This window comes from Anomaloglossus baeobatrachus, chromosome 4, assembly GCF_048569485.1.
Source record: "Anomaloglossus baeobatrachus isolate aAnoBae1 chromosome 4, aAnoBae1.hap1, whole genome shotgun sequence".
Taxonomy (NCBI): Eukaryota; Metazoa; Chordata; class Amphibia; order Anura; family Aromobatidae; genus Anomaloglossus; species Anomaloglossus baeobatrachus.
The window spans coordinates 406,100,191-406,172,279 of record NC_134356.1 but is presented as its reverse complement, the minus strand read 5'-3'; the positions used below and the strand labels follow the sequence as shown (position 1 = coordinate 406,172,279).

The 72,089-nt window shown below is 46.1% G+C and overlaps 2 protein-coding genes across 4 annotated transcripts in view; one reads left to right on the top strand and one right to left on the bottom strand.

Annotated features, from left to right (window-relative positions):
* Nucleotides 1-26,288: 26,288 nt before the first annotated feature.
* Nucleotides 26,289-54,388, bottom strand: ASB13 (ankyrin repeat and SOCS box containing 13). Its single transcript, XM_075345342.1, has 6 exons — nt 54,199-54,388; nt 51,311-51,498; nt 33,216-33,366; nt 31,390-31,524; nt 30,673-30,864; nt 26,289-27,469 (listed from the first exon to the last, which is right to left on the bottom strand). Exons 1-6 carry the CDS (start codon nt 54,263-54,265, stop codon nt 27,342-27,344), a joined length of 861 nt encoding a protein of 286 aa, XP_075201457.1. The 5' UTR covers nt 54,266-54,388; the 3' UTR covers nt 26,289-27,341.
* Nucleotides 54,389-71,049: 16,661 nt separating this feature from the next.
* The window catches only part of TASOR2 (transcription activation suppressor family member 2), a 135,026-nt gene continuing 133,986 nt past the window's right edge, over nt 71,050-72,089 (top strand). For all 3 annotated transcript variants that reach the window (XM_075345339.1, XM_075345340.1, XM_075345338.1), the window contains exon 1: nt 71,050-71,143. The gene's annotated coding sequence lies outside the window, so the exon portion shown is untranslated. The remainder of the gene's footprint in view (nt 71,144-72,089) is intronic.

Below are 72,089 nucleotides of genomic sequence, written 5' to 3'. Positions count from 1 at the left end.
AACAAAAAAGACACCAATACTATATTAAAACCATTTAAAATACACACAGTGTTCAAACAAACAAATGGGGTTGCATATAATAAAACAGAACCCCACAAGTCACCCCCTCCATATGGATAAGTATCATGTACAAAGCACACTATAGGCCAGTAAATAAAGGCAAAGCCTCAATACAAATGAATACAGATATAAATAACAAGGAAGCATATAAACATCCATATGCATATGCAAAATGCACAAAATATCATAGATACCAGTCAAATGTAGACATAAACGTACCAGTGATCAAGAAAAAGGACCTATAGGTGCAAATGGGACAACAATAATGGAGGAAGGCAACAAAGAGAACCCTCCCCCCCAACGCGTGTCGCCAGCCCTAGAGTGGCTTCATCAGGGAAAAAAAATTTGTATTGAGGTTTTGCCTTTATTTACTGGTCTATAGTGTGCTTTGTACATGATACTTATCCATATGGAGGGGGTGACTTGTGGGGTTCTGTTTTATTATATGCAACCCCATTTGTTTCTTTGAGCACTGTATTTTAAATAGTTTTAATATAGTATTGGTGTCTTTTTTGTTAAATAAAAATTGTTCTATTTGACTTAATATTTGGTGATCCCATTTTCTTACACACCTTCTTGTTCTTTTGCATTGCTCTGTTGTTATAGGTGTGCCTAATGGATTGATCCCAACCATTATTGTAGTGGTGCCCTCATAAACTTGTCTTTTCCCTTTATAATTAAGACACCGCCAGGGTCACGGAGCCGGACCCCCCCACCACCGCTGATATCCCCGGACTAGTCCGGCCTGGTTCCGAGTGCCCTCGGCCCTGGGGCGGGTCTGTCAGTAACACTTACGCCGGGGCCATTGCGACTGAGGTCCGATCATGCGATCGGACCACAGCTGCGGGGGGTGAGCCAGTGCTGAGGAGGGGAGGGCCGACGCTGCGAAGGAGAGGGATGGATTATCTCCCTCTCTTCTCCGTTGCCGGCTATTGCCATTCTCGCTCTGCACTCGCATTACACCGGTGTAATGCGAGTGCAGTGCAATTTTTCTCTCGCCCCATAGACTTGAATGGGTGAGAGAGAAAGAGGATTGCATTGCAACCGCAGCATGCTGCGACTGTTTTCTTGGTCCGATTAGGGCTGAGAAAATAATCGCTCATGGGTGCTGGCACATAGGTTAATATTGGTCTGAGTGGAATGCGATGTTTTATCGCATTCCACTCGCTCCAATTTTCATGCTGTGTGTCTTAGGCCTTACTGGCACTCTAAAAACACTGTGTGGCAGTGGCATTCTTCTCTATGCAGCCAGGAGGGGGAAGAAGGCGGGAGTCTGGAACGGACTCAGGAATGGTGGTTGCTACGTCACATGTGGTTGCAAAGCTAGCCGGGAGGCGGGATCCAAGAGACGGCACTTGGGAGGCAGGAGGTGGGACCCTGGAGTGGCAGCCAGCCCACACCATAACACTTTAGCGGCCGGGAGACAGGTTCCAGGAGGCAGCATTTGGGATGTGGGACTTGGGAGCAGCCAGCAAGCAAACATAATAGTGCAGTAGAGGCCAGGAGGCGGGACTCGGAAGCGGAAGGACAAGTTGGGAGCTACATTATGCTTATTCCTATGCCTTCTCTGATGAACCCTCTCTTCTGGTACAACTATAATCCTGCTTGCTGTAACTTTTGCTATGTCACCTTTACATAAAGTTTGAAACTCACTGATGTATGACTATTTTCCTCTTTAAAAATGTTATCTGATGGTGGAAGGTGTCACTGTGCAGTCTGTAATAAGGCTGGATGTAAAATTTTCTGTTCCCTTTGATTCACTAATTATTCCCTGGTGTGACTACCTTTTGTTAAATTTCCTTTAACAAGCTGACCTCCCCCAATCCTCCTTACCTATTCCTCTAGCTTTCCCTATATATTTGGTGCGTTCTTAAGGGGTGCATGCGTGTGGGGTGCCTGCATGCGTGTCATCTTATGCTAAGTGCTGGGCAGTTATTTCTATGGCAGTTAGTCAGGGCAGGAGTCAGGTAAACTACTCATTGACACCTTCTGTTTCCACCATGATTATTACTTCTATCTCTATCATCCTATGTGCCTTTACTGTCCACTTTCACCGCCCTGTCCCCCCTCCATCACCACTCATCCACATTAGTCCCTCTCTCCTCCCCTCTCATATATACAGCTCCAATGCTCTTCTCACCTACCTTAATAACGTCACTCCTTCATGCTCCAGGGTCTGGCAGAAAAAGCCATGCCACAAGTCCAAAAACAATCTGATCTTTCTCCTTCTACTCCTACTTCTTTCTACTCCTACTTCATTCAGGTGATATCTCTCCGAATCCCGGTCCACCCCATGCTAACTTTACCCCCTCCCCCACCTCCCATAGAAACCCTGCTAATCTTATTAACATTAGTTGTACACTCTCCCTTCCCTCTTTTTATTGTGCTCTCTGGAATCTACGGTTACATATATAACAAGCTTCCTTACATCCACAACTACTTTCTCAATAACTCTCTTAACCTGCTAGCCCTCACTGAAACCTGGATTCAGGATTCTGACACTACTTCCCCTGCTGCCATCTCTCACGGTGGTTTGCACTTTTCCCATTCACCAAGACCTGGAAACAGACATGGTGGTGGAGTTGGTTTACTCATGTCCCCACAATGCACCTTCCAGGTCATCCCCCCAGCTCCATCACTCTCATTCCCATCCTTTGCGGTAAACACCATCAGACTCTTCCATCCCCTCTCCCTCAGAGTAGCTGTCATATACCGTCCCCCAGGCTCACCCACCCAGTTCCTTGACCACTTTTCAGCCTGGCTACCGCACTTCATGTCCTCAGAATTACCAACCCTTATCCTAGGAGACTTTAACATCCCCATGAACAGCCCCACTTCCCAATCTGCATCCCAGCTTCCATCTCTCACCACCTCCCTTGGCCTCTCACAGCTCTCATCCTCTGAGACACATAAAGATGGTAACACCCTTCACCTGGTCTTTATCAGCCTCTGCTCAATCTCTCACTATGACAACTCACCTCTTTCCCTCTCTGACCACAACATCCCCTACTTCAAGCTCACAAACCCTCGCCCACGCCAGCACACCCCCACCTATCACACATTGAGAAACCTACAGGCCATCGACTCTCAGACACTTACAGAATCTCTACACTCATCACTGTCCCCTATCTCCTCACTTTCCTGTCCTGATCTGGCTGTAAAGCACTACAATGACACACTCACAAGTACCCTAGACCAAGTAGCGCCCCTCACCTTCAGAAAGGCCAAAAACAGAGTAAAACAGCCCTGGCTCACATCTCAAACTCAATTTCTCCAGCGATGCTCCAGGAGTGCCGAACGCCTATGGAGGAAAACCCGCACACCAGAAAACTTCATCCACGATAAGTTCATGTTAAGGACCTACAATTCTTCCCTTCACTTCGCCAAACAGACCTACTTCACCACCCTTATCTCCTCACTATCCAACACTCCAAAGAAGCTCTTTGACACCTTTCACTCCCTCCTCAGTCCAAAAGTACAGACCCCTATCACAGACCTTCATGCTGATGACCTGGCCTCGTATTTCACAGAGAAAATAGAAAACATCCGCCGAGAGATCAGCTCCCAGCCACCAAGCGTTGTGAATCCCATCCCTCCCAATATCCCATCCAGTTCACTTTCCACATTTGACCCAGTCACAGAGGAGGAAGTCTCCAGGCTCCTATCCTCTTCTCGTCCTACCACTTTCCCTACTGATCCCTTCCCCTCACCTCTACTTCAGTCCTTCTCTCCGGTTGTCACCACTCACCTAACTAAAATCTTCACTCTCTCTCTTCTGGTATCTTCCCTTCCTCCCTCAAACACTCTATCATTACTCCATTATTAAAAAACCCTCCTTTGATCCGTCATGCACAAGCAACTACAGACCAGTCTTCAATTTCCCCTTCATCTCCAAACTCTTGGAGCGCCTGGTCTACTCTCGCCTTACCCGCTACCTTTCCACCCACTCTCTTCTAGATCCTTTACAGTCTGGCTTCCGCCCTTTACACTCAACAGAAACTGCCCTTGTCAAAGTGACAAATGACCTTTTGACAGCAAAACATAACAGTGACCACTCTCTGCTTATCCTTCTTGACCTCTCTGCCGCCTTCAACACTGTTGACCACCATCTCCTTCTCTCTATGCTCCATTCTATCGGCCTAAAGGACACTGTTCTTTCCTGGTTCTCTTCCTATATTTCTGGCCATTCATTCAGTGTTTCATTTGCTGGCTCCACATCTTCTCCTCTTCCTCTCACTGTTGGGGTCCCTCAAGGTTCAGTCCTTGGCCCTCTTCTTTTCTCTCTCTACACTGCCCCAATTGGAATAACCATCAGCAGATTTGGCTTTCAGTACCATCTTTATGCTGATGACACACAGCTATACACCTCATCCCCTGAGCTCACCCCCGCTGTACTACAGAACACAAGTGACTGCCTGACTGCAGTTTGCAACATCATGTCTGCTCTCTATCTGAAACTTAACCTTTCCAAAACTGAACTTCTTCTTTTCCCTCCATCTCCCAACCTTCCTAAACCTGACATCTCCCTCTCTGTGTGTGGCACAACGATAAGTCCTAGGCAGCAAGCCCGCTGTCTGGGTGTTCTACTTAACACTGATCTCTCCTTCACCTCCCACATACAATCTCTTGCTCGCTCCTGCCGCTTGCACCTCAAGAACATCTCTAGAATCCGCCCCTTTCTCACAATGGAAACTACAACAAACCTCACTGTGGCCATGATCCACTCTCACCTTGACTACTGTAACTCTCTATTAATTGGTCTCCCCCTAACTAGACTCTCCCCTCTACAGTCCATCCTTAATGCAGCAGCCAGGGTCACCTATCTGGCTAACCACTACTCGGATGCCTCTGCTCTGTGCCAGTCATTGCACTGGCTGCCTATATATCATAAGATCCAATTCAAATTGCTTGTTCTCACCCACAAAGCTCTCCACAGTGCGGCACCCCCCTACATCTCCACCCTCCTCTCTGTCTATCACCCCACCCATTCTCTACGCTGTGCAAATGACTTTCAACTAACATCCACACTAATTCGAACCTCCCACTCCCGGATCCAAGACTTCTTCCGAGCTGCACCAACCCTCTGGAACGCTCTACCCCAAGAAGTTAGGACAAATCACAACTTACTCAGCTTCAGACGCACCTTTTTAGGGAAGCCTATCACACTCCCTAATCAGATTCAATTCACATAGTCCCTTTACAACTTCTCACAACATAACTCCATATCAAACTCCATGGCACCCAAATGCATCTCAAGGTTCTGGCCAACTGGTCCAGGAAACCATTATTTATTCCCCATTGCCGTGAGATGGCTGGATTGTCATTGTAAATAAGCACTTGTACCTTGCCCCCTCCCCCCATATCTCATTGTAGATTGTAAGCTCTCACGAGCAGGGTTGTCTTTTTTTCCCTCTAAATATTGTATTTTCTATAACTGTTACTTGTTTGTATATTATCCTCCTGAATTGTAAAGCGCTGCGGAATATGTTGGCGCTATAGAAATAATTATTATTATTATTCCAATTCCTTCAGCATTATGTTATGTCTCTGTGATGTTAGTGACATAACATAGTGTCACATGACAACCTAGCGCTGGAGGCACTGACTATCTAGAGCTCATTTTTGAAGTAGGGCTTATAATAAAAACCTACTCCAATAACCCCTAAAAATCAAGCTAGGGTTTATTTTTGGGTGATGGCTTATTTTTGGAAAAACAGGATATTAACAGGTGGCTAGCACCTACTACGGTAGTAGGGAGCAGGACATGCCTCCTCCACGCCCCCTGTTCTCAGACAGCAGAGAAGGAGATGATATCAGAGGACTGCCACCTACTAACAAGTAGCAGTACACACCCTCAGCACGCCCCCTGTTCTTAGAATGAAGGGAAGGAGATATCATCAGGGAGCTGGCCATGGACTTGATGAAACTGCACACGCAGCGAAACGTGCGTTGAGGTGACTGCTACCAAGGGCACACTATACACTTTCTTATAATGGCTACAGGTATAATATGAGCTGATTATGTTTTATATAAATAACATGCATTGCACACTCATTGAGCCAGGCTGAGTTTGCTATTGATATTTTTGTTTATTATACTAAAGGCAGCAACTATATTTAGAGATTAGAGCTACAAAGGATATATCTCATATTCCCTCATAATGGCCACAGGCATGATATAAGGAGGTTATGTTCTATTTGGATATTATGCACATTTATTGAGCCATATCAAACTGTCTTTATTCTGAATCTGTTCTATGTGCAATGTTACTGATTATTATATCACCTATAGCCATTTTATTTATGTAGTGTTGCCAGAACAATGTATTGTCTGTGTGTTCTAGATTCCCTATTCCCCATGAAGGGGTATGTATACTGTATATGTAATGAATGTAAACAATTTTTATGTAAAAAATAAAAATAAATCTGTTTATTAATAAAAAATTTAGATGCTTTTAGTCAATTTTAGTCCCAGTATCCTTAGTAGGTATACCCAATTATAGTTGGCATGTGCCGTTGGTGGATGGGCTCTCTCATAGAGGACTCCATCGCTGTCAGATCCCACATCGTTCTAGCTGCATTGCACTGCAGCTCCCACAAACAGATCAGGTACCAGTATCACTTCGTGTGAGTGATACTGCTTTCAGTCAGCAGGGGGAGCCAAACACTGTGGAATGCAGAGGGACCTGACAGTGATTCAGATTTGTATGCGAGAGTCTATTCACTTGTCAACTCTAATTGTTTGGGGTCTAGTAAGTATGATTCTTTGAGTGTCTGTCTGCTATCTTTTGGGCGTAAATATAGCAGTACATAATAAATTTAAGCAGGTAATTTAAACCTTTATAAATATGGTATGTACTCACCACTATAGGACTGGTTCTGCACCATTAGAATAGCAAATCAGAGAAGAAAATGTGCATCTGAACCAGTAATAGGATTAACACAAAATGTTGATGTTCCAGAATGTGAAGACATGATTATATGTGAATAAATGTTCATTTTTTGTTCAAGAATGATTGTTGTTCATGGGAAAATCTAAGACATCACATGAAAATAAGCCTTACTGCAGCGTTCACAGCAAAAAAAAAAAATGTAAAAAAATGTAAAATCCTGTCTTATTTTCAGGGAAAAACGGCCCTAGCAGGGAGCAGGTCACGCCCCTACCATTGCCCCTGTTCTTGGACTCAAGGGAAGATGATATTCGGCTGGACTCACACGAGCGTTTGTAAAATTGGACCGAGTCTCATGCTAGAGAGTAGCATGAGTTCTGTCCGAGTGTTAATCCGTGTGCAATGCAACTGCAATGCGATTCTGTGATTTTTCTCATGATTGTAGTCCATGTGCAATCCGTGTGTGATCCGTTTTTACTCTCAGCAGCTATGTCATCTGCCATTCAACTCTGCTACATGCCCGCTGACAGCAGACACAGACAGAGCCACACGATCAGAATGAAGTCGGATGAACTTCACCCGACTTCATTGTCAACCTGCAGCTCTGTCTGTGTGGCATGGCCTGATTTTCGGTCACCGATGAAAGTCTCACGAGTGACCGCAAATCCCCTGAGTGACCGCAGTGATCTGCGCTATCAGCGGTGCCGTCACTCAGGTTACCCGCGGCCACAGCTGAAGTCCTCCAGCTGAGATCTGTGGCCGCGAGTAACCTGAGTGACATCATCGCTGATAGCGCGACTCACTTCAGTTGCTGCGGGGAGCTCACAGAGAGCGTTCATGCTCTGTGGCCGCTCTCTGTCAGCTTCTGATGTAGCAAAGCTGAAAGTGTCGTGGGACATCTGTGGATTACGTCAGACCTGGAGGGGTATTTGGGGACTTGAATAAAGTGGTGAAAAAGAGGGTGTTTTTTTAGTCATTTATTTCAAATAAAGGATTTTTGGGTGTATGTGTTTATTTTCTTTAAACTTACAGGTTAATCATGGAAGGTATCTCGTCGAGACTCCTGTCATGATTATCCTAGGACTTAGTGGCAGCTATGGGCTGCCATTAACTCCTTATTACCTCAATTGCCACCGCACCAGGGCAATTCGGGATGAGGTGGGTACAGTCCCACAACTGTTGCATCTAATGGATGCGGCAATTCCGGGCGGCTGCTGGCTGATATTGTTAGGCTGGGGGGCTCCCCATAACGTGGCGCTCCCCATCCTGATAATACCAGCCTCCAGCCATATGGTTTTACCCTGGCTGGTATGATAATTGGGGGGGACCGCACAACATTTTTTTTTTAATTATGTAATTAATTAACTGCACGATATAGACCCGCCCACCGGCAGCTGTGATTGGTTGCAGTGAGACAGCTGTCACTCAAGGTGGGGGCATGTCTGACTGCAACCGTAGGCGCTGGTGGGCGGGGAAAGCAGTGAATACTAGATTGAAAAATGAGCGGCCGGCTTTTTCAACTGATGAAAAGCCGCCGGAGCTTTGTTACAGCCGTGCAGCGCTGCGCCGGTGATCGTGGATCGTTGAGTATGAGAGGGGGGGGGGGGGGGGAGAGAGGGAGAGACCGACAGAGACAGAGACCGACTGACAGAGATAGAGATTGACCGACATCGACAGACCTCGCTCATTTCCAGTGTTTTCTGCATCATGCGATAAATGTATTTAGAAAAACGCATGTCACTAGGATGGTGTGTGTGCCGTCCGTGTGACATCCGTTTTTTTTTCACCCACCCATAGACTTGCATTGGCGGGATTTAGCTGGAAGCCTTCTGTGACAGCACTCCTCTGTCTGGTTGTGTTAGGACCTATTCCTCTCTTTGGAGCCCACTGAACTTCCGCCGAATGAGGGGGTTCATTGTGTATCCGCCAGGTAATGGCCACCACCCGGGACGCACGGACTAAACCCAACCCTTGGGATGCAGTTCAGACAGTCCTCTCCTCACTAGAACCCTGCGTGTCTGGTGCCCGGATTCAACTTGAAGGTCACCCCAATTAAAGTTAACAGGGTTCTCCTTCCACCACGTTTCCCACAGGCGCAGTCTGTTTCTCTCCCTTAGGGACTCTCCTGCTATTTCCTGTCTTCCTACCCTTTTAACTACCTAAACTCCTCCCTGCTATTAACTCTCCTTAGCCCGAGAGTACCAGGGAAGCAGTTTACGCATTGTGGCCATCTACTGGCCGTTTAAACACACTACACCATTATATCAATTTCAAACATTACACTTTATACACAGTGGATTTGCAGATCTGGGGTGGACGAGCCTCGCACCCCCTTACACTATCAGAGGGCTGGCAGCAACCAGCAAGGAGCAGGACACGCCCCCACCACACCCCCTGTTCTTTGACTGCAGGGAAGGAGGTATTATCAGAGGAATGGCAGGCAGGACACACCACGGCCACACCCCCTGTTGTCAGACTGTCGGGAAGGAGATATTATCAGAAGGCTGGCAGCTACTAGCAATGAGCAGGACATACTCTGGCCACACGGCCTGTTCTCGGACTGCAGGGAAGGAGATAATATCAGGAGGCTGGCACTATTAGCAAGCTGCAGGATACCCCCTATTCTCAGACTGCAGAAAAAGACATTATTAGGGCTTTGGAAGCTACTACCGTGTTTCCCCGAAAGTAAGACAGTGTCTTACTTTCTTTTTACCCCCAAAAGTGCCACTATGTCTTACTTTCGGGGTATGTCTTATATTGGAAAAAATCCCACAGCAATCGCAGCAAGTCTCCATGCAATGTACCGTATGGGGACTTGCCGCGATTGCGCCCTAAGTGTACTGCAAGTTAAGGAAACTTAACCACCAGCGGCTGCACATGGGGGCACTGAGGCTGCGTGATTTTGTATGTTGTCCATGGTCCTGATGGACCACGGACAACATTACTGCAACATTTCAACATTTCTCGGTAGCCGAGCGTTCAGCTGAGCGCCAGACCGCCGGTATGTGTCAGCTCTCAGCTGAGCGCTAAGCCGCCGGCATGTCAGGGCGCTCAGCTGAGCGCTTTGCCGCCGGCATGTCAGGGCTCTCAGCTGAGAGCTGTCACATGCCGGCGGCATGTCAGGGCGCTCAGCTGAGCGCTCGGCCGCCGGCATGTTATGGCGCTCAGCTGAGCGCTTTGCCGCCGGCAAGTCAGGGCGCTCAGCTGAGCGCTTTGCCGCCGGCATGTCAGGGCTCTCAGCTGAGAGCTGTCACATGCCGGCGGCATGTCAGGGCACTCAGCTGAGCGCTCGGCCGCCGGCATGTTAGGGCGCTCAGCTGAGCGCTTTGCCGCCGGCAAGTCAGGGAGCTCAGCTGAGCGCTTTGCCGCCGGCAAGTCAGGGCGCTCAGCTGAGCACTTTGCCGCCGGCATGTCAGGGCGCTCAGCTGAGCGCTTTGCTGCCGGCAAGTCAGGGCGCTCAGCTGAGCGCTTTGCCGCCGGCATATCAGGGCTCTCAGCTGAGAGCTGTCACATGCCGGCAGCATGTCAGGGCGCTCAGCTGAGCGCTCGGCCGCCGGCATGTTAGGGCGCTCAGCTGAGCACTTTGCCGCCGGTATGTCAGGGCGCTCAGCTGAGCGCTGTGCCGCCGGCATGTCAGGGCTCTCAGCTGAGCGCTCGGCCGCTGTAACTGTACTGTAAAGAAGAAAAAAAATAAATAAATAAATTTTTACTACTTCTTACTTTCGGGGTACGTCTTACATTAGCCGACCCCCCCAAAACCCCCACTACGTCTTACTATCGGGGGTGTCTTACTATCGGGGAAACACGGTAGCAAGGAGCAGGACATGCCCCCACCACGCCCCTGTTTGAAAGTGTAGGGAAGGAGATATTATCAGGGGCTGGCAGTTATTAGCTGGGAGCAGGACACCATCCCCCCCACCCCCCCCACCCCCGATGCATGATGTAACATTCCAGAAGGGAGAGGGGGCAATGAGGAGCAACTCCAGTGTCACATTGAATTACAGGTACTGTGAGAGAGGAAAACAGCACTATGGATCTCATCTTTATACACTAGTTTACTAGGGCATGGCCATTAGAAAAAATTTTTTTAGCTCCCTGGAATATTCCTTTAAGTAAACTAAATTAAATAGATAATAATTAGTAATGACTAAGCATGACCATGAATGGGTGCTCAGTACTCGTAAGAGGAGAAGTAGAGGAAAAAAAGTAGTGGAATTTACTCATAAAATTACACACTACAGTGTGTCTAAGGCTATGTTCACATTTCTGTTGTTTTGCATCAGTCACATGCCTTGATTGACGCATGTGACTGATGTGTTGTACAACGTGTGACAAGAAATGCATGGAATTGTTCACAAAGAACTGATTCCGTTGGTGCAATGGTTTCAGTTTAAAACCTGCGTGTGTGTGGGGGGTGGGAGAAAGAGAGAGACGAACTGAATTTACATGATTTACATGATTTCGGACGTTCTGCTGGACGTGCTGGACATGCTCAGTAAAACGTGACGGATTCCTGCACTGGAATCCGTCGCGTGACGCAGGATAACAGAATCCTGCACATTATGCCTCCTGACGGATTCCAACGGAATTCCGCAGGGTGCGTTTTTTTCCCGCAACAAAAAACGTTGCATGCTGCATCCATCCGGCCCGACAGTCAGTCAGTCAGTAAATGACTAATGCGCCGCGCGGCGGATGCAACGCAGGGTCACCAGTCACAATCCGCCGCTCATACAAGTCTATGGGAAACAACGGAATCCACCAAACGGATTGCGTTGTTTACCAGCGGTGGATTGTGACTGATCCTAAACAACGGAAATGTGAACATAGCCTTAGGCTGTGTGCACACGTTGCGTTTTTTACCGCGGAAACGCTGCGTTTTGAACCGCAGCGTTTCAGTGGCAAATTGCATGCGTTCAGCTTTCCCAGCAAAGTGTATTGGAAAGCTGAAAAATCAGTGCACACGCTGCGTTTCTTTCCGCAGCGTTTTGGATGCCAAAAATCTGTGCGGAAAGAAAAGCAGCATGTCACTTCTTTTGTGCGTTGTGGCTGCGTTCTCTCCCCCATTGAAATCAATGATGTGGGGTCAGAACGCAGCTACGCCGCATGGACCTGCTTTTTTGTTGCGGTCCGCGGCCTTTGTCGGCACGCCAGAACGCAGGCATTTACCTGGAAGTGAGGTCAAGAGGTTTCCTGTTGACCTCACTTCCTGGCAAAGCCCCCGGTGTCGCCAAAGTGCCCGCCCCGACCCCCCTCCCGAAAATCCAACATGGCCGCGCGCACAGTAGCGCATCGGCCGCCCTGCTCCTATGATTTCTGTCGCATGTGCAATAACACATGCGACAGAAAAATGCCCCCCAGGCCCTGCCCGTTCACCCCAATTCCCCCCGGTGTCATACATACCTGTCCGGTCGCAGCGCTGATCCCCCGCGGCCCCCTCCTCCTTCACAGCAGACGCCGGCCGGTCACATGTGCTGAGCAGCTGACAGCCAGCACAGTGTTCAGTGTGAGCTGTGCTGGCTGCTCGCAGTCTGCAGCTATGACCCGGGGAGAGTGGGTGCAGATTTTTGCACCCACTCTCCTCAAATGGAGGGTCTGCCCTCCTAGAAAATGGGGGATACGTTCCCTGAACGTGTCCCCCATATTCTAGAAGGTCCAGAGCCGACGTGGGACATCCAAATGGATTTCTGCGGACCCATTTTTTTTATTAAATTGGAGAACAAGGGAATGATTTGGGGAGTGTTTTTTCTAATAAAAATTTTTTTGTTGTCTTTTTTTGCTTTTGTTTACTGTCAATTAGTTATGTCGGGTGTCTGATAGACGCCGTGACATCACTAATTGCTGGGCTTGATGCCAGGTGACATTACACATCTGGTATCAACCCCATTTATTACCCCGTTAGCCAACGCACCAGGGCGCGGGATGAGTTGGGGCGAAGCGCCAGGATTGGCGCATCTAATGGATGCGCCACTTCTGGGGCGGCTGTGGCCTGCTATTTTTAGGCTGGGAAGAGTCCAATAACCATGGCTCTTCCCACCCTGAGAATACCAGACCCCAGCTGTCAGCTTCACCTTGGCTGGTGATCTAATTTGGGGGGACCCCATGTTATTTTTTTTTTATTATTTTTATTTATAAATAAAAAAAAAAAAACCTGGGGAGCCCTCCAAATTGATCACCAGACAAGATGAAGCTGCCAGCTGTGGTTTGCAGGCTACAGCTGTCTGCTTTACCCTGACTGGCTATCAAAAATAGGGGGGACCCCACGCCATTTTTTTTTTTGTTTTTGTGATAAAAACTAGGCTAGGCACCCTTTAGTGCCACATGAAAAGGTACTAAAGGTGCCAGCTTAGAATATGCAGAAGGGTGGGACGTTGTATATATATTTGACCTCCATTGACGCTTTTTAGGCTGGATGCCCACAATCGGGGTTTGCAGCGTTTTGGGCGCAGATTGTTTTCCCTGCGTCCATGACGCTGCGTTGTGCAGTAGAAGCACAGTGGAAGGATTTTTAGAAATCTCATGCCCACTGTGCTTCTTTTCTCCGCAGCATAAACCGACCGGTGGCGCAGCTTCCCGAGCCTCAGCATGTCAATTTATGCTGCGTAGATGAGTGTTCTCTGCAGGTAGCATAGAGCTCCACAGCAGCCTGAACCCAAATCGTGGGCATGGCCAGCTGCGTTCTCCCGTGGACAACACTCACATCTCTGCAGGAGGCTGACACTGTGTACTGGACGCCGTGTCGCTGGATCATGGCCACATAGCCTTAGGCTTGTTTCACATGTCAGTGATTCTGGGACGTTTGTGCTTTTTTTTAAACGTACCAGAATCACTGACATACGCAGACCCATTCTAATGAATGGGTCTGCTCACACATCAGTGATTTTTCACTGCACGTATCTCCGTGCGGCGTACCCGCGTGTGCGTGATAGCCGCACGGAGACATGTCCATTTTTTTCTGGCATCACTGATGTTCCACGGACCACGCAGTGGTGTGGTCCGTGAAACACGTGCCAGAAAAAAAGTGCTTGTAAAATAAAAATCATTTTTACTCACCCGGCGTCCAGCGATGTCCTCTGCAGCCCGTTCTCCCTGCTGCTTCTGAGCCGGCTCATTATTGTCGCGCATATTCATGATGTGCGACACAGCCGACCTGGAAGCAGCTGCTGCGGGGGTCAGCGCCGGCCGGATGCTGCACCGCGTGAGCGATCAGCACCATGGAGAGCGGGAGCGGGCACAGGTGAGTTAATCTCTAAGTGCAATCACGGGCCACGGAGAACGGAGCCCGGATTGCACTTAGACAACCCATGTGTGCCGTGATTCACGGCACACGGAGGGACATGTGCATGTTTTACATGCCAGTGAAAAACGTCACTGTTTTTCACTGACGTGTGAAACGGGCCTAAAAGTGAGAATATTGTTGCTACAGCAACATTTTGGGTGAAGTAGCTGTGGATTCAAAATGCTTAATATACTCCTGAATAAAATCCTTGAGGGGTGCAGATTCCAAAATGGGGTCACTTGTGGGGGTTTTCTGACGTATAGGTACCCAAGGGGCTCTGCTAATGTGACATGGTGCGCGAAGTTTATTTCAACTTTTCCAAAATTCAAATGGTGCTCCTTCCATTCCAAGCCCTCCCATTTATCCAAACAGAATGTGGAGAAGGAAATGACATCACAGGTTTTTTTTTCCAAAGGTCTGTGTTCAACCAACTTTATTAACACTGACAAGTCTTAAAAAACGCACCTAAAAAAACGCATGAAAAACGCATGAAAAACGCATGAAAAAAGCATGAAAAACGCATGAAAAACGCATGCGTTTTCGATGCCTTTTTCTCAAAAAAGCATTGTTTACAATTCTCCCCTCTGCCAGAGGGTGCGTTTTTTTCCGCGCTGAAAAAAAAGCAACGTGTGAACATACCCTTAGTTGAGTGTCTACTATATTGTTCTGCTGCTTGGTCCTATCTAATGGGTTTCACGCTGTACAGCCTCTTGAGATTAAGACTTCTGAATCCCATTTACTAACATCATTGGTCTTTCGATTGTGTCAATCAATTCCTGGATACCCTACCCAGATTGTGTATATCCATACTGATCCATGGGGTTCTTATGCCTTGATCCTTTTTTAAATGCGTCACAGTTTCTTTGAAAGTCCATGGCTGCTCTGTCTTTTTAGCTGGCCATACATGAAATAGTTATTTGCACACTAGTAACAGATACAGCTTATTTTAGTAGCATTTGGTTTTATTCTTAGGTGTATGACAATTATAGACCACATATTTTGCCAAGACAAAAAAAGAAGGGAATTTTGTTACTTACCGTAAATTCCTTTTCTTCTAGCTCTTATTGGGAGACCCAGACGATTGGTGTATAGCTACTGCCTCCGGAGGCCACACAAAGCATTACACTAAAAAGTGTAAGGCCCCTCCCCTTCTGGCTATACACCCCCAGTGGGATCACTGGCTCACCAGTTTTAGTGCAAAAGCAAGAAGGAGGAAAGCCAATAACTGGTTTAAACAAATTCACTCCGAGTAACATCGGAGAACTGAAAACCGTTCAACATGAATAACATGTGTACCCGCAAACAAACCAAAAATCCCGAAGGACAACAGGGCGGGTGCTGGGTCTCCCAATAAGAGCTAGAAGAAAAGGAATTTACGGTAAGTAACAAAATTCCCTTCTTCTTCGGCGCTTTATTGGGAGACCCAGACGATTGGGACGTCCAAAAGCTGTCCCTGGGTGGGTAAAGAAATACCTCATGTTAGAGCTGCAAGACAGCCCTCCCCTACGGGGAGGCAACTGCCGCCTGCAGGACTCTTCTACCTAGGCTGGCGTCCGCCGAAGCATAGGTATGCACCTGATAATGTTTGGTGAAAGTGTGCAGACTCGACCAGGTAGCTGCCTGGCACACCTGCTGAGCCGTAGCCTGGTGTCGTAATGCCCAGGCAGCACCCACGGCTCTGGTTGAATGGGCCTTCAGCCCTGATGGAACCGGAAGCCCCGCAGAACGGTAGGCTTCAAGAATTGGTTCCTTGATCCCTCTAGCCAGGGCGGCCTTAGAAGCCTGCGACCCTTTGCGCTGACAAGCGACAAGGACAAAGAGTGCATCCGAACGGCGCAAGGGCGCCGTGCGGGAAATGTAGATTCTGAGTGCTCTCACCAGATCTAACAAATGTAAATCCTTCTCATGAACTGCATGAGGACCAAACGAAGGCAAGGAGATATCCTGATTAAGATGAAAAGAGGATACCACCTTCGGGAGAAACTCCTGAATGGGGCGCAGCACTACCTTGTCCTGGTGGAAGACCAGGAAGGGAGCCTTGGATGATAGCGCTGCCAGCTCAGACACTCTCCGAAGAGATGTGATCGCTACCAGAAAAGCCACTTTCTGTGATAGTCTAGAAAGTGAAACCTCCCTCAGAGGCTCGAAGGGCGGCTTCTGGAGGGCAACTAGTACCCTGTTCAGATCCCATGGATCTAACGGCCGCTTGTACGGGGGAACGATATGGCAAACCCCCTGTAGGAACGTGCGCACCCTAGGAAGGCGTGCCAAACGCCTCTGAAAAAAGACGGATAGCGCCGATACCTGACCTTTAAGGGAGCCGAGCGCCAAACCTTTTTCTAACCCAGATAGCAGGAAAGAAAGAAAGGTAGGCAATGCAAATGGCCAGGGAGACACTCCCTGAGCAGAGCACCAGGATAAGAATATCCTCCACGTTCTGTGGTTCTTAGCGGACGTGGGCTTCCTAGCCTGTCTCATGGTGGCAACGACCCCGTGGAATAATCCTGAAGACGCTAGGATCCAGGACTCAATGGCCACACAGTCAGGTTCAGGGCCGCAGAATTCCGATGGAAAAACGGCCCTTGGGACAGTAAGTCTGGTCGGTCTGGTAGTGCCCACGGATGGCCGACCGTGAGCTGCCACAGATCCGGATACCACGCCCTCCTCGGCCAGTTTGGGGCGACGAGTATGACGCGGCTGCAGTCGGATCTGATCTTGCGTAGCACTCTGGGCAAGAGTGCCAGAGGTGGAAACACATAAGGGAGCCGGAACTGCGACCAATCTTGCACTAGGGCGTCTGCCGCCAGCGCTCTTTGATCGCGAGACCGTGCCATGAAGGTTGGGACCTTGTTGTTGTGCTGGGACGCCATTAGGTCGACGTCCGGCCGTCCCCAGCGGCGACAGATTTCCTGAAACACGTCTGGGTGAAGGGACCATTCCCCTGCGTCCATGCCCTGGTGGCTGAGGAAGTCTGCCTCCCAGTTTTCTACGCCGGGGAAGTGAACTGCGGATATGGTGGAGGCCGTGGCATCCACCCACATCAGAATCCGCCGGACTTCCTGGAAGGCTTGCCGACTGCGTGTCCCTCCTTGGTGATTGATGTATGCCACCGCTGTGGAGTTGTCCGACTGAATTCGGATCTGCTTTCTTTCCAGCCACTGCTGGAAGGCTAGTAGGGCAAGATACACTGCTCTGATTACCAGAACATTGATCTGAAGGGTGGACTCCTGCGGAGTCCACGGACCCTGAGCCCTGTGGTGGAGAAAAACCGCTCCCCACCCTGACAGACTCGCGTCTGTCGTGACCACCGCCCAAGACGGTGGTAGGAAGGATCTTCCCTGTGAGAATGAGGTGGGAAGAAGCCACCATTGCAGAGAGTCCTTGCCGTCTGTGAAAGGGATACTTTCCTGTACAGGGATGTTGACTTCCCGTCTCATTGGCGGAGAATGTCCCATTGAAGTGGACGCAGATGAAACTGCGCAAACGGAACCGCCTCCATTGCCGCCACTATCTTCCCGAGGAAGTGCATGAGGCGTCTTAAGGAGTGCGACTGACCTTGAAGGAGAGTCTGCACCCCAGTCTGTAGTGACCGCTGCTTGTCCAGCGGAAGCTTCACTACCGCTGAGAGAGTATGAAACTCCATGCCAAGATACGTTAGTGATTGGGTCGTGACAGGTTTGACTTTGAGAAGTTGATGATCCACCCGAACGTCTGGAGAGTCTCCAGCGCAACATTCAGGCTGAGTTGGCATGCCTCTTGAGAGGGTGCCTTGACAAGTAGATCGTCCAAGTAAGGGATCACAGAGTGTCCCTGTGAGTGCAAGACTGCTACCACTGCCGTCATGACCTTGGCGAACACCCGTGGGGCTGTCGCCAGCCCGAATGGCAGAGTTACGAACTGAAGATGGTCGTTTCCTATCACGAAATGTAGAAACACATTGGTGCTCTGTAGCAATCGGCACGTGGAGATAAGCATCTTTGATGTCTATTGATGCTAGGAAATGTCCTTGAGACATTGAGGCAATGACGGAGCGGAGGGTATCATCCGGAACCGCCTGGCCTCCACGTGCTTGTTGAGCAGTTTTAGGTCCAGAACGGAACGGAAAGAGCCATCCTTGTTTGGCACCACAACCAGATTGGAGGAAAACCGTGTCTTGTTCCTGAAGAGGAACTGGGATTACCACTCCTTCTGCCTGCAGAAGAGCATCTGCTCGGTGGGGAGGTGGGGACGTTCTGAAGAATCGAGTCGGAGGACGAGAACAGAACTCTGTCCTGTGCACGTGGGCACACTGTCCCTCACCCACCGGTCTGTGACCTGTGGCAGCTAAATGTCGCCAAAGGCGAGCGAGTCTGCCATCAACCGCGGATGCGGAAAGATGAGAGAGCTGAGAGTCATGAGGAGACCGCCTTGGTAGCGGTTCCTCCGGCTGCCTTCCTTGGGCGTGATTGAGCCCGGCCGGCAGCTGAGCCCCTCTGAGGCTTTTCAGCCCTTTTGGACGAGGACAATTGGGACCTGCCCGAGCCTGGGAAGGACCGAAACCTCGACTGTCCTTCCAGGACAGCATTAATAGGGTAAGTCGCAATGCAGACATTGCGAGGTTACGGACGCCCCTGCGGCACAGATGTACCTGTGCTCAAGACCAGCTGCGCAAGAACAGCTGAAGAGCTTAGGGTGCCCATACGGCTGTGAATGCCGGAGCAACCGACACGCCGATAGCCTCATAGACAGATTTCAACCAGAGTCCATCTGTCTGTCAATGGCATCTGTAAGTGAAGTCTCATCTCCACTGCAACTATGGCTCTAGCCGCAAGCCTGGAGATCGGAGAATCCACCTTTGGACCCTGGGTCCAACGCCTGACCACTTCAGGGGGAAAGTGATAACGTGTATCCTTAATACGTTTGGAGAAAACGCTTATCTGGGAAGCGTGGTGTTCCTGGACTGCTTCTCTGAAGTCAGCGTGGCCAGAACAATACTCAATATAAGTTTGAGCTACTGAAATGGGACTTCTCCTGCTGTGAAGCTGACTCCTCCGCTGGGGGAGCTGAGGGAGAAATATCCAACATTCCATTGATGGACGCTATAGGATCATTCCTTATGGCGTCACCATCCGGTGTATCCGGAGTGAGAGCGGAGTCAGGATCAAAGTCCTGATGAGCTACGTCTGCCTCATCATACAGAGAGCCTCCTGGGACCCCCCCGGAGCCATTCCAAGTGAGGGTGGCCAGGGAGCAATGATCCAGATTGCCCAAGGCCTATCCGGACTGCAAGTCTCTATGTCATTGCAACTCCGTCCCTGTCCTTGGACAGGGTTGAGAGGTGGTTCTTTTGGCCACGTCAAGTCGAGACCCCGGCTGACCAAGTGCTACAGGGGAGCATTGCACACAACGGGGAGCAGTGCCGTGGAACAGTATCACATGCAGTAAAAACAGCATCGAAAGCCTGTGTTGCTTATATGCTGCTGCCCACTAGCCATCTAGGATATAGAGCCAAGAATGGCGACCGTACATTGCAATGTATAGCATACAAGCATAAAGTACAAATGAACACAGCAGCACATGCAATACAAGCAGCATAGAAAGCCTGCTTTTCTGCTGCTGTAGACTAGCCATCTAGGGGAATATAGCCCAGAATAGCGACCATACAGTGCAATGTATAGTATACAAGCATAAGTACAAATGAACACTGCAACACCTGCAACACAAGCAGCATAGAAAAAAACCTGTGCCTCAGCACTCTTGCTTTTCTGCTGCTGTAGTCTAGCCATTCTATGGCGAATATAGGCAAGACTAGCGACCGTACATTGCAGTGTATAGCATACAAGCATAAATACACATGAACACCTCAGTACGTGCAATACAAGCAGCATAGAAAGCCTGTGCCTTAGCACCCATGCTTTCCTGCTGCTGATGTGTCGCCATCTAAGAGGGCATATAGCCCAAAATAGCGACCTATGCAGCATAAAATACAAATAGACAAACTGCGGTATTTAGTGTCAGCACCCCAGGTGCCGCTTACCGCCCGCCTATAAGCGGGTGTGTGGTCGCCCTAGTCCTGTGCCTGGTTGCCCAGAGTCCGTTCTCCCAGCTCAGGCTGCAGGAATGGCTGCCGGCGTCCTTCTCCAGCTCGTGTGAGGAGGGGCGGGCCGTGGGCGTGCCCCAAGTCAGAGCGGGAAACCGGCGTCCCACAGTGTCTAGTGAGAGGGCTGGAGCATGTAAATAAGGCTCCAGCCCTCGGCGCTGCTGATTGTACAGCGTCTCTCCCCTACCCTGATTGACAGGGTGGGGGCGGGAACGAAGCGGAGCTAGGCCGCAAAAGCCGGGGACTGGATTTATAAGCGCCGCCGCCGTAAAAGCGCGGTCGGCGCTAAGTCCCCGGCGCACTACAAGTCCCAGCCACGCTGCCGCTCCCGGAGCGTCCGGCGCGGTAGTTCCCAATAAATAAAGTCACTCAGCTAGGCTGCAGTGACTGTAACCCTTTTTACTGTCCCCGGCGCACTAGCACACCCAGCAAGTCTGGAGTGTGCTGTGCCTGTGTACGGGGACACAGAGTACCTGAATGGTGCAGGGCCATGTCCCTGAACGGCACTCCCGCTCCACATCCAGCAGGTTCAATGGGTCTGTGGATGGAGCCCGGCCTCAGGGCTTTGGGGCCGGTAAGATCCCACTTCCTCAGAGCCCCTCAGGGGGATGGGGAAGGAAAACAGCATGTGGGCTCCAGCCTCCGTACCAGCAATAGGTACCTCAACCTTACAAACCGCAAGTGTGGTGAGAAGGGAGCATGCTGGGGGCCCTATATGGGCCCTCTTTTCTTCCATCCGATATAGTCAGCAGCTACTGCTGACTAAACAGTGGAGCTATGCGTGGATGTCTGACCTCCTTCGCACAAAGCCGAAAACTGGTGAGCCAGTGATCCCACTGGGGGTGTATAGCCAGAAGGGGAGGGGCCTTACACTTTTTAGTGTAATGCTTTGTGTGGCCTCCGGAGGCAGTAGCTATACACCAATCATCTGGGTCTCCCAATAGAGCGCCGAAGAAATATCTAATTTGTTGGACCAGTATTGTGTGATTTTGAGATCCTGACTGCGTGGTGAACCAGTGTCATTTTTTGGTGCTTGACTTGCCTTGGCCCTAAGTCCCACCGATATACTGGATGCTTTGCTTGTAAGTGGGGTAAACCTTATATCACCAACATACATAAAAGACTGAAGGAATTACCCTTTAAGAACATGTTTATCAAAATGATCTGTGTTAAAGTTACCACTGACCTTTGTGAAGTAGAAGTTAATACATGTGGAGTATCGTTATAAGACTACGAATATTGGAAGTCCAAAGTTGGAAATCTTTTTATTACAAGTGTTGCCAACTTTAATTTATTCTGTCCACACGCAAGCTCAGTTTATGATAAAATCAGATTTCCTTACCCCCAGTGCTGCCTTTATGTTGCTGCCCCTCAGATTTCTTGATATTACTGCAGGGGTGATGTCATCACTACTTCATGAATACAAAACGCGGTGGATAAAAAGCACAATAGGTGGATTTCCTGTTGAAGAGCAGTGCAGATTTCTCTCCACATTTTTATCCGGTTCCTGTTCTTATAACTGCTTCAGGTGACTGCTGCAGGCAATCACTGGACTCAGCGATGATGCCAAGATCAATGGCACTAGACCACTGGACCCAGTGATTTGAAGTGGTGGTCATGTTCTCCAGTTGTGACATCACCACATCAGCCTACAGCCACTTCAACAAAGACCAGCGCACAGGCAAAAAGGCAGTACTGGAGCGATGATAGGCAAGTAAGGTTGATTTCTTTTTTTATCAGAGCATTTCTGTGGACAACCACTTTCTTGAAGAGTTAGGGAAGGCTGTGTGTCTAAAGCTGAAATACTGCTACCGAGAGAGCGAGCGGCAAAGAGCAATTTTGTGGAGAACTGCATGGTCTTCTGTACCCAGTCAAGAGCTATTCCTGATGTTAAGGCTGCTTTACACGCTGCGATATCGTTACCGATATCGCTAGCGTGCCTACCCGGCCCCATCGGTTGTGCGACATGGGCAAATCGCTGCCCGTGTCGCACAACATCGCTCAGACCCGTCACACTACTTACCTGTCTAGCGATGTCGCTGTGACCGGTGAACCGCCTCTTTTCTAAGGGGGGCGGTTCGTTCGGCGTCACAGCGACGTTACTAAGCGGGCGCCCAATAGAAGCGGAGGAGCGGAGATGAGCACGACGTAACATCCCGCCCACCTCCTTCCTTCCGCATTGCCGGCGGCTGCAGGTAAGGTGAGGTTCCTCGTTCCTGTGGTGTCACACACAGCGATGTGTGCTGCCACAGGAACGACGAACTATATCGTACACGCAGTAGCAACGATAATTGGGAATAGGGGGGGCATGTCACCGATTTTGAACGTTTTTGCAACGATTAAAAAAAAAAAAAAACGCTCATAGGTGTCGTACGCAACGACATCGCTAACGCGGCCGGATGTGCGTTACAAATTCCGTGACCCCAACAAGATCACTTGAGCGATGTCGCAGCGTGTAAAGCGGCCAGTAAGTTCTTCAAATGAACACAGCTTCCAGATAACTTATTTACTCTAGAAACCTCTTGTAGAGAGTCACTTTTTACTGCCAGGAAAAGAAAGACTTAAGACATTACCATGTAACAAACAGTATGATAGGAATCCATGAGGAACACTTAATTCAAAGCATATTCTTTAATTAAAGCTGCACATAACATTGTGCACATTACAAATGAGAAAGCCGACCACCAATTTTCCCAATAAATTAAATATTTTACAAACATAAATATACAGAAATGAAACATTACTTGACAAAAAAGCATTTATGTCAACAAATATAATCACTGTAAATGATGCTTTTGAGAAGCAAAATCTGTTTTTTTTATGCAGCACTTTAACAATCTGTAATAGTTTCCCCAAAATTTGCCTATGGAAAAATGCGTTTCTTTAAAGGGAATTTGTCACTAGGTTTTTGCCATCTAATCAGAGAGCAGCATAATATAGTTACATAGGTTGAAAAAAAAGACGTAGGTCCATCTAGTTCAACCTTCCTTCACCAATTCTACATTTTGTCACCAAGTCATTTATAATCGCCAATGTAGTGTGTACTGAGGAAATCATCCAGCCCTTTTATAAATGCTGTTAGGCTATGTGCCCAAGGGAGTTTGTACCTTCAGATATATCCGCAGGTACGGCCGCAGGTTTCCCGCAGCTGCTCGCCGGAATCTGCAGCTATTTTTAGCTGCGGGATTCCAGCGAAATAGCTGCGGTAAACCTACGGACATTTGTGCGATTTCTATCTCCATAGTGGAGGGCTGGGATTTCCGCAGGTAATTCCGCAGAAAGAATTGACATGCAATTACGTGCGGCTGCGGGACATCCGCAGCATATTCCGCAGCCGTACATATCCTCCGCATGGACACAGCACTCCCCATGTCCCATAGGATAACATGGGGAGTGTCTGTACATGCTGAAACCTGCAGATTTATCTGGAAAATCCCCCAAAAAAAAAATCTGCGGATTTTCCACAGATAAATTCGCAGGTTTAATCTCCCGTGGGTACATGGCCTTATAGTATCTGCAATTACCACTCTTGTGGTAGGGCATTCCACAGTCTGACTGCTCTTACTGTAAAGAACTCTTTCCTATTTAGCTGCCGGAATCGCTTTTCTTCCACTTGCAGTGAGTGCCCCCTGGTCATTAGTATTATCCTTGGAAGGAATAAGTCATGAGCCAGTCCTTTATATTGACCACACATGTATTTGTAGAGATGAACACTGATTCCAGTGATTGAGTCACTTAGGCTACATTCACACTTCTGTTTTGCATCAGTCACAATCCGTTGCCTTGAGGAATTACAGTAACCGGCAAAATATTTTGCAGGAATCCGTTTTTTTTCCCACAGACTTCTATTAACGATGGATTGTGACGGATGGCCTTGCGTTGCATCCACCGCGTGACGGATCTATCGTGGAATGGCTGACCGTCGGGTGGTATGAACGCACAATGTAAAGTTTTTTGGAGCGGCAAAAAAACGCACTCCGCAGGATTCCGTCGCCATCTGTCAACAGCTATAATGGCTGTCTATAGTGCTGGATTCCGTCATGCTCTACTGAGCAAGCCCAGCATGTTTGGCACGCTCACTGGGCTACCCTAAACACAAACGGATCACGACGGATCCGTCAAAAAACGGACACATAGCGGATGTAACAGATGCAACGGATCCGTTTTTTCAAGGATTCCTGTGAAATAACACATCCGTTGCGTCCGTTGACATTTACAAAATGACAGATCCGTTGTTGCGTCACAACGACTGACCTGACAGATTTAAAACAACGGAAGTGTGAATGTAGCCTTACTGGTCGGCTTGCTGTAGTGTTAATAAAAAACAGTGTTTTAATGAGCAAGAAATTATCACTAGAGGACCAATAAACCTGCTGAAAATTAGTCAAGCAGATTAATGAGCTCTGTATAACCCCACTCCCACCACTGATGAACAGCTTTCTGCATATGCACAGTGGAGTGGGCGAGGTTATACAGATTGAAAAATTTAGAGAACTGATAGATTTGTAGAAGAAGAGTGATTTTATAAAAAACTACAACATGGAGCTGAATAAGTGACACTGGTGAAATCGGGGAATCTGCCCCTACAGCATGCTGCTCTCAGATGGCGTAGCAAAATAACCTTTTGACAAATTCTCTACAATGTATGAGTGTACACCAATGAGCTAAAATGTTAAAAACACTGTCAGGAAAAATATACAACACTGAATATCTTGTAACAATGGCACATTTCAAGAAGTGGGATAGATTAGGCAACAGCAGAACGGTCAGTCCTTAAAGTTGATATGTTGGAAGAAGGGAAGAGAAAAAAAAAAAGAAAAAAAAAAGAGTACAAATAAATCTGAGCAATTCAGGCCAATTTGTGATGGCTAGAAGAATCACCGAATAGGCAAGCCTTTTGGGTGGAAAAGTGGCAGAACACACCACAGCTTGCTGTATAAGGGCTGTCTAGCAACAGATTGGTCAGAGTACCCATGATAGCTACAATCCACTATCGAAAATGCTTACAACGGGCACATGACCAAAAAAACTGAACATGGCTTATTTGAAAATGTGGCTCGGTTTTCTGTGAATGGCTGAGTTTGTGTGCGTCACTTAGGTAAAAAGAGATGGAACTAGGAATCATTATGGGAAGCCGGTAGTAATATGTTAAAGCTCTGGGGATAATGTTCTCCTGGAAACATTTGGTTCTGGCATTCATACAGATGCTAATTTGGCACATATCACCTACCGAACTGCAATCTAACACATCAGCCTCTTTCAGCAGATCATGCACCCTGTATATACTGCATAAACTCTTCAGAGAGTTCATGGTGTTGACTTGGCTTCGAAATTTCTAAATTCTTAACCAGTTCATAAAGTAAATTTACCCTATTCCTGATCAGACACATTTTATTCTTTTTGGACTGGCCTTTTTTTCCCCCTCATTCTGATATCCAAGTAATTTTTCTTCCATCTGTTTTTCATTTGCATACTCTTTCTTTATTTTTACCAATATCCGTCAATATCGATAAGGAAATACATGTCTTTCACTTTTTTTTAACCACAAAAAGGACCATTAAAATAAATTTTGTCCCTGTTTCTGTCGGGGGAGGGGGTGTTAGTAACAGGATTAGATTGCCAGAAGCTATTTTTTAATTTCTTTTCGCTTTTATTTTCTTAACTTTTAGTTAACCCCTTCACCACCCAGCAATTTTCCGTTTAGGCGCTTTTGGTTTTTCCTTCCCTTCTTTCAAGAGCTGTATAAGGGCTTGTTATTTTTTGTTGGTTTTTTTTTGCAGGACGAGTTGTAGTTTTGAATGAAACTATTTATTTTACCATAAAAGTATACTGGAAAATGGAAAAAAAAACTCCAAAATGAGGTGAAATAATAAAAAAATATTATATTATATATATATATATATATATATATATATATATATATATATATATATATATATATATATATATATATATATATATATATATATATATATATATATATATATATATATATATATATATATATAATGTTGCTTTTGGCACTATTTTCCGAGACCTGTAACATTTTTATTTTTCATGATCTGGGGCTAACTGATGGCTTATTTTCTGCGTCTTGAGCTGATGTTTTCACTCATAGCATATTTGGGTGGATATGATGTTTTGAAAGCCTTTTATTGTATTTTATTGCAATGTTGTGCTGTATAAAGCAGTACATCAGCATCAGCCCCACTCTATAGTTGTTAAAGGCACGTCGGCTGATCAGATCAGCTGACAAGTGCAGGGAAAGATGCGGGCTGGGCATGCGAGCATGCATCAAAGCAAGGGATACGACCTATGATGTAAATATACAATCGTAGGCCGGGAAGGGGTTAATTTTTTCCCCATTTATTTCAAACTTATTTTTATCCAATTACCCCTGTGACGGAGGTTGGTATATTAGTCCCAAATACAGAGCAAATTCAGCCTCCTGCCTCCATAGTAGAGTTGATCAGGGTTGATGTTAGGACCCAGCAATTTCTGTTCTCTCTATACCCAGTGATTACAAGATCGCACTTCCTATACTGTATGCAAGCACTGGTTCAGCGACCTGGAAGGCAGATGGTAATAAATCCTTATTGCCTTTGCCAAGAGGAGTCCGGCTGTGTCTGACATCCGGTTACCCATCCCAAAACTGCACGATCTAGTCCAGCTCCTATACACAGTGACATTTTAGAACGTCGATACAAGGTAGAATGCAGACTGGCCAGACATTTAAAATCTATAGCAGGTCCAAAAGTAGTTAATCTGACCAACCTTCTGTGGGATGTGCTGAAAAAGCCACTCTGGTACATGGAGGCTGCACCTCGTCACCTGTGGTGCCAAATACCCCAGGACATTTGCAGCCTTGTGAAGTCCATACCTCTAGAGGCTAGAGCGGTTTTGTAGTCTGAAGAGGACCTTCACAATATTGGGCCGGCTGTTTTAATATAATGGATGATTGGTAAATACTTGTAGGAAGGACAACACTTTACAAACAATATGTGGTGTAGGGCAACATGCATTTAAGTTGGTTGGAGTCAGTTATAAGCAAGATATTCTATAAGTCTTTGAGGAATATTTAGTTTATAAACCTTCTCCACTGCTCCTTGGCCGAGTGCTTTTCTAAGCCGAAGTCTGCAGAGCTGTGACAAATCTCTAGGAGTTTCTGAAAAAAAAGAAGTTAAAATGTAATCCTAAGGCTTGCCACCAACCACAGAAATATATTACTTTAACCGCTTACCAACTCGGCCAGTTTTCAAATGACAGGGCTAATGTTTCATATCTATATTAAAAAGACTGAATCACACATCCAACAGGTGTGACTAGCCCAGACATGGAGGTTTTTAACCCAGATAGTGGCATTTCAAGTTAGGTTCCTGGTATACAGAGATTACCTTGACGTGGTGACTGGGCTCACATGCATTGGCCAATACATAAGCTAAACATCTTTTTTCAAATATTCCTATAGAAATAATGCAATATCAGAGTTCCCTTATTCATTGTTAGCATTTCAGTGTGCAGCTGTATGTGTTTTGTAATTTTTCATATCTGACCTGTGTGGCTTTATGTTGTGACTCTGAAACGCTTTCACATATCTCAGTAATTCTGAAACTGTTTTTTTTTCATGAGACACTGTACTTCATGATAATGTTAAACTAAACCCCTCAAGGAATGCATGGATGGGTGTGATGGGCATCTTGAGCCCACGAACTTTATGATATTGATCTATGAAAATTATTTTTTTCCCCAAATTTTAGCACCAAAATGTCCCATTTTAACAACGGTAACTGGAGTAAATGAGCCATAGAATTGGTTAGGATATGTGTGCACGTTGCGTTCTGCCGTGACAAATATTTTGCAGTATTTTGTCACTACATGTGCGTAAAAGCTGCGTTTTGGATGTATTTTGAGTGCAGAATGGATGCAGAATTACTGCGTTCTGGATGCTTGCTCTGCCATGCCATAGACAGAGTGGGAAAAGCATCCATAACGCACAAAAGAAGTGACGTTGCTTTTTTTGTCAAAATTTGGCATGCAAAACGCAACGTGCGCATGGATTTTGCTAAATTCTCAGACTTGCGTAAACGCATGAAAAAACGCAATGTGCGCACATAACCTTACACATTTTTTCCTAACTACCCTAATAAATGTAGTTAGAAACTACTTTTTGGGCACAGTGCATAGCTCAGAAGTGAAGGAGCACAATATTGGACACATCTATTGCACATTTGCTGGATTTTGTTTTATGAGCGCAATGCGCCTGACATGACAGAGCAGCAGAATCCACCAATACATGAGCACATTTTACAAACTACACCCCTCAGTGAATTAACCTACATTTCCAGGAAGAATGTTAAAGGGAATCTGTCAGCAGGTTTTTGCTGTCTCATCTGACAGCAATATGTAGGCAAGGAGATTGTGAATCCAACAATGTATCACATAGATTACTGGCTGCAGCCATTCTGAAACAATCAAAGAATTTAGATTCAGGAACACAGCAGAGCTGAGAGCTGTCCCTGCCCACACCAGGCTCTCTGTAGAGATTGTGCATTGACTGTGAGGTGTCAAATCACAACAGGGGACATGTCAGACTTCTCTGTACAGGCCAGCTAAACTGTTAATTACAGGGTAATAAACCATTTAGTTTACATAAACAATTGCCTACACACAGATAAGAGAAGCACAGTTGCTTTTTGGTTTTTTTAACTCTTACAGCATTCTGTCCTCAGCTTACATAGCAAAAACCTGCTGACATATTCCCTTTAAGCTGATTTGTTCCCTGCAAAATATTATCTCCAATGCCAGGAATACAACAAAAAAAATGTTTACCCATTTAAATTATACTTAAACTATGTGTTTACAGGATAATGGATCTCCTGATATTTACTTTAAAGGTTCCTGTATTTTTCATGAAAAGTATAGCACAGTCTGCAACAATATTCTTGTAAAATACCAATACAACCACGCAAACCTGACCCGACTTCAAGGAGTCAATGGGAATCATCATACATTAGCTTGGCTCCAAAATGAACATGATCCATGAAGTTACTGAAACTCTACCCTAAGGTTATATTCAAAAGCAGACTTATTTCTATAGCCAAAATCTTCCCTCTTGGCAGTAAAAATGATGCATATAAAAAGCAGCTACATACTGCATTATTGGTGAGGATTAAACGTCTGATTAGTCTATAATACATGTTTAATAAAGTTTGTTCTATTCATCGAAAACACTGAAAGAATTAGCATGCTGCAGATTGCAAGAGCGCAGCAATTCTTAAATTCACTAAGGAAAAACAAAAACAAGTGTATGCCTAAGATTCTTGAAACGTCACAACTTTTGCTAGTACGGTAAAACGCGTGTGCATAAAAAAACACTGCATGTGGACATAGCATTACCATGCCAGCATAGTCGTTGAGATTTCTAAACTCTCATACATATTTCTAAGGCTACTTTCACATTTCCGTTGTGCGGCATCCATTGCAATCCGCTGCCTTGAGGAATTACGGTAACCGTTGCAGGAGTCAGTTTATTCCTCATAGGCTTCTATTAAGGGTGTATTGCAACGGATGGTCTTGCGTTGCATCTGCCCCGCGACGCATCAGTCGTTTAGTGAATGACCGTCAGGCGGGAGGAACGCGCAATGTAACGTTTTGGTTTTTTTTGTTGCTGTAAAAAAACGCATTCCGCAGGATTCCGTTGGGATCCGTCAAGAGGCATAATGAATGTCTATGGTGCTGCCAGACACATGGCGACGGAGTGCAGTGCAGGATTCCGTCACTTTCTACTGAGCATGCCCAGCAGAACATTCTATATCATGTAAGAGGACTTCTGCTCTCTCTCTCTCTTCCAGAGCCGCAAATCTCCTTTCCTGGCTAAGGAAACATAAAAAAACAAACGCAAAACGTTTTTTTTCACAGGAATCCGTTACCTTTATTACAACACTATTTGCAACGCATCAGTCATATCCGTCACACAGTGCACAACGCAAGTGTGAAAGTAGCCTTATCTTTTCTATGTGGATTTGATGCAGTTTCAAATATGCAGCATGTAAACTTCTTTTTTCTTTTATTTTTTTTCTAATGCATTCTTTTTTATTCATTGTAATGGGTGAAAAAAAGGCTGCAAAAAAAGTGCATTTTTTATGCAGTTTTTTCTGCCAAGACCTGTTTTTGATGCAGAAATATCTATTTAACGTGTGCACATACCCTTATTCTTCAGTCTCACTAACCATCCAAACAGTCATAGGTAATATTGTGTGTATCTGGCTGAAGGGGAGAGACTCTTTATAAACAGAATATAAACCAGCAAATATACGCCTTAGGGAAATATATCACCTTATAAAACTGTAAATAGGTGGCAGAACTTACTTTCATGATATTCAAAGCATTTTGCAGGAGGACTATTTGGCCAGGAATAATCTGAAGGTCTTTTTCCTCGATTGTCCCTTGCATATACATTTCCTCCAAATTCCACTAGCATTTCAATAAGATCTTTGTTCTTCACCTTGGCAGCGTGGTGTAAGGCTGTTTCATGAAGTTTTGCTGCATTCACATTAGCTCCTGTAATAAAAGAATTCAATATTTAACAATCTGTGACAGTTTCTAAGTTCTGGTTAGTTGTTTTTTTATGGTTTCTAAGTCTTAGAAGGGAAACTTTGACCTAGAATACAACATGTGTTACCCCTTGCTGCCATTTTTGGTGACGAATTGTGAAAATTATTTTATTGGGCACATGAGGGGGGGGGGAAGCAATTTTTCGGTATTCTTTTGCAGCATTCTGTAAGCCGTTCTAGTGATATCATATGTCAAAATTAGATTACTTTCTTGAGTTTTCTCACTTTTACAAAATATAAATCCTTTCTGGCTGGCAAGACCTTTTACATTTGTTTGCCTTTACATCAGCCACAAAAGATTTGTAATTGACTATTTATTTCACTTTTTTAGCTGCTGATTTATTTTTTAGCGTGAGATGTATATTGTTTTTGTGTTATGACTTTTGTTTAGTAGAAATAGAGTAAAATCATTTGTGCTTGGCTCTACTGAAGTTCCACATCTATTGACATGAATGCACAGATCTCCACCAACCTGCACTGAGCAACACCTTAGCACAATCCAAATGCTCTCTTGCACAAGCTACATGTAAAGGGGTACCAAAATGACAATCATGAGCCTCCAGATTTGCCCCGACATCAATTAGAAGTTTCACACATTCAGATTTACCTATAATGAAAAGTAAAAAAAAAGTCATGATGAAATAATGGAAACTTTCGAGTTAAAAAAAACCCCTATTTTTAAAATCTAAACTAATATTATGGCTGCATTAGACAACTGCGCCTAAATCATTAAAAGAATTTCCCCATAGCTGCAGCAGTATTAAAGGGGTTGTCCACTACTCGGACAACCCCTTCTCATCACCGTAGTCCCCAGTGTAAAATAATATCCTTTACTGACTTCCAATGCAAGTGCCGTTCTAGTGAAGTCAGTGCTGAGTCTTCTGATGCTCACATGGCACTATGTCAAATGAGCCTTGTAACCAATCAGCGGATGCTAACGGGCCGCTTCAGCCTAGTAAATGAGTATTTAAGGCACATTCCCCCTATAGGGAGGTGCCTTAGCAATCCGGTTCTTAGAGTGCCAGTTCCCGCTTGTACACTGGTCTTCTCTCTGTCCGTTCTGTTTCCCCTCCTGTACCTGCGTCCCTGACCCTTGGGTCAGTGGCTACAGTACCGAGGACTGCTCTGAAAAGGTACCTGGTGTCTACCCACAGCCCAGTCCATTCTTACCATCAGAGACTCTACTAAAAAAAACTGGTAGACACTTAAGGCCCTTTCACACACAGATAAATCTGCGGCAGATCTGTGGTTGCAGTGAAATTGTGGACAATCAGTGCCAGGTTTGTGGCTGTGTACAAATGGAACAATATGTCCATGATTTCACTGCAACCACAGATCTGCCAAAGATTTATCTCTGTGTGTGACAGGGCCTTTAGTCATACCACTTCAGGGTAAGCCCCGTCCATGTCGCAGTGGGTCCACACCTACTAGCATAACAGATACAAGTGTATACATGGGGTTGATGTGACATTGCAATTGATTTCTGTACTAAGCTTTATTCTTGTCATATAGTGATGGTAGTTCTTTTGTTGCATTCCTGCACAGATGGTTATTCTGATGCCATATTTCTGTACAGGTGGTGGTTCGGGTGCCATATTCCTGGACATATAGTGGTTCTGGTGCCATATTCATCTATAGATGGCGATTCTGATGCCGTATCCACCTACAAATGGAGGTTGTGGAGCCATATTCATCTACAGTTGGGGGTTCTAAAACTGTGGATCTGGTGCAATATTCATCAACAGATAGTGGTTCTGGTGCCATATTCATGTACTGATGGTGGTCCTGGTGCTATACTTATGTACTGATGATGGTTGTGCTGCTGTATTCATGTACTTGGTTACGGTAATTTAAGTGCATTCAGAGTCTGGAAGCTAGGTATTTATTGTTATGGGCATTATAGTAGTCATTCTTTATTATCAGTGCTCTATATCAAAAATTAGATAATTGCTTAGATATAGGTTTCTAACCTGATGGATTCAAACATGCACTTGAGCATCTGTAAGGAAGTTTTGCTGCAAACAGTATTTTTATCCATGACAGACACCACTGCATTGAGACATATCCCTTTAAATATAACTTTTGCTGTAATTTTTTATTGAAAAAGGTAATAATTCTAGTGGAAGTAGAGAGGAGAAATAGGAAAGAGAGGACTTCGTATTGAAGGCTTAAAATCAGCTGGTCCTAAATAGTGAAGTAGCACTCCGAAAAGTGTTTTCGCATAACTAAACAGAATAGAAAAATCATTTAATGACAGTATTTATACTGCATCTATCAATGTTTTGAGTGTACACTCACCACTCATGCACGCTTCATGAAGAGGAGATGCAGTATAAAGTGGAGGGTTCACTTTGGCTCCATAGTCCAGTAGCACCTTCATACACTCCAGGCTACCTGCAGCAGAGGCATCGCAGAGAGGTGTACTGCCATCAATATTTCTGGCATCCACCTACATGAACAAGACAATTATAAAATGGTAACATTATCATTACTGATCTGATATTTCATGATGGGTAGCCAGAATTTTTGTATATTATATATATATATATATATATATATATATATATATATATATATATATATATAAAAGATAAATTTAAAAAGGTGTGGTAAAAAAACAAGCCCAAATATTATAAAATAAAAAAAAAAATTACTCATCGTACTGATCCCTAGCTGCTCATAATCAAATGAGACCACTGCGGAGGCAACCAAAGGTGTCACTAATGCAGCCGGTAATCATCTGTAGTGGTCAGACGCTTTTTTGGAAGAAATAGAATGTGTGAAGACTGGCTCTGTACTTCCCGATCATAATTGTTTGGGGCACTTAGCTGCAGAGGAAAGCTAAGGCAAGCTTCACATCAGTGGTATTCTGCTGCAATGCCGGATCCGGCACAAATACGTTTAATTTCAATGCATTTTCAATGCACTCAAGGCAAGTTCCGGTCACATGCGGTTGCGTGCGTCATACACAACCTTATGTGACCAGAACTTGCCACGAGTTCATAGGAAATGCATTTGTGCCGGCATCCGGCATTGCAGCAGAATACCGCTGATGTGAAGCCCGCCTTAAAGAGGTTGTCCACTACGTTTACACTGATGGCCTATCCTTAGGATAGGTCATCAATGTCTGATCGGCCGGGGTCTGATACCCCGCCAATCAGCTGTTCTCTATGTCGCCGGCAGCAGCAGGAAATGCTCAATTCTGGATTTGCCCTGCCTTTTGATAGCCGCCGTGGCCGGGTAATGCACATCCGCCTCCTATTGATTTGAATCAGAGGAGGATGCGCAGTACCTGGCTGCGGTCGCTCTCAGTTGATGGGGCAGCTCTGGATCTGAGCATTTCCAGCTTCCTGATGCTGCCACAGACACCAAGAACAGCTGAATGGCGGGAAGCGGGTTGTCGGACCCCGGCCGCTCAGACATTGATGACCTATCCTAAGGATAGGCCATCAATATAAAAGTAGTGGACAACCCATTTAACAGGCTATACAGTAAAAAAAAAAAAAAAAATGTACATACTCAACTCTTTATGAGCCTGGTGGATACCTAATGTGTGCTCACTTAGGGCATACACTGCGCTCAAAGGGTTCCGTGGTGTCTTGCTAAATTCTACTAAAAAGAGGGCTTAAAGCCCGTACTTACGAAGCGCTCACTGATATCCTAATCAGGCACGAATACTAATATTCTTTATAGCAAGATACTATTTATTTTAATAGCACATGAATAGTTAATGGTACATAGGCATTTAGAATAGTCATAGAATCTTATACAATAACAGAAATATGCATCAACATTACCGTTTGTTGTAGCAATCCTTTCACATCGGAGGGAGTCGATTTAATGATAAGGAAACAACATGGCATGGCATCACAGGAACAGTGCGTACGTACACTTCAATGTCCTGGAAGGTATTTCCCTAACATTAAGCGAGTTCGGTGTATTTTTTATAGGAAAATATTGTAGGTTGGGTTTAAAACGGTCGTCAGCATGTGACAGCTGAGTCATGTTCATGTAACTTGACCACAAACTGCTGGGGGCACCGTTTGCTTCCTGCACATTTCCTGCACATCCTGCCAGTGGTCAACTGGTCAACTGTGGTCGGCCATAGTGTTAGCGAAATATTGCAATGAGCCGTAAATTTCATATGTAAGCTTCCTTCAACCTGTCTTTACGCTAACCACAAGTTTCCTGTAAGTGGAACTGTAAATGTTACTTCCTTATTATCTAAAACTGCTTCAAGACATGTATTCTTTGGTCATCATGTTGGCCTTCCAAAAGGACATCTCTTTGATACTGAATTATTGATGGATCAAATAATATCTGGGATCACTCCTATCTTATGATTATGATTTGATTCCTATCTAATCACACATTCTTTCAGTCATATCACATTGGTATCACAATCGGTCCTTGATCCCAGGGATTATTTTCCATCATCAGTATTCCACTAGAAGAAGATCACTCGGAATATACCATACCATGACCAAGAAATATTGTTTGCCACAAATTTTGTTTTCTTGGTTTGTTTAGATAAACGTTGAATCACAAATACAATCACTTTCACTACTTTTGTACAGTATATTAAAACTAAAAGCAATATTATCTGAAAAGCTCCCTTGAATATCATGTGTTTTGGCATTTGCTTGATATTCAAAGGAATCATGACACATTACATTTCCCGATATGTTACTACAAGTTTCACTAGTCCCATTTATGAACATATTGGCATAAGGCCATAACATATCATGAATTGTCCTTTCCACTAAGCTGGGTTTAAAAGCATCTACAGTATTTATAGCTGTCCCAAAACTTATTTTTATATTCCCCATAGGGATGAATCTCAGGTTAGTCAGTCCAGTATTATTTCTTGGTACCCAAATTCCTCCCTTAAAAGCCAGATATTGCAAATTGGTGACTGTTGCATTCAAATTGCCTTGCCACCATGGAAGATTCATCCATCCCACTATGGAAATGGGTACTGTAGTATTCTATAGACGAACACTTCGAGTGTCTTTATCAGCAAGATGATCAGAACAACTTTTCCACTTTAAGATTTCCTCCATCAATACCGGGACATCCAGATAAGGGATACTGGTGGCTGTAACCGAAGAATGTGTACAGATCCAGCAATCTGTGTGTTGAAAATGTGATGGTGCATCAGAAATGTATTCGCCATAGGTTCCTCCTGATGTAGACTTGTCCATCCAACGACCAAAGAGGCAAACATCAAACACAGGAATTTCTCCATCTCATCACTATCGAGCTCTTCCCAGTAACCGATACCATGGATTCCGCTTATTTACAACACCATCTGCAAATAAAGATACACTATTATTCTCGTAAATAACATTTTTCTTGTGGGACATATTCCCACTTCCCCACTCCTGGTCTCATCAGGAAAGTACGATCTTTTCCGACCGCTATTACCGCTGTCTCTGAGGGCGGTCCTTGGAGGTTTTGAATCCATATTTTTGCTCCTACATTTGTAATATTAGAGGATCCAAAACCTTTAATACCCCTTATTGTTAATTCTGCTGGGGCAGTTCCTTCTCTTATTTCAGACAAGTTTATTGGAATTATTAACATCTGAGCAACCCTCTGGTGTTTCACCAAAATCAAAGGTTCATTTCCCAAATTTAGCATCAGTACCTTGATTTCTCCCTGATGATCTGCCTCTATTACCCCTCCCACCACTATGGCTCCTTTTAACGCTAAACTAGAACGAGTGGCTATTTGACCATAATGATCCTTTGGTGTATGGCAACCCAATCCTGTTGAAATTGGTTTTACCTTACCTGGGGGTACCACGACAGTTTCCAATGTACTGAGGTCTAAACCTGCTGCTGAATAAGGCGTCGCTCTTTCTGGTGTGCCCAAACAGCTGTACCTTGCCTTGTCAACTGTTGGACTGACTTGTCTGATGGCTGCTGCTTTATCTGCTTCTGAATTAAACAAACGTTCAAGTGAGTTAGTAGGGACATGAGCATCGACATGAAATACAGTGGTCTTGGTAGATTGAATAATCCCTTCAATGTCTTGCCACACTTCCCTGACAATCTCAAACGCATTTTGCTGTTCCTCTCCCCATGGGAACTCATATTTATTCCTCGTTACTTTGTACAAATGAGCCAACATTTGTCCCAAATGAGGGATATGTTGTCTCCAAAAATCAAACAATCCAATATAAGACTGAGTCTCCTGTTTGGATTTAGGGACCGGAAAATTAATAATTTTCTGTCGGGCATTGGGCAAGATCTCTCTGTGCCCCTTGTTCCACTGAATCCCTAGACATGTTACCACCTGAGACGGTCCTTGAACCTTGGCATCACTGACCTCCCATCCTTTACTCCTCATATGAGCAACCAGTTTTGCCAATTGATCTTTCACACTTTGCTCATCTTGTCCTTGTATCATTATATCATTGATATAATGTGAGATCTGCATTTCCTTATGACAAGACATAACCCCAAAGGAGAATCTTCCTTTGGTTAGATTAAGAGTCATCCATTTTAAGACATCAATTCCCAAAATACATTCTGGTATAGGAACTACCAGCACCGTATACTGCTTGATAGGTAAATTACCTATCTTCAAAGCTACCTGTGTCTGAACCCTGGTGATCACTTGACCACCTAAGTCCAGCAATTTTTACTCGAGGTCCTTTTATTTTTTCTGGGTTTCCATGAATTAAAGTAGCCTCCGCCCCCGTGTCAATCAAAGCTGGGACTCTTTGAACATTTCCCCCTTTCCAATGTATGCTAAGATTGACGTAGGGACGTTCGTCCCTGTTTATCAATAGGGGGGCTTGGCTGGCTACCTATGGTAAATCACTTCCTTCTGAACTTTCATTTACACAGACTTCAGTCTGTGCATTAGCCCTTCCTTCCGTGACCTTTGTGGCCACGGCTGCAGCCAGTTCTTCCAATGGATAAACTGACTGAAAATCTTCCCAAGACACTTTCTTTGGGGGGTTTTCCCCTTTTCCTTCTGATTTCTTTACCTTGGGGGTTTTTGAACCCCCTTCCACATTTGTAGTGGTCACTTTCTTTGTGGATAGAACTTTCTGTTTGTACAACTTCCATAATTCTCCTGTCTCCTTTCCATCAATCCTTTCCTTATTGATCCCGGCTTTAAGCAAAGCCTGGAACATGTCTTTGTGAGGCACCCGTGGGGCCTCCCCTACTGATTTCTCTTTACAATCAGGATTGTTTGGCTTACTGTTACCAACATGGCCTCCAGGGGATGGTTTATCCCACTGTCCCATATCCTGTAACTCCCTCATCCTCCCTAGAACTACACCGATTGATTCTCCAGTCAGCGCTACAGTTAAGGTTAAAATAACTGAGTTGTATGCTGGAGGAGCATGTTTAACCAGCCTATTTCTTATGCTGGCTGTCAATGGGTACTGGAGATAATCATCATCCATTCCCAAAAGAGGAAGAGCATTCCTCATTGCTTCTTCCTTCAGCCTTTCCATACCATCTTTTAAGGTATACCAAGGTTTATCATTGATAGGAAAGTCTGCTTCTGATGGATATTTGTCCAGAAAAGCATGGGCTAAGATTATAATTAAGTTTTGAGTACCATGCTCATTATGATCAACAAAATAATTTTTTATTGATCTCTGAATTTCTGGGTCCTGAGACATGGTGACAAATTTTGCCACGTCTCCGGCGTCAAAGTGCACTCCACCTCCTCCGAGATAGTACACCCTGACCAACCAGGGAATTTCTCCTTCTCCTGGTTTTTGTCTAAACTGTGTTAAAATGCTATCAACTTCTCCCTGAGAGTAATCTTCAATGGTTACTCGATTTTTTACATGAGGAATTGTTCTCTCATTTATGATGGCATTACCATCTTCGTCATATTGCAGATTCCCCTGACCATCCCGGACATGTTCCCGGATGATCTCATTCTCTGTCCTCTTTAGGCGCCTCCTTATTGGGTTAGCCTGAATCTTCCCTTTATGGTAATCCTCCTCATCAGATGATGAAGATGAATCCCACACATCCCCATCCCAAGTATCAGGATCCCAGTTTATAGAAGCTGAGACGATACTTTTATGTACTTTGGTTTTATTTACTTTTCCTCTTCTTTTCTTGTACTTATTTTGAGCAATTTTGATTTTATTTACCTTTCCTCTTTTCTTGTACTTATTTTGAGCAATTTTTACGGCAGCTTTTTCTGCCACATTCTGATAATGTTCCAATTTATCCTCCAACAGTCTGGTATTACATTCCAGAACTGTTTTCAGGCCACCTAATTCTATCATCTTTTGTTCCATCTGGGAACTTTTCTTCTGCATCTTTAGATTACGCTCATGCATTACACTATATGCACTTGCCAAAATCCAGATGTGCCGTGCTAAAGACACTACATCACCTGTTTTCACAGGGACACTACCGAATACATTCACAACATCAGTAGCTTCACTACCCTTAAGCTTATCCTGCCATTGTTTGCGCCGTGCTAAAGACACTACATCACCTGTTTTCACAGGGACACTACCGAATACATTCACAACATCAGTAGCTTCACTACCCTTAAGCTTATCCTGCCATTGTTTGTGCCGTGCTAAAGACACTACATCACCTGCTTTCACAGGGGCACCACTGAGTACATTCACAACATCAGTAGCTTCACTACCCATAAGCTTGTCCTGCCATTGTTCTGCCAATCCACAAGACACTACATCACCTGTTTTCACAGGGGCACTACTGAGTACATTTACAACATCAGTAGCTTCACAACCCTTGAGCTTATCCTGCCATTGTTTGCGCCGTGCTAAAGACACTACATCACCTGTTTTCACAGGGGCACCACTGAGTACAGTCACAACATCAGTAGCTACACAACCCTTAAGCTTATTCTGCCATTGTTCTGCCAATCCACAATTGACCAATTCATGTGCTATAAGATTGTAGGGAGCCTCAATCCAGGTGGGGATCTCCACAACAACCTCCTTAACATTATCCTTACGCTTTCTGAACATTTTGACACTATGCAAAAAGATTGAAAAAATATATCTGGAAATTTGCCAAATATATGTTTAATTTCTAAATTACAAAAATTTGTTAAATTACTTCTTATAGAAGTAATCCTGCCGACTACGCCAATTTATGTCTTGCTAAATTCTACTAAAAAGGGGGCTTAAAGCCCGTACTTACGAAGCGCTCACTGATATCCTAATCAGGCACGAATACTAATATTCTTTATAGCAAGATACTATTTATTTTAATAGCACATGAATAGTTAATGGTACATAGGCATTTAGAATAGTCATAGAATCTTATACAATAACAGAAATATGCATCAACATTACCGTTTGTTGTAGCAATCCTTTCACATCGGAGGGAGTCGATTTAATGATAAGGAAACAACATGGCATGGCATCACAGGAACAGTGCGTACGTACACTTCAATGTCCTGGAAGGTATTTCCCTAACATTAAGCGAGTTCGGTGTATTTTTTATAGGAAAATATTGTAGGTTGGGTTTAAAACGGTCGTCAGCATGTGACAGCTGAGTCATGTTCATGTAACTTGACCACAAACTGCTGGGGGCACCGTTTGCTTCCTGCACATTTCCTGCACATCCTGCCAGTGGTCAACTGGTCAACTGTGGTCGGCCATAGTGTTAGCGAAATATTGCAATGAGCCGTAAATTTCATATGTAAGCTTCCTTCAACCTGTCTTTACGCTAACCACAAGTTTCCTGTAAGTGGAACTGTAAATGTTACTTCCTTATTATCTAAAACTGCTTCAAGACATGTATTCTTTGGTCATCATGTTGGCCTTCCAAAAGGACATCTCTTTGATACTGAATTATTGATGGATCAAATAATATCTGGGATCACTCCTATCTTATGATTATGATTTGATTCCTATCTAATCACACATTCTTTCAGTCATATCACATTGGTATCACACGTGGAAACATCTAGCAAAGATCTAGGGGCAGAGACCTTTCCAAAACGTACATTGGGGACTGGAAATAGAACAAATAGACCTTCTAATGAATCTTAGTGTAATATTAAGATTAATAAAAATTAAATGATAAAGTGAAGATACAGTGGTCCCCCACATTACAATGTTCTCAGATTACAGTATTCTCAATATACAATAACTAGAAGATGAAGGTGGCCTGATTCTAACGCATCGGGTATTCTAGAATTCATTGTGTAGTTACTGTATGATTTTTGATTTTACACATTATATATATATATATATATATATATATATAATGTGTGTAGTTGCCAAGTGTTTGTGTAGGGCGCTGTAAATGTTCTGGGTGTTTGTGTGTGTGTGTGGTGGTGTGTGTGTTGTGGTGTGTGTGTTACGCGGTGTGTGTGGGTGTTTTGGGGGGAGGTATATTTTGTGCAGTATGTGTGTCTTGGAGGAGTAGTCCTGGGGGGAGAGGAGTCTAATAGGAGTAATCCTGGGGATAGAGGAGTATAATAGGAGGAGTAATCCTGGAGATAGAGGACTATAATAGGAGTAGTCCTGGTGAGAGAGGAGGATAATAGGAGGAGTAGTCCTGGGGAGAGAGGAGGATAATAGGAGGAGTAGTCCTGGGGAGAGAGGAGGATAATAGGAGGAGTAGTCCTGGGGGGAGAGGAGGATAATAGGAGTAGTAGTCCTGGAGAGAGAGGAGGATAATAGGAGGAGTAGTCCTGGGGGGAAAGGAGTATAATAGGAGGAGTAGTCCTGGGGAGAGAGGAGAATAATAGGAGGAAGAGTCCTGGGGAGAGAGGAGGATAATAGGAGGAGTAGTCCTGGGGGGAGAGGAGGATAATAGGAGGAGTAGTCCTGGAGAGAGGAGTCTAATAGAAGGAGTAGTCCTGGAGAGAGTGGAGGATAATAGGAAGAGTAGTCCTGGGGGGGAGAAGTCTAATAGGAGGAGTAGGCAAAGAATAAAGTCTGGCTCACTTCTGTTAAAGTTGGTGCCACCGAGAAAATATCAAATGTAGAAAAAACAAACTCGGGCACTCAGAAAAAATGAGAATCAGAGTCAAAGTGATGCTTGAAATTCAGTTTGCTTGTTTTTTATTGATGCAAAGGTAAGAAACAGTTCTAACGTTTCGGCCCTAACATTCGGGCCTTCGTCAGAGATATTCTAGAATAAGGTATACAGAAAAGAAAAAAATTGTTATCAATCTCATACATAATACATGGTATGACAATATGCACAAAAAGAGAACAATATTGGCCAAGCAAAGTACTGATATGGGGTACACGAATGAAATTTAGGGAGACAATTGCGTTCCGTACATATGTATAAAAGGAGTCTAGTTCTGTAAAGATAAGAGAGGAGAGATTTCTGATAAATGAAGTCGCATAAGAGTAAATAGAGACATACCTATGCGGTCATAAGTAGAATAAGCGCATATTCACAAATGTGAAAGATCCAGGTAAGTAAACAATGGTTACCTAGGGAGTAGATGAGAACTTCAGAAACTATAACTGGCATTGAATATGTGTAGACTCATAAAAGGAAGTTTTACCTTCTAAAGAGATCTGGGAAGAGGAAGACCAGGAGAGAGAGTGTATAACAGGAGCAAAAAGGGAAGGGGAGAGTGAAAAAATGATAGAAAAAGTAAGTACAGGTAGTCCTTGGGTTACAATGAACGGTCTCGAGTTACATCGTTTCGTGGTTACGACGCTTTATACGACGCTCTAGTCCAGTGCTGTACAAAGGAAAACGAGTCTTCTGCACGCCATAACACCCTTCATTATGGCTCCCAAACGTAAGCCAGACTCATCTGATACCGGCCCCAGTATCTCCAGCACCTTCTGCAGCTGCCTCCCAAGCTAAGTGTTTGCAGTACTGTACTGTTATTATGGTACAGTACTGTATGAACGTATGATCCGGCTTACATCGAAATTCGGTTTACGACGCCGTGTAAGAACGGATCAACGTCGTAAGTCGAGGACTACCTGTAGTAAGAAAAAAGGGGGGGGGGGGAGAAGGAAAAGAAGAAAACAGGGGAAGAAAAATGAGATAGAAAGAAAGAAGAAAAAGAAAAGAAGAAAGAGGGAGAAAAGAGAAAAAAAGAAAGGAAGAGAAAAGTTTCCGAAAAATAAGGGAAAAGAAAAAAGAAAGAGGAAAAGAATTAAGAAGGAAAGGAAGGAAAAAAAGGGAATACACTCGGAGTGTTACAATGGATACCTTTGCTATTTACCAACGTTTCTAAGACACGGATGGATCAGAACATCCAAGCAAAAATCAGTGATAGGTCCGAAATTACAGAGTCCGCTTGCACAGACTGTAATTAGGATATCTATATCAAAGATAGTGATCCAATAGTCAGGAAAAAATTATCACAAGGTGGTCTCTAGGCAGTATAAAATCGGCCAAAAAAAGGCTGCGGGGTACATACCCTATTATTGGGTAGACAACATAATTTATTCTTGATATGAATACATGTAAGTCCCTGGAGTCCAAAATGACAGTACGTATTAAATCCAGAGAATAAATCTATGAACAAAAAATGCATGAATACAGAATCACACATTTATAGGTAATTTTGTAATTAAAATGTGGGGACCCACCATTGATGGTAAGGGGTAAACATAACATACCACTATGTGAGGATAGGAGAATGCAGGTACAGGTCAGGACAATGACCCCTGGGGTTAAAGATTAGCTGTGACTGGATCTGTTGATATATGTATGCATAATTATATAAAGAAAATCATGGTGAGCAAGGATTGAAGATAGAACTGTTTCTTACCTTTGCATCAATAAAAAACAAGCAAACTGAATTTCAAGCATCACTTTGACTCTGATTCTCATTTTTTCTGAGTGCCTGAGTTTGTTTTTTCTACATTTGATATTTTCTCGGTGGCACCAACTGTAACAGAAGTGAGCCAGACTTTATTCTTTGCCTATTGACTATTTTTAGTCTGAGCTCCTTCACTGTAACGTTCCATTCTACTACAAGAATGTCCTTTACAACCCTCTCTTTTAATGCGGAGGAAACCTCTTCCATTTTGGCAAGAGTCCTCTCTCCGAACACATTCTTATCTATTCCAGCAGAAGAAACCAGAACAAGAGAGACTATGAGAAAATCCTTCGGAAACAAACTGCGTTTGAACTACATTCAATAACGCTGGCGGAATACCACAGAGCTAAACGCATACCCCGCGGTCTGCGGGTTCCCCTTCGCCCTACATTATTTGCTGATAACACTGCCTACTGCAACAAATTTGAAAGTATATTGAACAAGTGTTCGATGGATATCATCATTCTCACTATCGATTTTCTACAACTCGAATTAAGAGATGTTGGCGAAAGGATCCAGAGCATCGAGGACCAACTAACGAACACTCTCCCGGCATCCGAATGGAGCAACATGAGAACATGAACACAGGAGACCATCACGGACTTTCGGAAAATACTACAGGATCGTAAGAGATCAAAATTCATTAGGGACCAGGAGGACTACTCCAAAAATCGTATCTATAAGTGGCATTTTCAGGAATCTCAGGATCGACGACAGTCATATTACGGAATATATCAGGGCTCAACTAGCTCCGATAGTGATCACAGTCAATCCCGTGGCCCCTCTTCTTCTTTTTTAGGACCACGATGTCCCCAAAGAGAAAGACGAGGCGGGGGAAAAGGAAACCAAGGGGCACCTCACAAAGTCACAACTCGATCACAGGTAGAACAAACATCCTATACAACATCTCATCCTACCACCTATCACCCACTGAGTCAAACATATTACAGAAAGGACTCTCCTTCTGTCCCACCCCTACATTCAATGAGTTCACCCTTCACCAGGAACTCAGACGGTTCTTCCGGTCCCTCAGTCTAAAGACACACTTCCAGACTCTAGACTCCAGTACTAGTATTTCCCCACAAACCTCCCGACTCCGGGATCTCAGATTAACTATTCCCAGTACGTTTCAACCCCCCAAGATCTATCACCCTGTCGAAACCTTCATTGGACTAGTGACCACTGACACAAAGAAAGTCATTGACGATATAAAAAATGGCCACCTCCACATTCACAACAATTTGACACCCGAGGAAACTCAGGCTTTAAACAGCCTTAAGAATAATCAAAAATTGGTCATCAAGCCAGCCGATAAAGGTGGGGCGATCGTTGTGATGGATAAGACCTATTATATCTCTGAAATACAGGGCCAATTACTGGACCAGACTATTACAGACTGATTCCACGTTATCCCACATCTAAAATCAGGGATCTTATCAGACACCTCATTGTGGAACACACGACTCTTGGTACTATTGACCAAAAACTATCAGAATTTTTCATGAAGGACTTCCCCATTACACCAGTGTTTTACACGTTACCCAAAATTCACAAAAATCTTAATCAACCTCCAGGACGCCCCATCGTGGCCTCCATGGACTCCATCTTGTCGCCCCTGGCCATCACTCTGGAAAAAATTCTGACCCCTATGGTACCACTCATCCCTTCATACATTAAGGACACCAATGACTTCCTACATTTCTTAAGAACAACTAGCAATATTTCTTCTGATGATAATTTGGTCACTTTAGATGTACAGAGCTTGTACACTAGTATCGACCATCACCAGGGGATTGAGGCAGTCGATTTGTTTTTGGACAAACACGACAGACTTTCTCCCCAACAAAGAAAGTTCGTGATTGATCTCCTGCAGCTAGTGTTACATAATAATTTTTTCCTCTTCCAGGACCAGTTCTATTTACAAACAAAAGGGACCGCCATGGGATCAAACGTGGCACCGCCATATGCCAACATTTTCATGGTACATTTCGAGGAAACATTCGTCTATACACACCCCATGTTTTCCACACACGTGGTGACTTGGCATCGTTATATAGACGATATTTTCATGATCTGGCATGGCGACATATCCGAATTAGGGACCTTCCATTTGGACTTGAATGGGTGTTTACCTAATCTACAATTTACCCTTAATTCTGATAAACATACAATGAACTTCCTGGATATTCTAATTTAAAAATCCATCGACGGCACCATTTCAACAGATCTTTACACTAAGCCTACAGACAGGAACAGACTGCTGCACTACACTAGTGCACACTCGAGTCACATTAAACGAGCATTACCACGGTCACAGATCATGAGAGTGGATCGTATAGTATCTAATCCTGATACACGCGAAACACGTCGTATTGAAATGAGTGATAAATTTCTAGGAAGGGGGTACCCACACAAGATTGCAACTCCTGACCCAACCACTAGACATAAAAATCAAACACAGGGCCCAAGGGCTACCTATGTTGCAACATATCATCCCTTCCAGGCACACATCAAGGGAGTCATCCTAAAGCACTGGTCGCTATTGGGCAAAGCCTACCCTAACATTACTGAATTTCAACAGGTACCTCTCTTCTGTAATAAACGACCAAAGAATTTGCGAGACACTAGTTAGAGCAGACATTGGCTCACAAATCAGACAAAGACGACAAACTACTCTTCAAACCACTCGCAGTGGTACCTATCCATGCTTACATTGCATCCAATGCTCCAACATTACGAAAGGTAACACCTTTACCCACCCCTGTACCGGTAGGATTTTCCATATACGGGATTTCTTTACATGTGACTCGATGTATGTTGTGTACCTCATTAAGTGTCCTTGTGGTCTCGGATATGTTGGGGAGACTACCCAACATATCCGAGACAGAATACGTAAACATAAATCCACGATCCGGTGCAAGCAGACACTCCTACCTATTCCAGTGCATTTTATCAAATTTGGTCACACAGTGGCACAATTAAAATACCAAATTTTAGAACATGTATCTCAACCCAGGAGAGGAGGTAACAGGGTAAAAATTCTGAAGCAACGAGAGGCTTTCTGGATCTATACATTGCAAACATTGGAACCATTTCGTCTTAATCGTGAATATGAGCTTTTTTATTAATATTACTGTTCTTCTCATGATCCGTCTCTTTTCCTTACCCTAGTTATTCTCATTTTTTCTTTCCCTCTTTTGTTCTCTCTATTTTTCTCCCACCTCACTATTTCCCCCTTTCCCTTCTTCTTTTGCATCATTTAACCCTTTCATTTATTTTTATTAAATGTATTTTTAATTTTTATTTTATTTTTATTTCTCATCATTTTACTTTCATTTCCCTTTCATTTTTATTCCTATTTTATAATTTTTCTTTTTTATTTTATTTTTATTATTTTTATCTTTATTTTCATTCTTTTTTCATCTCCACTCTCCATCCTTCAAATTCCCCCCCCCCTTTTTTCAATTTTTTTCTATTTTTGATTACCTATCCTTTGCTTTATGTTTCATACAGTTTATACATCTTGGTCACATTTATTTTATTTATTTTCCTCATTCTCTTTGGACATCTGTCCCTTATCTCATCACACCTTTCTCATTGTATACTCTTATCCCCTTGTATAACCATTTTTCCTTCATATATGTTACAGTGAGAGTATTAATATGCTTTTCCTTGCACTAATTCCTTCTGTGACAATATTTTTTCTTTACTTTCCAGACGCAGTAACTGACACACGGCTTCCTCACTGCACGGAGTTTCCTGCCTACACCACTGGTTGTCATCACTGAAGGGGGAGTGCATCTGCGCGTGCGTGGTTACGGCTGAATCTGCATCCGATCTGCGCTTGCACAGTTTACTCGCTCTGCATGTCGTTCACCTTCCACGGTCGCTGCTTGCGCATGCGCCGATCGGCCCCTTGGCCCCTCCGCGCATGAGCGACTTGACGGCCTCGGACTGCCCCGTTACATCAAATCCAGATATCTGGCATTCACCTGCACACCCTATTGGGGATGCGTGATGGCCGTCGGTGACCGCTGCCTGCGCATGCGCTGAGTGGCCTTTTTTTGGCCGTTCTGCGCATGCGCCGGTGTGCGTTCCACTGTCCGGCCTAGCGTTCCACCCCAATGATTTCCGATGAGGGCATATCCTTCACAACGGTTACAAAGACAGTCTTCACTCCACTCCATGCACCACAGAAGTCCACGTGCAGGATGCACTTTGTTCATCCCAGAGGGATTTTTCCCGTTTTCAAGCACAGGTAGTACAGTACTTCTATATCTTCTCCACACTGTTCTTTAGTCTGTACATATGACTTTTTCCTTTTTCCATTTTGTTTTCTCTGCATTGTCTTCATTAGGTCTGTGACTGATATCCTCTTTCTAGCCCCCAGTAATCTTACTATACCAGCATATACAGGTTGGTGTTTTCACATAGATCTGTTTTATCTTCAATCCTTGCTCACCATGATTTTCTTTATACAATTATGCATACATATATCCACAGATCCAGTCACAGCTAATCTTTAACCCCAGGGGTCATTGTCCTGACCTGTACCTGCATTCTCCTATCCTAACATACTGGTATGTTATGTTTACCCCTTACCATCAGTGGTGGGTCCCCACATTTTAATTATACAAAATTACCTATAAATGTGTGATTCTGTATTCATGCATTTTTTTGTTCATAGATTTATTCTCTGGATTTCATACGTCCTGTCATTTTGGACTCCAGGGACTTCATTTATTCTTGATATGAATACATGTATGTTGTCTACCCAATAATAGGGTATGTACCCCGCAGCCTTTTTTTGGCCGATTTATACTGCTTAGAGACCACCTTGTGATAATTTCTTCCTGACTATTGGATCAATATCTTTGATATAGATATCCTAATTACAGTCTGTGCAAGTGGACTCTGTAATTTCGGACCTAACACTGATTTTTGCTTGAACGTTCTGATCCATCCGTGTCTTATCAACTTTGGTAAACAGCACAGGTATCCATTGTAACACTGATTTTATTCCCTTTTTTTCCTTCCTTTCCTTGTTAATTCTGTTCCTTTCTTTTTTCTTTTCCCTTATTTTTCGGTTACTTTTCTCTTCTTTTTCTCTCTCTTTCTTTTCTTTTCCTTATTTCCCCGCCCCTTTTTTCTTACTACTTACTTTTTCTATCATTTTTTCACTCTCCCCTTCCCTTTTTGCTCCTGTTATACACTCTCTCTCCTGGTCTTCCTCTTCCCAGATATTTTTAGAAGGTAAAACTTCCTTTTATGAGTCTACACATATTCAACGCCGGTTATAGTTTCTGAAGTTCTCATCTACTCCCTAGGTAACCATTGTTTACTTACTTGTATACTTGTATACTTACTTGTGAATATGCGCTTATTCTACTTATGACCGCATAGGTATGTCTCTATTTACTCTTAAGCGACTTCATTTATGAGAATATCTCTCCTCTCTTATCTTTACAGAACTAGACTCCTTTTATACATATGTACGGAACGCAATTGTCTCCCTAAATTTCACTGTTTCTTACCTTTGCATCAATAAAAAACAAGCAAACTGAATTTCAAGCATCACTTTGACTCTGATTCTCATTTTTTCTGAGTGCCCAAGTTTGTTTTGTCTATAATAGGAGGAGTAGTCCTGGGGGAGAGGAGTATAATAGCAGGAGTAGTCCTGGGCGGTGAGGAGTATAATAGGAGGAGTAGTCCTGGGGGGAGAGGAGTATAATAGGAGGAGTAGTCCTGGGGGGAGAGGAGTCTAATAGGAGGAGTAGTCCTGGAGGGGGAGGAGTCTAATAGGAGGAGTAGTCCTGGAGGGGGAGGAGTCTAATAGGAGGAGTAGTCCTGGAGGGGGAGGAGTCAAATAGGTGGAGTAGTCCTGGAGGGGGAGGAGTCTAATAGGTGGAGTAGTCCTGGGGGGGAGGTGTATAGGTGCCCAATGTGTGCGGGGGCGTGGCCAAGCGGGCACAGTGTGCAAGGAGCGTGGCCGAGCCGCCACAGTGTGCAAGGAGCGTGGCTGAGCCGGCACAGTGTGAAAGGGGCGTGGCCAGGCGGGCACAGTGTGCGAGGGGCGTGGCCAGGCGGGCACAGTGTGCGAGGGGCGTGGCCAGGCGGGCACAGTGTGCGAGGGGCGTGGCCAGGCGGGCACAGTGTGCGAGGGGCGTGGCCAGGCGGGCAGTGTGTGAGGGGCGTGGCCAGGAGGGCAGTGTGCGAGGGGCATGGCCAGGCAGGCACAGTGTGCGAGGGGCGTGGCCAGGCAGGCACAGTGTGCGAGGGGCGTGGCCAGGCAGGCACAGTGTGCGAGGGGCGTGGCCAGGCAGGCACAGTGTGCGAGGGGCGTGGCCAGGCAGGCACAGTGTGCGAGGGGCGTGGCCAGGCAGGCACAGTGTGCGAGGGGCGTGGCCAGGCAGGCACAGTGTGCGAGGGGCGTGGCCAGGCAGGCACAGTGTGCGAGGGGCGTGGCCAGGCAGGCACAGTGTGCGAGGGGCGTGGCCAGGCAGGCACAGTGTGCGAGGGGCGTGGCCAGGCAGGCACAGTGTGCGAGGGGCGTGGCCAGGCAGGCACAGTGTGCGAGGGGCGTGGCCAGGCAGGCACAGTGTGCGAGGAGCATGGCCAGGCGGAATGCGACGCCTGTCACTGTAATGACGTCATTTTGGAGCAAGACTGACAGACAGAGGCAATCATATATATAGATTATCAAACATTAAAAGGCAACATGTCACCAGATTTGGCGACTACAAGCTGCAGCCACCACCAGTGAGCTCTTATACATAGCAATCCAGAATACTGTATATAAGAGCCCAGGCCGCTGTGTAGAATGTAAAAAACTGTTATATAATACTCACCCAAGGGGTGGTCCGGTCAAATGGGAGTTGCTGCTCTCTGCTCCGGCGCCTCCTCTCTGCGGCTATCACCGTCCTTCTTCATCTGAGGCCCGTGTCCATAACACGTTCTTCGTCATCCACACAGGTCAGCATTGTGCTCTGCTTAGGGCAGATCAAAGTATTGTAGTGCATATGCATTGGTAGTCTTTAACCTTTCCTCGCATCTGCGCATTATAATACTTTGATCTGCCTTCCGCAGGGTAGATCAAAGTGTGACAGCGCAGGAACTGCAATGTCAGCCTGTGTGGATGACGTAGACACATCATCCACACTGGGCTGGATAGAAGGAGGAAGGAGATCGCAGCAGAGAGGAGGCGTCGGCCTGCCGGAGAGCAGCGACAACTAATCGGGCTGGACCGCGCCCTAGGCAAGCATTGTAAAGGGGATTTTTACGTTCTATAGTGCAGCCTGGGCACTTATATATATCATTCTGGAATTGATCCAGAAGTATCTAGCCAACGGCATGCACCTCACTGCACCACAGCCAGCAGAAATCTTATATAAGGAACATTACGCCACAGCTCATCATTAATTAGAGCTCTGTTCTGCTCTAACTCCACCCATCTTGGAAGCACTGGGAGAAAATGTCATGAAAATACTAAAAGTTGCTAAACTGTGTGCAACTCGAAGTTGCGCCAACATTTTGACATTTTTCAAAGCAATAATTGCAATATTGCTTGGATGAATCTGGGCCTTAATTATCCGATCCATAGGGTTACAAACCTGTGCCCCAGCAGCAAGCAGCAGCTTCACACACTGAATGTGGCCCTGAAGACAGGCTTCGTGCAGAGGCGTTATGGAGTCCACTGTAACCAGATTCACACACACTCCACTTTCAATCAGTTGTCTCAGCTGTAGGGCCTGACCTTGCCTCGATGCATCGTGGACGGGAGTCCTATCCACCCAGTTTCCTGCAGTAGAACAATCAGGGACATTATAAATCCAGATGTGGTCAGATGTAGATGCAGCACATTGCTTTTATAGGGACGATACACAGCCGTGGTCAACATTACTGGTACCCAAGAGGTAAGTACACTGAAAATAGTGTAATGTAACTCCCAGGAAACTCGGATGTCCAGGGAGAGGTATGAGCGCTGCAGCCCATTACCAGCCACTAATTGTCTGCAGCGCACACGTGGCATGGCATAAGAATGTCACATTAGCGCTGGGAGACCCAATACGAGTGTGGGATGTGAGGATAAGGTTTTTTATTTTAGTCACAGGATTACAGGTTTCAAAAAAGAGGTCCAAGATGGTGAACAACCCCTATAATAAATTCACCCTAACAGGCGAGAGCCATGGCAGTTCTGTCTCTTCCACCAGCCCTAGTTTCCAGTTACAAAGGGTATATGGATGTGGATTTCAGCCACCCTCCTGCCAGTTACAGTATGTCCACGTGTCTTAGAGCCATTTCACACAGTCGGCATTTCGCCGGATTACCGGATTCGGCACACTCCAGTACAGTGTTAATACTGTGACCGGAGTCAAGCATTGTGACCGGAGCTTGCCGCAATGCCATTGTACAGTATTAACACTGTACTAGAGTGTGCCAGATCCGGCAAGTTGGCGAAATGCCAAATGTGTGAAACGGCTCTTAGGCTGCTTTCACACTTCAGTCTTTTTTCCATCAGTCACAAACCGTCGCCTTGAGAAGATACGGTATCCTGCAAAATATTTTGCAGGATTCAGTTTTTTCCCTATAGACTTGTATTAACGACGGATTGCGGCTGATGGGCTTGTGTTGCGGAGTGGCTTAGGCTGCTTTCACACATCCGGCTTGAGCTCTGCGGCTCAATCCGGCTGTGCAAGCTATGCAATGGATGCGGTGAAAACATTGCATCCTTTGCATACGTTTTTCCCATGCGGCCCGTCCGGTTTTTGCCGCTTGCGGCATGCTACTGAGCATGCACAGTGGCAAAAACCGCATGCGGCGGCCGGATGCGTTTTTGCCGCATCGCGCCGCATTCGGCCGCCATAGGCATGCATTGAAAAATGCGCCGCATCGGCCGAATGCGGCGCGATGCGGTTTTCTTTGCCGCACTAAAAAACGTGCTAGGCAACGTTCCATCCGGCCGCCGCATCGGCTAAATCTGCCGCATGCGGCAAAAACCGGATGAACGCAAGGCCTTGCGGCACAATGCGGCACTAATTAAAGTCTATGCCGAAAAAACGCAACCGGAAGCAAAAAAAAAACGGTTGCGATTTTCCTGCAAAGTGCCGGAGTGTGCCGCATTGCAGAAACCGGAGGTGTGAAAGCAGCCTTAGGCTGCTTTCACACATCCGGTTTTTGCAGTGCGGCTCAATCCGGCTCAAAAACCTATGCAACAGATGCGGCGAAAAAAAACGGATCCGTTGCACAAGCTTTTCCATGCGGCCTGTCTGTTTTTTGACGGATGTGGCTTGATACTGAGCATGCGCAGTGCAAAAAAAACGCATCCGGCATCCATAGGCTTGCATTGTAAATCGCGCCGGACCCGGTGCGATGCGTTTTTTTCGCCGCACAAAAATACGTGCCAGGCAACGTTCCATCCGGCCGCCGCATGGGCTAAATATGCTGCATCCGGCAAAAAACTGACGCAACGCAAGGCCATGCGGCACAATACGGCGCTAATGCAAGTCTATGCGGAAAAGACGCAACCGGCGGCAAAAAAAAAAAAAAGGTTGCGTTTTTTCTGCAAAGCACCGTATTATGCCGCTCAGCAAAAAATGGATGTGTGAAAGCAGCCTAACCGTGAGGCGGAAGCAACAAGAATATAATGTTTTTTGTGTGCGGCGAAAAAACTGACGGTGACGGATGCGTTGGCATCCGTCGGGTGTTATAATGGAAGCCTATGGACGTCGGAATCTGTCGGATCTCTCTCTCTAGTCGCATCACTTTTGCCACTGTCTGCGGCACATCAGTCACGGATTGCGACTGATGGAAAAATACAAAAGTGCTCTTGGCAGTAAAAAAAGACAAAAAAAAAAAAAAACCAGGTTTTGCTGCCTTTTTGGTGTGTCATTTGTCTACAGTACATGTTTATTAAAATTAGTTTAATTCACCACAAAAGCAGCAAAAACACAGCGGTTGTGTTTTTTTACACTCATTGGTTTTACAGAGTGGAAAAAATGCAGCAAAAACACTTGTGTAAAAGCTATACACTGCAGGCTAAACAGCTGAAGAAAATCTTCCCCCACCATCCCCCCACAGGACCACCCGGGAAAATCAGTGGCAAACGGACACCCTGCGTGAGGAGCCAATGAAGACGCAAACATTTATTTCCACGGTTTTTTGTTTCCTTTAAGGAAGAGAGGAAGAAAAGGAAAATGGGAAGATGTAAATAGTCTTGAGAGTAAAGTAACATTGCTGGGAAGGGGCCACACATGCTATTTCCTATTACATCTTTATGGCTTATTACAGTCTATGGTCATTCTTGTTGTCCAGAATTAGGCCACACACAAAGTAACTGAGCCCAGGGAAAACCATGCAATGAGTGCTATGGTCAGCCACACTAGGGACATCCTCTGCCCCGAGCCCCCCGCCAGCCCCATGTTAAGTACCCGCACATGCGCACTCAGCTTCATGCCTGCCCTGCACCCACAATGGCGATTACTAGGATACCAGCTCCTACCGATGTCTCCGATTACAGGGCCCCTCAGGGCAGCCGGCGCAGTGAAGAGGGCTGCTCCGGTTTCCATAACAACGTCCACCTAGATGTCCTACTCATTAAAAATGCTTCCTGTATGTGCCGACCAAAGGAAAACAACTTCCCAGAGGATGTCGGGAATTGTAGTTTTCCGCTCTGACGGTTCCTGCTCACGTGACTCGTCTGCAGGAGCCTCTCACCAGGCAGTGAACCTGACACCCGGCCTGTGTCACGTGTTGTTTCATTAACGGCAGCAGTTTGTGACGGTTGAGCTGTTGTGATGCCTCCCCGGGCTGCAGCTCCATACTGGCTGTCTACCATTATAGCCACTAGACAACAAGGGGGCACTCTGTGTGGTTGGGCTGCTGGAAATAGCCATTAGATGCCTGTCTTCTGATGTTATGATAGGGCATGGTTCACATCTAGGATTAGGATGACAGTCCTATATGTATCGTTGTAGGAGCAAAAAAACGGAGTATGGTGCCTGTCACTAATGACTTAAAGGGGATGTTTATAAGACAGCCCCACATTAATGGGAGATGCCTGAGCAGCGCCATCCATCCAAGTCAGCGTACAGGTCTGCTGTGATCAACATCACGCTAGCTTGTCATATGAACACTGCAGCCCATGATTGGCTGCAGCGGTGATATTTTGTCCAAGTGAAAAAAACAAGCAGTGTTTATCTGTTCAGCATTATTAGAAGTAAAAGAAGCTGTAGGGAAATGTAGTGTAATTCTGCCACCAGGGGGAGTCAGAGTTCTGCAGCAGACGACACTACACAGAGCAATGAGAACCAGGAAGGAAATGCACAGCGTTCTCATGCACTGCCTAATCAGCACAGCTGAGAGGCAGAACTGCAGGGTTTGTGAGGAATAGTCACACAGGCTGGGTCAAACACCGTACGGGCAGATGCAGGACCGGAGGAGCAAGCAGAAGCGAAGTCAAAGTCAGGATAAGGTCAGTACCGGAGGAAGCAACCGAGTGGGGAATAGGAGGGGGGACACAGGACAGGAGGGACGACAAGGGGACGGAACACAGACAAGGGCACAGGGGCACAGGAACAGACAGATCAGGATATCACTCACAGGACCAGTAATCACAGGCAAAGCAGAGCTAAGCTTATAGCCGGCGCTGGTTCACTGGAAGTGTCAGCCTTTAAGGCATCCAGGGGCCGGAAGTGAGGCCCGAGAGAAGGCTCCGCCCCCTAGCCATGTGGATAGGGAGGCGAATCATGACAGTACCCCCTCCTCAAGGGGGGGCCACCGGACCCCCAGGCTTCCCAGGATACTTACGGTGGAAAGCCGCAATTAACCGATCGGCCCGCACGGATCGAGCCGGCACCCAGGACCTGTCCTCCGGACCGTAACCCTTCCAATGAATCAGATACTGGAGGGAACTACGAACCCAACGAGAGTCGATAATACGCTGAATTTCGTACTCCTCCTCACCGTCCACCAGTATCGGAGCCGGAGGAGTCTGAGAATCCACCATCGAAGGGACAAATGGCTTAAGCAAGGAGGTATGAAATACATTGGGAATACGCAAGGTCTGGGGCAGTTGCAACCGAAAGGCCATCGGGTTGATCACTTCGATGATCTCATAGGGCCCTATAAACTTAGGACCCAACTTAGCAGACGGAACCCTGAGCCTGATATTCCGAGTGGACAGCCACACTTTGTCCCCCACCTGAAAGGGGGGTCCCAGAGAACGGCGTTTGTCCGCTTGGCGTTTCTGGGACTGTTGAGCCGTCACGATGCACCGCCGTACCTCCTTCCACACCTCCCCAGATGCTGAACGATGGAGTCGGCCCCTGGACACCCCGAATCCACTCTAGAGAAGGTCCCGAAGTGAGGGTGAAACCCGTAATTACAGAAGAAGGGAGAAGTTCCCGTAGACTGATGGACTCTGCTATTGAATGCAAACTCCGCAAGGGGCAAAAACGTATACCAATCCTCCTGCTGAGCAGAAACCAAGCACCGCAGGATTTGCTCAAGGGTCTGATTCGTCCTTTCCGTCTGCCCATTAGACTCGGGATGGTTAGCGGACGAGAAGGACAACTCAATTCCCAACCACCTGCACAAGGCCCTCCAAAACCGAGAAATGAATTGTACCCCCGTCAGACACAATATTCAGGGGCAACCCATGTAACCGAACCACCTGGTCAATAAAGTGGTTGGCAAGGGTCGCAGCAGAAGGTAGACCGGAGAGGGGAACAAAATGTGCCTGTTTACTAAAACGATCCACCACCACCCAGATCACAGTCATACCATTTGAGACAGGGAGGTCCGTAATGAAATCCATGGACAAGTGGGTCCATAGTCTTTCAGGAACAGGTAATGGAACCAGTTCCCCGGCCGGCCGGTTACGACATACCTTAGCACGGGCACATGTAGCACAGTCAGACACAAACCGAGCAACATCTGAGTGAAGAGTCGGCCACCAAAACAGTCAAGCAACAGCCCTGCGAGTGGCTGTAACTCCAGGATGGCCACTAAGTACGAACTCATGGAACTCTTGAAGTACTCGTAACCGGAGGTGCAAAGGGACAAACAGTTTAGTGTCTGGAGCGGAAGATGGCACTGAGGACTGGGCCTCCCTGACCTCACCCTCTAACTCGGATGACAAGGCAGCGACCACCACCCCTCATGGAAGAATGGAGGAAGGAGGCTCTGGAGGTGACACCGGGTCCAAACTACGAGACAGTGCATCTGCCCTCACGTTTTTAGACCCCGGCCGAAAAGTAATACAAAAATGAAATCTAGAAAAGAAAAGAGCCCACCTCGCTTGTCGAGGCGTCAATCTCTTGGCGGACTCGATATACGCGAGGATTTTATGATCAGTTATGACAGTAATACGGTGAACAGAACCCTCTAAAAAATGCCTCCATTCTTCGAATGCCAACTTTACCGCCAATAATTCACGGTTACCCACATCATAGTTCCTCTCAGCTGGACTGAATTTCTTGGAGAAGAACGCACATGGTCGCAGATTAGTCAGAGTAGCAGGGCCCTGAGAGAGAACAGCTCCCACCCCCACCTCTGAGGCATCCACCTCAACAACAAACGGCGCCTCGAGGTCAGGCTGTACCAGGACTGGGGCGGACATAAACCGGTCCTTTAACTCAAGAAAGGCCTGGACAGCCGTTTGCGACCAGTTCTGCAGATCCGCCCCTTTCCGTAAAAGGTCAGTCAATGGCTTGGCAATTTGAGAAAACCCCTTAATGAACTTTCGATAAAAATTAGCGAAACCCAAAAAGCATAGCGCCTTGATATCCCTGGGTTGCACCCAATCCACCATAGCCTGCACCTTTCCTGGGTCCATTTTAAACCCATCACGAGAAAGGAGTAACCCAAGAAAGGCTATTTCCTGAACAGAGAAAACACATTTTTCAAGCTTGGCAAAGAGATGGTTATCACGTAATCTCTGTAATACTGAGCGAACATGCATAATATGCATATCTCTATCGGCAGAATAAATCAAAATGTCATCGAGATAGATGACCACAAAACGTCCAAGAAAATCAGAGAAGATATCGTTGATGAAATTTTGAAACACCGCAGGAGCATTTGTTAGACCAAAAGGCATCACCAAATTCTCGAATAACCCCTCTGACGTCAGAAAGGCTGTTTTCCACTCATCCCCTTCTCTAATACGGATAAGATTATAGGCCCCCCTGAGATCTAGTTTGGTAAACCACCGGGCTTCAGAGAGTTGGTTATAGAGATCAGGGATGAGTGGAAGCGGATACGTGTTTTTCACAGTAATTTTGTTTAATTCTTGGAAATCGAGACATGGCCTTAATCCTCCGTCCTTCTTCTTTACAAAAAAGAACCCAGCAGCCACAGGGGAAGAAGAAAGACGGATATGCCCTTTACATACTATCAGATATGTATGATTTCATAGCAGCCCTTTCTGGACCCGAGAGGTGATATAAACGGGCCTTGGGCAATTTGGTATTGGGAAGTAAATCAATAGCACAGTCATATGGGCGATGAGGCGGCAAAACCTCGGTCTCTGTTTCCGAGAATACGTCTCCGTACTCCCTCAGGTATTCCGGAAGACTCTCAGGACTTACGGAGAATACAGGTACAGATTGTAAACACCTTTTATGACAAGCAGGACTCCATTTGACTATTGTACGACACTTCCAATCAATAACGGGATTATGTAACCTTAACCATGGATACCCCAACACTAATCCAGCAGGGAGATTGGCCATTACAAAACAAGAAATAGTTTCAGAATGCAGAGACCCACAGTCAACAAAGGCAGTAGCAGACCAGACCGACTCCTTGACCCGGAGGTCGACATTTAGAAGTATCTTATTGGAGGAGAGGAAAGGTACCTGATAGTCTGGGCAACCTCCTCGACCGTTACCCAGACTTAGAAGTTTCCCGACGACTGTTTAGCGGAGGGGCAAGCCGGGCAGTCTTTCCTCCAGTGTCCATGGTGTCCACAATAGAAGCACAGCTTGAGATTCCGGCGTTTTCTCCTCTCCTTCTCATCTGGACTGATGGCTCCAACTTCCATCTGTTCCATAGCCGGCAAAGAAGGTGCCCTAGGTAGAGGGGGCAGAATCTCACGCATGGTTCCCCTTCTTTCCCGTAATCTGCGGTCCATACAAACTGCCTCCGTCATCGCATCATCCAAGGTGCTGGGAGGAGGGTACAGAGCCAAAGCGTCTTTCAGGGAGTCCGAAAGACCTCTCCGGAATTGGCACCTGAGTGCAGAATCATTCCATCGTACCTCAGTGGACCACTGCTAAAACTCAGAACAATATAGCTCAGCAGTGTGGTTTCCCTGAGTGAGACACATAATACTGTCCTCAGCCACCCGTACACTGTCTGGTTCATCATATATCACCCTGAGGGAGTCAAAGAAGAGGTCAACCGAATGCCATTCCGGGGCCGAAGGGGGTAGGGAAAACGCCCAGGTCTGGGGACCCCATCTAAGTAACGACATGATGATCCCCACCCGCTGGGTCTCATTCCCCGAGGACCGAGGCCGGAGAGTGAAAAGAAGCCTGCAACTCTCCCTAAATGTCCGAAATAGGTTTTTCTCCCCCGAGAATTTATCGGGGAGCATCACCGTGGGTTCGGGGGAGGTCAGTTGGACATCAGTGCGACTATGCTGTCCTACGGTTTGTGAGGTAACTTCCACTGAGGTGGCCCTCACAGAAGCAGAAACTTCACTCTGCAGAATGTTGTGTGAAGCTACCAGGGTGTGATGCTCTGCAGCCAAATCCTGCACCAGCTGCGTAAGGTTGGCTACTTGCTTGCACAAAGTACTGAGTGGATCCATTACAGTTTGTTATCCTGCAAAGTTGGATCCCACTACCAAAAATTAAATGGCTTTTTTTTTTTTTTTACTTTCCCTATGGGAGATAAAGCCTATTTGGCCGGCTATACTGTAATGCTGCCACCAGGGGGAGCCAGAGCTCTGCAGCAGACGACACTACACAGAGCAATGAGAACCAGGAAGGAAATGCACAGCGTTCTCATGCACTGCCTAATCAGCACAGCTGAGAGGCAGAACTGCAGGGTTTGTGAGGAATAGTCAGACAGGCTTGGTCAAACACCGTACGGGCAGATGCAGGACCGGAGGAGCAAGCAGAAGCGAAGTCAAAGTCAGGCTAAGGTCAGTACCGGAGGAAGCAACCGAGTGGGGAATAGGAGGGGCGACACAGGACAGGAGGGACGACCAGGGGACGGAACACAGACAAGGGCACGGGGGCACAGGAACAGACAGATCAGGATATCACTCACAGGACCAGCAATCACAGGCAAAGCAGAGCTAAGCTTATAGCCGGCGCTGGTTCACTGGAAGTGTCAGCTTTTAAGGCATCCAGGGGCCGGAAGTGAGGCCCGAGAGAAGGCTCCGCCCCCTAGCCATGTGGCTAGGGAGGCGAATCATGACATCTAGGGTATACTTTCATATATATATATAATATAGCATGTCTGGTTGTTTAGATATGATCACTGCAACCCACTACTGCAGCAGTGACACATTGGGAAAATGTGCTGCCAGTGATTCATATCAATGGGAGGATATGTGCAGTACACCGCCACTACCAGAAGACGGAGCACCTCAATAGGGGGCGGATGTGCAGTACACAGCCACTATCAGAAGACGGAGCACCTCTCGGGGATCTTGTTAGATTGAGTGCAGGGTTCACATCACATAACAATCAGCGCCAATTTCTCTCTTACTGCTTTTGGACGTACCAAACATCAATAGGAAGTGAGCAGCTATACCTCGGACTGCCTCTTGATATTCAATTCATCTGAAGGCGCGAAGATCAAAACCAGCACTGATTGAGCAGAGGGATCGTGTGACATAACATTTATGGTTTTTATAATTAGGTTTTTAAATTTGCCACTTTGGATTTACAGATATGAGTTGGGATAAGGAGGGAGTGCTGCTAGTGGACTACCTTCAAAAGGGTTCCACCATCAATGCAAGGTATAACATTGGAATTTTGTACCAATTCAAGGCAGCTCTGGAGGCCAAAAGGCGCGGCAAGCTGTCCAAAGGAATCTTGTTCACACTGCTCAAGCGACCACGGCAAAACTGGCAGAGCTTCCAGCTGGTTGACCACCCACCATATTCACCAGATCTAGCTCCCTCCGACTATCATCTGTTTCCAAACTTGAAGAAACACCTCAAGAGTACCAAATTTCACACCATTTCTGATGCCATGGCTGCTACAGATGCCTGGTTTGAGGCAGAAATCCTTCTTTTTCCTAGGCTTACAGAACTTGGAATACCGATGTAAGAAGTGTGTTGACATCAGTGGATAGCATGTGGAATAAATGTAAAGTTTCATCATCCTATCTCATTTCTTTCTGGGTAAAGCCAAAGATTTATCAGTAACCCCTCGTAAAAGGGAGGTACTGTCATGCCTGTGTCACAGGTGTCAGACAGTACTGTGGTGTCCGGCTATAGAAGGTCCCAGTATTTGGCTGTGCAAACTGCTGCTTGACCGTCTATTATTTCTCCTTGGTTTTCGTCCCTGTCCTTTTTGGACCCTGCGGACTTCCTCAGCCTGTCAGCTGCTGTTCATCAGTACTTCCCTTGTCTTTATATACCTTAACTTCCTATTACTCGGTGCTGGTGATATTTCATATATCTTTATCAAGTCTTCAGTGCTAGCAGTCGCTTTGCATACATCTTGAGAATCTTGGTGGTTGCTGCAGTTTCTCTGGTTGAGTCAACTGGAGATAAGTTGTTTGTTGTTTTCCCCTGTTTGTTATCCCTGTGTGTCCTCAGCGCCTAGTAGGGTTGAGAAAGAACTCATCCCATCTGCTCCCTACTTAGGGCCCAGATAAGGGTCAGCCTAGAGTCAAGTATACGGCTTGGCGCATAGGTGCAGTACATATCTAGGGCGGTGAGGGAACCCAGGGCCCAGCGGTAGGCTTGGTCAGGTATCACCATCTCCCCCTAACACTAGACACATGGTTTCCTTTTCCTTCCCTTTCGCTTGGTACTTTCCCTTTCCTAGCGTGACAGACACCCCCTATAAAGGAGTGGTCATGCAGGTGGTTGCCACAGACCATTTCTCGGTTCTCATCCTTTTTGACTGTTGTTTTGGTCACTTTTGCATTTGGTCATTGCTCTCATTCTTAGCAGTAGCATGAGGCAGTATCTACAACCTGCAGAAGTTGCTCAGGTAGTGCAGCTCATCCAGGATGGCACATCAATGTGAGCTGTGGCAGGTTTAGCCTTGTCTGTCAGCACAGTGTCCAGAGCATGGAGCAGATACCAGGAGACAGGCCAGTACACCAGGGAGACGTGAAGGGGGCCATAGAAGGGCAACAACCCATCAGCAGAACCGCTGTCTCCTCTTTTGTGCAAGGAGGAACAGGAAGAGCACCGCTAGAGCCCTGCAAAATGACTTCAAGCAGGCCACAAATATTCATGTGTCTGCTCAAACTATCAGAAACAGACTCCATGAGGGTGGTATGAGGGCCTGAAGTCCATAAGTGGCACAGGATGATTGACATTTGCCAGAGAACACCAAGATTGGCAGATTCAACATTGGCGCCCAGTGCTCTTCACGGATGAGAGCAGGTTCACACTGAGCACATGTGACAGATGTGACAGAGTCTGGACATGCCGTGGAGAACATTCTGCTGCCTGCAACATCCTCCAACATGACCGATTTGGCAGTGGGTCAGTAATGGTGTGGGGAGGCATTTCTTTAACGGCCTCACAGCCCTCCATGTGCTAGTGAAATGTACCCTGACTGCCACTAAGTACAGGAATAAGATTCTCAGAGTCATTGTGAAACCATATGCAGGCGCAGTGGGCCCTTAGTTTCTTCTGAAGCATGACAATGCTAGGCTTCATGCGGCTCAAGTGCGTCAGATGTTCCTGCATGATGAAAGCATTGATGCTATATACTGGCCCATCCGTTCCTCATACTTGAATCCAATTGAGCACATGTGGTACATCATATCTCGTTCCATCCACTAACGCCACATTGCACCACAGAATGTACAGGAGTTGACTGATGCTTTAGTCTAGGCGTTGGAGGAGATCCCTCAAAACATCTGCCGCCTCATCAGGAGCATGCCTAAGCATTGTAGGGAGGTCATACAGGCACATCAAGGTCACATACACTACTAAGCCCCATCGCCTCGTCTTGAGGCATTTCCACTGAAGTTGTATCCGCCTGTAATTTGGTTTTCCACTTTGATTTTTAGTATCATACCAAATCGAGACCTCCATGGGATATTAATTTTAATTTACCTTGATAATTTTTATGTTTTATTGTTCTCAGCGCATTCCACTAGGTAATGAATAATGATTTGCAACTGGAATATTTTATTCATTCAGATCTAGGGTGTGGTTAGTGTTCCCTTTATTTTATTGAGCAGTGTATATAGGTATAAAGTGTATCCATATTATTACTTCATCCTTTTTGAATATAAAGACTGTACTAATATTTCTTCTTGCATCTCATTATGAGCACGGGACCTTCAGTGCTGGTAATGTAGATATGTAGCGAGGGAGGAGAGTAGAGTACGTATGATCAGCCCCTGTACTCTCCTCCATCCTCCTCACCACTGATGTGATGCAGATCTTTAGTGAGGGAGGACAGTAGAGTGTGTATAGTCAGCCTCTGTACTCTCCTCCATCCTCCTCACCACTGATGTAATGTAGATCTGTAGTGAGGGAGGACAGTAGAGTGTGTATGGTCAGCCCCTGTACTCTCCTCCATCCTCCTCACCACTGATGTGATGCAGATCTTTAGTGAGGGAGGACAGTAGAGTGTGTATAGTCAGCCTCTGTACTCTCCTCCATCCTCCTCACCACTGATGTAATGTAGATCTGTAGTGAGGGAGGACAGTAGAGTGTGTATGGTCAGCCCCTGTACTCTCCTCCATCCTCCTCACCACTGATATGATGCAGATCTTTAGTGAGGGAGGACAGTAGAGTGTGTATAGTCAGCCTCTGTACTCTCCTCCATCCTCCTCACCACTGATGTAATGTAGATCTATAGTGAGGGAGGACAGTGGAGTGTGTATGGTCAGCCTCTGTACTCTCCTCCATCCTCCTCACCACTGATATAATGTAGATCTATAGTGAGGGAGGACAGTGGAGTGTGTATGGTCAGCCTCTGTACTCTCCTCCATCCTCCTCACCACTGATGTAATGTACAGTGCCTACAAGTAGTATTCAACCCCCTGCAGATTTAGCAGGTTTGATAAGATGCAAATAAGTTAGAGCCCGCAAACTTCAAACAAGAGCAGGATTTATTAACAGATGCATAAATCTTACAAACCAACAAGTTATGTTGCTCAGTTAAATTGTAATAAATTTTCAACATAAAAGTGTGGGTCAATTATTATTCAACCCCTAGGTTTAATATTTTGTGGAATAACCCTTGTTTGCAATTACAGCTAATAATCGTCTTTTATAAGACCTGATCAGGCTGGCACAGGTCTCTGGAGTTATCTTGGCCCACTCCTCCATGCAGATCTTCTCCAAGTTATCTAGGTTCTTTGGGTGTCTCATGTGGACTTTAATCTTGAGCTCCTTCCACAAGTTTTCAATTGGGTTAAGGTCAGGAGACTGACTAGGCCACTGCAAACCCTTGATTTTTTCCCTCTTGAACCAGGCCTTGGTTTTCTTGGCTGTGTGCTTTGGGTCGTTGTCTTGTTGGAAGATGAAATGACGACCCATCTTAAGATCCTTGATGGAGGAGCGGAGGTTCTTGGCCAAAATCTCCAGGTAGGCCGTGCTATCCATCGTCCCATGGATGCGGACCAGATGGCCAGGCCCCTTGGCTGAGAAACAGCCCCACAGCATGATGCTGCCACCACCATGCTTGACTGTTGGGATGGTATTCTTGGGGTCGTATGCAGTGCCATCCAGTCTCCAAACGTCACGTGTGTGGTTGGCACCAAAGATCTCGATCTTGGTCTCATCAGACCAGAGAACCTTGAACCAGTCTGTCTCAGAGTCCTCCAAGTGATCATGAGCAAACTGTAGACGAGCCTTGACTTGACGCTTTGAAAGCAAGGGTACCTTACGGGCTCGTCTGGAACGGAGACCATTGCGGTGGAGTACGTTACTTATGGTATTGACTGAAACCAATGTCCCCACTTCCATGAGATCTTCCCGGAGCTCCTTCCTTGTTGTCCTTGGGTTAGCCTTGAATCTTCGGACAAGCCTGACCTCGGCACGGGTGGAAACTTTCAAAGGCTGTCCAGGCCGTGGAAGGCTAACAGTAGTTCCATAAGCCTTCCACTTCCGGATGTTGCTCCCAACAGTGGAGACAGGTAGGCCCAACTCCTTGGAAAGGGTTTTGTACCCCTTGCCAGCCTTGTGACCCTCCACGATCTTGTCTCTGATGGCCTTGGAATGCTCCTTTGTCTTTCCCATGTTGACCAAGTATGAGTGCTGTTCACAAGTTTGGGGAGGGTCTTAATTAGTCAGAAAAGGCTGGAAAAAGAGATAATTAATCCAAACATGTGAAGCTCATTGTTCTTTGTGCCTGAAATACTTCTTAATACTTTAGGGGAACCAAACAGAATTCTGGTGGATTGAGGGGTTGAATAATAAATGACCCTCTGAAAAAACGTTTCACAATTTAAAAAAAAAAAAAAAAAAAAGAAATAACATTCTTTTTTGCTGCAGTGAATTTCACACTTCCAGGCTGATCTACAGTCCAAATGTCACAATGCCAAGTTAATTCCGAATGTGTAAACCTGCTAAATCTGCAGGGGGTTGAATACTACTTGTAGGCACTGTAGATCTGTAGTGAGGGAGGACAGTGGAGTGTGTATGGTCAGCCCCTGCACTCTCCTCCATCCTCCTCACCACTGATGTAATGTAGATCTGTAGTGAGGGAGGACAGTGGAGTGTGTATGGTCAGCCCCTGTACTCTCCTCCATTCTCCTCACCACTGATGTAATGTAGATCTATAGTGAGGGAGGACAGTGAAGTGTGTATGGTCAGCCCCTGTACACTCCTCCTTCCTCCTCACCACTGATGTAATGTAGATCTATAGTGAGGGAGGACAGTGGAGTGTGTATGGTCAGCCCCTGTACTCTCCTCCATCCTCCTCACCACTGATGTAATGTAGATCTACAGTCATGGCCAAAAGTTTTGAGAATGCTACAAATATTAATTTTTACAAAGTCTACTGCTTAAGTTTTTCTAATGGCAATTTGCATATCCTCCAGAATGTCATAAAGAGTGATCAGCTTAACAGCAATTACTTGCAAAGTCAATATTGGCTAAGAAAATGAACTTTAACCCACAAAACACATTTCAACATCATTGCATTCCTGCCTTAAAAGGAGCAGCTAACATTGTTTTAGTGATTGTTCCATTAACACAGGTGTGGGTGTTGATGAGGACAGGGCTGGAGATCAATCAGTCATGATTAAGTAAGAATAACACCACTGGACACTTTAAAAGGAGGCTGGTGCTTGGTATCATTGTTTCTCTTCAGTTAACCACGGTTATCTCTAAAGAAACACGTGCAGCCATCATTGCTCTGCACAAAAATGGCCTTAAAGGGAAGAGTATCGCAGCTACAAAGATTGCACCTCAGTCAACAATCTATCGCATCATCAAGAACTTCAAGGAGAGAGCTTCCATTGTTGCTAAAAAGGCTCCAGGGCGCCCAAGAAGGACCAGCAAATGCCAGGACCGTATCTTAAAACTGTTTCAGCTGTGGGATCGGACTACCAGCAGTGCCGAGCTAGCTCAGCAATGGCAGCAGGCTGGTGTAAGTGCTTCTGCACGCACTGTGAGGCGGAGACTGCTTGAGCAAGGACTGGTTTCAAGGAGGGCAGCAAAGAAGCCACTTCTCTCCAGAAAAAACATCAGGGACCGACTGATATTCTGCAAAAGGTACAGGGAGTGGACTGCTGAGGACTGGGGTAAAGTCATTTTCTCAGATGAACCCCCTTTTCGATTGTTTGGGACATCTGGAAAACAGCTTATTAGGAGAAGAGGTGAGCGCTACCACCAGTCTTGTCTCATGCCAACTGTTAAGCATCCTGAAACGATTCATGTGTGGGGTTGCTTCTCAGCCAAGGGAATCGGCTCACTCACAGTCTTGCCTAAAACACAGCCATGAATAAAGAATGGTACCAGAATGTCCTCCAAGAGCAACTTTTCCCAACTGTCCAAGAGCAGTTTGGCGCCCAACAATGCCTTTTCCAGCATGATGGAGCACCTTGCCATAAAGCAAAGGTGATCACTAAATGGCTCATGGAACAAAACATAGAGATTTTGGGTCCATGGCCTGGAAACTCCCCAGATCTTAATCCCATTGAGAACTTGTGGGCAATCATCAAGAGACGGGTGGACAAACAAAAACCAACAAATTCTGGCAAAATGCAAGCATTGCTTATGCAAGAATGGACAGCTATCAGTCAGGATTTGGTCCAGAAGTTGATTGAGAGCATGCCAGGGAGAATTGCAGAGGTCCTGAAGAAGGGTCAACACTGCAAATATTGACTTGCTGCATTAACTCATTCTAACTGTCAATATAACCTTTTGGTACTCACAATATGATTGCAATTATATTTCTGTATTTGATGTAAACATCAGACAAACATAATTAAAAAACAGAGGGCAACAGATCATGTGAAAATATAATTTTTGTGTCATTCTCAAAACTTTTGGCCATGACTGTATAGTGAGGGAGGACAGTGGAGTGTGTATGGTCAGCCCCTGTTCACTCCTCCATCCTCCTCACCACTGATGTAATGTAGATCTATAGTGAGGGAGGACAGTGGAGTGTGTATGGTCAGCCCCTGTACACTCCTCCATCCTCCTCACCACTGATGTAATGTAGATCTTTAGTGAGGGAGGACAGTGGAGTGTGTATGGTCAGCCCCTGTACACTCCTCCATCCTCCTCACCACTGATGTAATGTAGATATTTAGTGAGGGAGGACAGTGGAGTGTGTATGGTCAGCCCCTGTACACTCCCCCATCCTCCTCACCACTGATGTAATGTAGATCTATAGTGAGGGAGGACAGTGGAGTGTGTATGGTCAGCCCCTGTACACTCCTCCATCCTCCTCACCACTGATGTAATGTAGATCTATAGTGAGGGAGGACAGTGGAGTGTGAATGGTCACCCCCTGTACACTCCTCCATCCTCCTCACCACTGATGTAATGTAGATCTATAGTGAGAGAGGACAGTGGAGTGTGTATGGTCAGCCCCTGTACACTCCTTCATCCTCCTCACCACTGATGTAATGTAGATCTATAGTGAGGGAGGACAGTGGAGTGTGTATAGTCAGCCCCTGTACACTCCTCCATCCTCCTCACCACTGATGTAATGTAGATCTATAGTGAGGGAGGACAGTGGAGTGTGTATGGTCAGCCCCTGTACACTCCTCCATCCTCCTCACCACTGATGTAATGTAGATCTATAGTGAGGGAGGACAGTGGAGTGTGTATGGTCAGCCCCTGTACACTCCTCCATCCTCCTCACCACTGATGTAATGTAGATCTATAGTGAGGGAGGACAGTGGAGTGTGTATGGTCAGCCCCTGTACTCTCCTCCATCCTCCTCACCACTGATGTAATGCAGTTCTTTAGTGAGGGAGGACAGTGGAGTGTGTATGGTCAGCCCCTGTACACTCCTTCATCCTCCTCACCACTGATGTAATGTAGATCTGTAGTGAGGGAGGACAGTGGAGTGTGTATGGTCAGCCCCTGTACACTCCTCCTCACCACTGATGTAATGTAGATCTATAGTGAGGGAGGACAGCGGAGTGTGTATGGTCAGCCCCTGTACACTCCTCCATCCTCCTCACCACTGATGTAATGTAGATCTGTAGTGAGGGAGGACAGTGGAGTGTGCATGGTCAGCCCCTGTACACTCCTCCATCCTCCTCACCACTGATGTGATGCAGATCTATAGTGAGGGAGGAGAGTGGAGTGTGTATGGTCAGCCCCTGTACACTCCTCCATCCTCTTCACCACTGATGTAATGTAGATCTATAGTGAGGGAGGACAGTGGAGTGTGTATGGTCAGCCCCTGTACACTCCTCCATCCTCCTCACCACTGATGTGATGTAGATCTGTAGTGAGGGAAGACAGTTGAGTGTGTATGGTCAGCCCCTGTACTCTCCTCCATCCTCCTCACCACTGATGTAATGTAGATCTATAGTGAGGGAGGACAGTGGAGAGTGTATGGTCAGCCCCTGTACACTCCTCCATCCTCCTCACCACTGATGTAATGTAGATCTGTAGTGAGGGAGGACAGTGGAGTGTGTATGGTCAGCCCCTGTACTCTCCTCCATCCTCCTCACCACTGATGTAATGTAGATCTGTAGTGGAGGACAGTGGAGTGTGTATGGTCAGCCCCTGTACACTCCTCCATCCTCCTCACCACTGATGTGATGCAGATCTATAGTGAGGGAGGACAGTGGAGTGTGTATGGTCAGCCCCTGTACACTCCTCCATCCTCCTCACCACTGATGTAATGTAGATCTGTAGTGAAGGAGGACAGTAGAGTGTGTATGGTCAGCCCCTGTACTCTCCTCCATCCTCCTCACCACTGATGTGATGCAGATCTTTAGTGAGGGAGGACAGTGGAGTGTGTATGGTCAGTCTCTGTACTCTCCTCCATCCTCCTCACCACTGATGTAATGTAGATCTGTAGTGGAGGACAGTGGAGTGTGTATGGTCAGCCCCTGTACACTCCTCCATCCTCCTCACCACTGATGTGATGCAGATATGTAGTGAGGGAGGACAGTGGAGTGTGTATGGTCAGCCTCTGTACACTCCTCCATCCTCCTCACCACTGATGTAATGTAGATCTGTAGTGAGGGAGGACAGTGGAGTGTGTATGGTCAGCCCCTGTACACTCCTCCATCCTCCTCACCACTGATGTAATGTAGATCTATAGTGAGGGAGGACAGTGGAGTGTGTATGGTCAGCCCCTGTACACTCTTCCATCCTCACCACTGATGTAATGTAGATCTATAGTGAGGGAGGACAGTGGAGTGTGTATGGTCAGCCTCTGTACTCTCCTCCATCCTCCTCACCACTGATGTAATGTAGATCTATAGTGAGGGAGGGCAGTGGAGTGTGTATGGTCAGCCCCTGTACACTCCTCCATCCTCCTCACCACTGATGTAATGTAGATCTGTAGTGAGGGAGGACAGTGGAGTGTGTATGGTCAGCCCCTGTACTCTCCTCCATCCTCCTCACCACTGATGTGATGCAGATATGTAGTGAGGGAGGACAGTGGAGTGTGTATGGTCAGCCTCTGTACACTCCTCCATCCTCCTCACCACTGATGTAATGTAGATCTGTAGTGAGGGAGGACAGTGGAGTGTGTATGGTCAGCCCCTGTACACTCCTCCATCCTCCTCACCACTGATGTAATGTAGATCTATAGTGAGGGAGGACAGTGGAGTGTGTATGGTCAGCCCCTGTACACTCTTCCATCCTCACCACTGATGTAATGTAGATCTATAGTGAGGGAGGACAGTGGAGTGTGTATGGTCAGCCTCTGTACTCTCCTCCATCCTCCTCACCACTGATGTAATGTAGATCTATAGTGAGGGAGGGCAGTGGAGTGTGTATGGTCAGCCCCTGTACACTCCTCCATCCTCCTCACCACTGATGTAATGTAGATCTGTAGTGAGGGAGGACAGTGGAGTGTGTATGGTCAGCCCCTGTACTCTCCTCCATCCTCCTCACCACTGATGTGATGCAGATCTGTAGTGAGGGAGGACAGTGGAGTGTGTATGGTCAGCCCCTGTACACTCCTCCATCCTCCTCACCACTGATGTAATGTAGATCTGTAGTGAGGGAGGACAGTGGAGTGTGTATGGTCAGCCCCTGTTCTTTGCTCCAATCTCATGTCTGCCCACGGTGGACCTGCTGCAGACACGCTCACACTCACAGGAACAGCTCTGCTGTACACGCAGCACAGACCACAGTAGATGCTAGAATGTACCGGCTCCTTCCAGGTATGACGAAATTTGTCACGTGATAGGAGGCGTGTTCAAAATGAAGCCTGATATTTTCCAGACGGACTAAACTCCAGATGGGCATGGAGTTGTTTATAATAGAAGCGGGGGTCTGGGGGTACGAGCCCCAGGAGAGGGTGGATGCAGGGGGGGCGACGTGTCCCCTTTCATGATTATAGTGAACAGGGGGAAGCATCGCCACGCCCACCAACGAAGCTGGTCACGCCCACTAGCCTGGAAGGAGCATGTACATTCTAGCCTCAACCCAGCACACAGGAAGGATGGGAGGTGACAGTTGTGCTTTCTACTTCCGGGTGAGCTTTCACTTTCTCTTCTTTTTTTTTCTCAGTGCAGCAATCACTTCCGGAGGTCAGGCCCCCTCGGAGGACGGTGTGCTTGTGTAGCGTCAGACATTTTCTGACTGCTGGAGGTTGTTGTGTACTGAAGCTGGCAGAAGTGCCCGGAGGGTAAGCGCTGGCCCGAGTGCCTCCAATCTGTATACGTGTCGTGCTCACTTAGTCGATGGCAGCGGTGCCCGATCCAGGCGCTGAGTTTTCTGCTCCTCCCACGACATGACTTTCGTACACTCATTACCGGGGGCTATCAGTGCGGCCCGGTGCTGTGCTGCCCACGGACATACACTGGTGCGGGCACACGGTTGGTGTCCGTGTGCGGCGCCCGCAGAGCCGTTGCTGGGGTTTGTGGTCGGCGGCTCGTTCGCAGCCCTCTCCTCCTGGCGGTCTGCCCCGAATAAGTGCAACTAGTACCCGTCAGCTGCTGAGCAATTCACAGAGGAGACGCAAAAAGTCGCGTAGTTTGTGGAGGAGTGATGTCACTGTGACGTCACCGGCGTGGTCAGGCAGTACAGACGATCTGCCCACTCACAATGGCAGCAGAGTGGGATTAGTAAGTGATGGCAGCATAGTGATTGGACCTGGACAGAGTCCACTGTCCTCTGCTGCCCATCCATCCAGCTGGTCCTCGCCCCCTGCCCTTGTAGAAATAGCCACTTTTCCAGGCTGGAGACTTATTGCATGTTCACTTCTGAACTCCTATCGTGATCCAGACATTTAGGCCCTGAACAGGTTTTTCTCGAGGTGAGGCTTTGGCGCTTTTCTGCGACTTCCGACCAATTGTGCCAACTTTTTGATCAGGGGGTGGGGTTCAGATGGTGCGTGGACACGTGCCCTAACAAATATGATTGACGCCACAAAAGTACATCTGCCCCTGAGTGGATCACATTTCTGGCTGACATGACATCTGAAAGATGCGCCAGATTCGTGAATTTGGCGCTTCTTAAGCCTGCTTTACACCTTACGATCCAGCATATGATATCGTATGCGATCGTAAAAACCCCCATCGTATGTGCGGCACGTTCAATTTATTGAATGTGCCGCACATACGAGTAACCCC

Coding starts and splice junctions, on each gene's coding strand:
- ASB13 (XM_075345342.1), bottom strand. CDS start 54,265: ATGGAAACCGGAGCAGCCCTCTTCACTGCGCCGGCTGCCCTGAGGGGC. Junction 33,367..51,310: donor TGCTTGCTGCTGGGGCACAG/GTTTGTAACCCT, acceptor TTGTTCATGTAG/GTGGATGCCAGAAATATTGA. Junction 31,525..33,215: donor TCATGAAGCGTGCATGAGTG/GTGAGTGTACAC, acceptor TTTTCATTATAG/GTAAATCTGAATGTGTGAAA.